Below are 72,089 nucleotides of genomic sequence, written 5' to 3' on the forward strand. Positions count from 1 at the left end.
GAGGAGGAGGAAGGGGAAAGGGGGAAAGGGAGGGGGGAAAGGAAAGAGGAAGAGAAAGGGGAAAGGGGAAAAAAAAAAAGAGGGAAGGGAAGGAAGAAAGAAGGAGGACGAGAGGAAGGGAAGGGGGAAAGGGAGGGGAGGGGGGACAAGAGAGAGGAGGGGAAGAAAGAAAAGAGGGGGAAAAACGGGGGAGAAAAAAAAAGGGAGGGAAAGGAGGGAGGGAAAGGAAGGAAGGGGAGGGGGGAAAGGAGGAAGGGAGGGGGGAGAAGGGGAAGGAGGGAAGGAAAGAAGGGGGAAAAGGAAGGAAAAAGGAAAAAGGAAAGGGGAAAGGAAAGAGGGGGGGAGAGGAGAGAGAAAGGGAGGGGAGAAAAAGGGAGGGAAGAGAAAGGGGAAAAAGGAAAGGGGAGAGGAGAAGGAGAAAAGGGGGAAAAAGGGAAGGGAGGGAAAGGAGGGGGAAAAGAAAAAGGAAAAAAGGGGGGGGGAGGAAAAAAAAGGGGGGGGGAAGAGGGGGGGAGAGGGGGGAAAAGGGGGAAAGGAAAGAAGGGAGGGGGGGAAAAGGGGAAAAGGAAAAAGAGAAAGACAAAGGGGGAAAAAAGAAAAAGGGGGGGAGGAAAAAAGGGGAAAAGGAGAAGGGAAGGGGAAGAGGGGGAGGAAGAGGGGTAAAGGGGGGGGAAGGAGAGAGGGAGAAGAAAGGAGAAAGGGGAAAGAAAAGGGGGGAGGGAGGGAAGGGGAGGGAGGGGGAAAGGGAGTGGGAAGAAAGGGAGGGGGGAGGGGGGGAAAGGGGGGAAAGGGGGGGGGGAAGGGAAGAAGAGGAAAGAAAGAAGGGGGAAGAGAGGAAAAGAGAAGAGGGAGAAAGGGGGAGAAAAGGGAAAAGAAAAAAGGGCAAAGGGGGGGGGGGGGAGGAGGAAAGGAGAGGAAAAGGAGGGGGAAAAGAGAGAAAAAGGGGAGGGGGGAAAGAAGGGGGGAAAAAGGAGGAGGAGAAGAAAAGGAGGAGAAGGGGAAAGGGGAGAAGAGGGGGAGGGGAGAAAGGGAAAGGGACCCAAAAGGGAAAAGGAAGGGAGGGAGGAGGGACAGGGGGGAAGGGAGGGGAAAAAAGAGGAGAGAGGGGGGAACAAGGGGGGGAAAAAGAAAGGGGAGAGGGAGAAGAGGAAGGGGAGGAAAGGGACAGGAAGGGGGGGGATGAAGAAGGGGAGGGAAAAAAGGAAAGAGGCAGGGGGAGAAAGGGAGGGAGAAGGGCAAAAGGGGGAAAGAAGGGAAAAACGAAGAGGGGAGGAAGGGGGAAGAAAACAGAGAAGGGAGCAAGGGGGGGGAAAGAAGGAAGAGGGGGAGGAGAGAAGGGGAAAGGAGAGAGGAAAGACGGAAAGAGAAGGGGAGAAAGAAAGAGAAGGACAAAAAGGGGGGGAAAGAAGGGACAAAAGGAAAGGTGGGAGGAAGGGAAGGAAAGGGGGGGAGGAAAGAGAAAAAGGGGAGTAGGTAGGAAAGGGGGGGGGGAAAGCAGGAAGGGGAGCGGGGGAGAAGGAAAGAAAAAAAGGGAAAAAAGCGGGGAGAAGGGAGAGGAGAGGGGAAAGGAGGGAGGAAAAAAGAAAAGAAGGGAAGGGAGAAAGGAGAGGGGAAAGAAGGGGAAAAAGAAGGGGGGAGGGGAACAAAAGAAGAGAGGGGAAAGAAGGGGGAAGAAGAAGAAGAGGGGGACGGGGGAAAAGGGGAGGGAAGGAGGGGGGGAAGGAAGAGGAGAAAAGACAAAAAAAAGGAGGCAAGGAGAGAAATAGGCATGCTTGTGACAAAAAGAGACAAAAATACAACATACTGCTTAGAAATGGGGAGCGGGGCGAGGAGGGAAGGAGAGCGAGCGAGCGAGGAGAGAGAGAGAGAGAGAGAGAGGAGAGAGAGAAGGGGAGAGAGGAGAGAGAAGAGAGAGAGAGGAAGAGAGAGAGAGAGAGAGAGAGAAAAGAGAGAGAAGGAGACAGAGAGACAGAAGAGGAGAGAGGGACAGAGAGAGAGAGACAGAGACAGACAGAGAGAGAGAGAGAGAGACAGAGAGACAGAGACAGAGAGAGACAGCGAGAGGGAAGAGAGACAGAGACACACACACACACACACAGAGAGAGAGAGAGAGAGAGAGAGAGAGAGAGAGAGAGAGAGAGAGAGAGAGAGAGAGAGAGAGCGAGAGAGAGAGAGAGAGAACGGGGGTTACAAGAAAGAGAGGACGATGGTGAGGGATTGGGACGGATGACTTAAATCGGACAATACTTGTATTCTTCCTGTCTTTCTGGTTTATTCTCTAGTGTGTCAGTGAGTCTGCAATCAGCACTATTAACATTTTGTATGAAGAGAAACTTCTATAAAAGCCACACGAACATAAAGACCACTAGCGTATGATACAATTCGTCGAGTCTTAACTCTAATAGCGACAGGACTTCCCCTATCAGTACGACTAGGTAATACTTCTTTTAAAAGTGTTAAGAAGATCGGCGCATGTTATTTGCGACCCCCACTAACGCGTCATCTCATATGACTATGATAAAGAACATGTTTGGTATATCAAGACATAGACAGGCTCTGTTGCATATTAAGTATGTAATCGCAAGTTCTCAATCAAACCTGATAGTGTAACAATTTGGTATTCCATAGATATAGGCAGAGGTACTGCCCCTACTTCAAAATTTTGAACCCCCCCCCCCCCCCCCAAGTTGAAAAGCGAATTAATACATAATTGACCCCCACCCACTCTAGGCGTTGGCATCTTCCGACAACTATACATTTTTAATCTGATTTTTATTAAAGCCACCAAGTACATTTCAATTCATTAACACTCTATTGAATAAAAAATATATGTAGACGAGACTTGGGTGCAAGGGAACAAGGGGTGGGGGACAAAGAAATAATCCCTACTTCATGACAGGTCTCTTCAAGAGCCTGAAAAAAGTTTGAATTAGAAAAGCAATAAATCATTGTTAACAATGTCTCCGTGTCACATCGAGCAATAGGATTAGACACTTATTCAGATGTACCTGGTGTCAAACCATGACAACGGCACATGGGTCTTTGCTAATGCAATCCGGGTGATACTTAGAATTTAAGACCGCCACCATTTTGTTTTTCACCGATGCGCTACGCCCTCTCGAGTGAGAATGAGGCTTACCGGGTCTGTTTAATGAACGATCAGGGCCGCAAAGAACCGATGTCGCGTCGCGATGAATTCATTGCCGAATTATTACTGCTATAAAACTTAACAAATTTCACACATCAAAAGGCCGCGAGCACAGGAATTAGCAACGAATGAAACTCGTTGACCGACGTGCTGCGTTATGGATTGTACTTCGCCGAGAATCAAGACCATTGAAAGTTCTTCAAGCAGAAAATGGGCGTTATGAACTGGAGGAAAGGGGTAGAGTGAAAAGTGAATTCCACAGTGACGGTGTTTATTTCGTACACACATCTCAATACACTCGGGTATATCGAACCGATTCGCCTGTGCAATAAAGTGCGCTTTTCAGTCGAGATGTCGTAAAAGTTGTTTATAAGTAACGCGTGAGTACGTGTGCACGGAAATCGTTTGGCCATGATATATATGTTCATACTTGTGGTCGGTCATATGTGAATGCGTCATGTATCTGTGTTATGCACGGTAATGAAATGCCAGAAATTGCACCTGGTATCCATATCTTTACATAACACCCCCCCCCCCCCCCCCCCCCCCCCCCCCCAAAACCCAATGTCTAAACATTGATATAGCATGACTAAAATTTAGTCAATTTCTTTGCTCAATGATACTGGACATAAGAAAAAAAAAAGAAAAAAAAAGTTAGTTAGTTTGTTTTGTTTAACGACACCATTAGAGCACACTGATTATTAACCATCGGCTTATGCATGTCAAACATTTTATAATTCTGACATATAGTCTTAGAGAGGAAACTCGCTGCCTGTTTACATTAGTAGCAAGGGACCTTTTATATGCACCATCCCACAGACTGGATAGCATATATCACACGTTTGATATACCAGTCGTGGGGCACTGGCAGGAACGAGAAATATTTCAATGCGCCCACGGACGGGGATCGATCCCATACCGACCGCGCACCAAACAAGCGCTTTAACACTGGGATACGTCCCGCCTCGCTCGCAAAGAAAAGATAAACACCCTTCAACACATAGGGAATGGAGGGCTTATTAACGGGTATACGCCTATATGGCATTTTGTTTCGTAGATATTAACACTTTAAATTCGCTTTTGTATCATTTCAAAATTGGAGTGCGAAAAGGTGATGAGTGGGAGCATGTTACCAGTCTCCTCGCCCACAAATACTCGGCTGGCCCTGATTCTAAATGGAAAAATGTAGCGGGTTTCCTCTCTAAGACTATATATCAGAATTATCAAATGTTTTACATCCAATAGTCAATGTGCTTTAGTTGTGCCGTTAAACAGAAAGAAAGAAATGTTTTATTTAACGACGCACTCAACACATTTTATTTATGGTTATATGGCGTCAGACATATGGTTAAGAACCACACAGATTTTGAGAGGAAACCCGCTGTCGCCACTTCATGGGCTACTCTTTCCGATTAGCAGCAAGGGATCTTTTATTTGCGCTTCCCACAGGCAGGATAGCACAAACCATGGCCTTTGTTGAACCAGTTATGGACCACTGGTCGGTGCAAGTGGTTTACACCTACCCATTGAGCCTTGCGGATGACTCACTCAGGGTTTGGAGTCGGTATCTGGATTAAAAATCCCATGCCTCGACTGGGATCCGAACCCAGTACCTACCAGCCTGTTGACCGATGGCTTAACCACGACGCCACCGAGGCCGGTGCCATTAAACAAAAACAAACTTTAAAACACAGCGTACATTACCGGGATTCGAACCTACTGCGCCGATTCTCATGACATTTGAAAACGACCAGTTATCGTTGATTAATCATTGCTCCACTGTGGCTAGAGAGGCGTTGTACAAATCAGTTCTACATCATTAAAGTATTTGTCTTTTCAGCGAGCCATAAAATTAATTAATTAATTAATTAAGGAAGGAAATGTTTTATTTACTGACGCACTCAACACATTTTATTTACGGTTATATGGCGTCGGACACATGGTTAAGGACCACACAGATATTGATAGAGGAAACCCGCTGTCGCCACTTCATGGGCTACTCTTTTCTATTAGCAATAAGGAATCTTTTGTAAACAGGATAACACATACCACTGCCTTTGATATACCAGTCGGGGTGCACTGGCTGAAAAGAGAAATAGCCCAATGGGACCTCTGACGGAGATCGATGTCACACCGACCGCGCATTGAGCAAGCGCCTTACCACTGGGCTACGCCTCACCCCGATTTATTAAGTCCATACCTTCGAAAAAAATAGAAAAAAAAAGAAAGAAGAAGAAAAGAAACACTGTGTCTGAACCCAGTTTCACCCTATCCGTACTTTCATTTCTACAAGCGACTACAAAGTGAATTAGAAATAATAAACATGTTATGTTTTATGTAAAAAACAAACCAAAAAAACCCCACTCACATAAAAAATAAATATGATAAGCCTGCATTTCGGTCTAGCAAACTGGGTGAAATCTGTTTCAGTTATCTCGAAGTTACACGTGCGTGTACAAAAGTGTGAAATGCGCGCTGTCTTATCACGCCGTTGGTGTTTAATTATGCACAGACTTGTCCCACAGCCATGCCCAGCGATAACACGCACAGATAAAGCAAACATGGGCTTTATGATCAAAGGCTTCGAGATAAGAGGGTTTGGTCTTTCCCTGCACTTTCTTACGCATTATGTTTTATGGATATATATGCGTGGAGGTGAGATTAGCTGAACGGTGGCCAAATACACAGGGGGAACAGTTTCCGGTAACACCCAGATTGGCAACAGACAGTTACATGACGCATTGGGCAAACACCAAAAGTTAAGAGTTTGTTTTTGTTTAATGACACCACTAGAACCCATTGATTTATTAACCATCAGCTATTAGATGTTAAACATTTGATAATTCTAACATATAGTCTTAGAGAGGAAACCCGCTATATTTTCCCACTAACTTCAAGGGATCTTTTATATCGGTGGCAGGATTTAGCTCAGTCGGTAGAGTTTTTCTTGTTCCAAACAGTGCACCGGAACTGGTCAAAGGCCGTGGTGTGTGCTTTCCTGTCTGTGGGAAAGTATATATAAAAGATCCTGTGCTGCTAATGGAAAAATGTAGCGGGTTTCCTCTAATGAATACGCGTCAGAATTATCAAATGATTGACGTCCAATAGCCGAGGATGAATTAATTAATGTGATCTAGTGGTGTCGTTAAACAAAACAAACTTTACAGTCGATAGAGCGCTTGCCTGAAGTGCTTGAGTTGTAGCATCGAAGTTCATCGGCGGACTCATTGTTTTCCAGTTCCAACTAGTTCCCTCACAGCTGGTATATCAACGATCGTGGAATGTGCTATTCTGTCTGTTGGAAAGTGCATGTAATTGATCCCTTGTTGCTAATGGAAAAACAAAATGTAGCTAGTTTCCGCAAAAGACTTATCAAATACATGTCTGACATCCAATAGCCAATGATTAATTAACCAATGTGCTCTAGTGGTGCCATTAAGCAAATCAAACTTTAACTTTAAAATGGCTAATTAAAACGAAACTCGCTGGCTCGCAAAGCATCGTGGAAGGAATTGACACTCCAGGACATTGTTTAATCATCGGTTGTTGAGTGTTTGACATATTATGGTAGTTAAAAGGTTTGTTTTGTTTTGTTTATCAACACCACTAGAGCACATTGATTTATGAATCATCAGCTATTGGATATCAAACATTTGATAATTTTGACATATAGTATTAGAGAGGAAACCCTGTACCTTTTCGTTCCTTTAGTAGCAGGGGATCTTGTATATGCACTAGCCCACATATAGGACACCACATACCACGGTCTTTGATATGCCATTCGTGGTGCACTGGCTGGGACGAGAAATAACCCAATGGACCCACCGACGGGGATCGATCCCACACTGACCGCGCATCAAGCGAACACTTTACCACTGGGTTACGTACCGCCCCGTGGTACTTACCATAGCTGATCAACAGAATGAAAGTCGAAACACATTTTGACACTATTATTTTTTACTAGTAGCAGGGAGTCTTATTGATAAGCAGTTTTTAACAGACTTAGTAGTGCATACCACGATCTTTGAAATACCAATCGCGGAGCGCTTGCTGGGTTTAGGGTGGGGTGGAGCCATCATGGTCACTATATTTTGTTTGCAGACACAAATCAGATCAAGACTACAGCTACAATATCAGTAATATTGTATTATTTAATCATGCAGCGCAAACTATCCACATATAAACTTCATACTGTCTCACGTAGATTACAGCTACAATATTAGTAATATTGTATTATTTAATCATGCAGCGCAAACTATCCACATATAAACATCGTACTGTCTCACGCAGATTACAGCGACAATATCAGTAATATTGTATTATTTAATTATGCAGCGCAAACTATCCGCATATAAACTTCGTACTGTCTTTCGCAGATTACAGCGACAATATCAGTAATATTGTATTATTTAATTAAGCAGCGCAAACTATCCACATATAAACTTCGTACTGTCTCACGTAGATTACAGCTACATATAAACATCGTACTGTCTCACGCAGATTACAGCGACAATATCAGTAATATTGTATTATTTAATTATGCAGCGCAAACTATCCGCATATAAACTTCGTACTGTCTTACGCAGATTACAGCGACAATATCGGTAATATTGTATTATTTAATTATGCAGCGCAAACTATCCACATATAAACTTCGCGCTGTCTCACGTAGGTTACAGCTACAATATCAGTAATATTGTATTATTTAATTATGCAGCGCAAACTATCCACATATAAACTTCGTACTGTCTCACGTAGGTTACAGTTACAATATCAGTAATATTGTATTATTTAATTATGCAGCGCGAACTATCCACAAATAAACTTCGTACTGTCTCACGTAGATTACAGCTACATATAAACATCGTACTGTCTCACGCAGATTACAGCGACAATATCAGTAATATTGTATTATTTAATTATGCAGCGCAAACTATCCGCATATAAACTTCGTGCTGTCTTACGCAGATTACAGCGACAATATCAGTAATATTGTATTATTTAATTATGCAGCGCAAACTATCCACATATAAACTTCGTGCTGTCTCACGTAGGTTACAGCTACAATATCAGTAATATTGTATTATTTAATTATGCAGCGCGAACTATCCACATATAAACTTCGTGCTGTCTCAAGTAGGTTACAGCTACAATATCAGTAATATTGTATTATTTAATCATGCAGCGCGAACTATCCACATATAAACTTCGCGCTGTCTCACGTAGGTTACAGCTACAATGTCAGTAATATTGTATTATTTAATCATGCAGCGCAAACTATCCACATATAAACCTCGCGCTGTCTCACGCAGATTACAGCTACAATGTCAGTAATATTGTATTATTTAATCATGCAGTGCAAACTATCCACATATAAACTTCGCACTGTGTCACGTAGATTGCAGATACAATGTCAGTAATATTGTATTATTTAATTATGCAGCGCAAACTATCCACATATAAACTTCGTACTGTCTCACGTAGGTTACAGCTACAATGTCATTAATATTGTATTATTTAATCATGCAGTGCAAACTATCCACATATAAACTTCGTACTGTCTCACGTAGATTACAGCTACAATATCAGTAATATTGTATAATTTAATCATGCAGCGCAAACTATCCACATATAAACTTCGTACTGTCTCACGTAGGTTACAGTTACAATATCAGTAATATTGTATTATTTAATCATGCAGCGCAAACTATCCACATATAAACTTCGCACTATCTCACGTAGATTACAGATACAATATCAGTAATATTGTATTATTTAATCATGCAGCACAAACTATCCACATATAAACTTCGTACTGTCTTACGCAGTTTACAGCTAAAATATCAGTAATATTGTATTATTTAATCATGCAGCGCAAACTATCCACATATAAACTTCGTGCTGTCTCACGCAGGTTACAGCTACAATATCAGTAATATTGTATTATTTAATCATGCAGCACAAACTATCCACATATAAACTTCGTACTGTCTCACGTAGGTTACAGCTACAATGTCATTAATATTGTATTATTTAATTATGCAGCGCAAACTATCCACATATAAACTTCGTACTGTCTCACGTAGGTTACAGCTACAATGTCATTAATATTGTATTATTTAATCATGCAGCACAAACTATCCACATATAAACTTCGTACTGTCTCACGTAGGTTACAGCTACAATGTCATTAATATTGTATTATTTAATCATGCAGCGCAAACTATCCACATATAAACTTCGCACTGTCTCACGCAGATTACAGATACAATGTCAGTAATATTGTATTATTTAATCATTTAGCGCAAACTATCCACATATAAACTTCGCACTGTCTCACGTAGATTACAGATACAATGTCAGTAATATTGTATTATTTAATCATGCAGTGCAAACTATCCACATATAAACTTCGTACTGTCTCACGTAGATTACAGCTACAATATCAGTAATATTGTATTATTTAATCATGCAGCGCAAACTATCCACATATAAACTTCGTACTGTCTCACGTAGATTACAGCTACAATATCAGTAATATTGTATTATTTAATCATGGGGCGGGACGTCGCCCAGTGATAAAGCGCTCGCTGGATGCGCAGTCGGTCTGGGATCGATCCCCATAGGTGGGCCCATTAGGCTATTTCTCGTCACAGCCAGTGCATCACGACTGTTATATCAAAGGCCGTGGTATATTCTATCCTGTCTGTGGGATGGTGCATATAAAAGATTCCTCACTACTAATGGAAAAAAATGTAGCGGATTTCCTGTGTATGACTGTGTCAAAATGACCATATGTTTGCCATCCTATAGCCGATGATTAATACATCAATGTGCTCTAGTGGTGTCGTTAAACAAAACAAACTTTTCATTTAATCATGTAGCATAAACCATCTACATATAAACTTCGTACAGAGTATCGCCATTTTTCGGTATCATAATCGCTAATCTAGGTCATATTAAATATACAGAACTTCACATACGTTGTTTTCGCTTCCTATTTATTACATGAGTTTATTTTGCGCAAGAATATATACCATGAGACCGCGTAGGGGTCGAGTGGTATGTTCTTTTGCAAAATAAAGGAGTGCAATAAATAGGAAGCGAAAACAACGTATGTGAAGTTCTGTATTTATTACATATCTTCTTTTATGTTTTATAAAAACGGTTTTTAATTTAACGTCATAACAACACTTTGTTAAATCTATGATCAAAACTACTTTCATGGATTCATTTAACGTTAAGAATCATACTTTGCGGCAGCCTTGTGTAATGTTTCAAATACAATATGAAGTCATTTGTAAATCATATATGACGTATAGTAAGTAAATAATAGGCACTAACTGCTGTAAAAAGAAAAAGGGAATTCCCCAGTTAAAAGTTCCGGTCCAGATTGCACATATGTGCGATACAGAATAAATTTATTACACGGTTTCAAAAGGCCTTTATCACTATAGTAAGATCGAATAGGTATGTAATAAAATGTATTATTCTCCATTTTGAAACTGAGAAGCTGAGCAATATTTCACTGTTTTGTGTTACACAGTGTTTTAAAAAAAATAATAAAGACAAGAAAGCCCCCCCCCCCCCTGAAAAAATAACAACACACCCTCACAAACCCCTCCCCACAAAAAACCCCGAACAACAACAAAAACAAACAATCAAACAAACAACCAACCAAACAAAAAAACCCAACAAAAAAACCGACCCCCAAAAACCCGACACAACAAAAAACCCAAACACAAAACAAAACACAAAGAAGACAAAACAAAATGAAACAAAACACCATGGCAACTAACTTTCATGATGTATGTAGACAGTTGACGATAAACGTTGATTGCAATAACACACGTGTTTAGTTGTGTTTGTATTTTGAGGCGAATTAAAATCACACCCAATGAATGAAATGTAGATTCGAACTGTGATTCAAGGTAGATAACTCGCATATAGTTTAGTCGTAGAAGCTCTCAAGAATAACGTCCCCTTAAGTATTCTTTAAATTCCACAATTACCGGCTTCGGTGGCGCAGTGGTTAAGCCATCGGCCTACAGGCTGGTAAGTACAGGGTTCGCAGCCCGGCACCGGCTCCAACCCAGAGCGAGTTCTTAAGGGCTCAATGGGTAGGTGTAAGGCCACTACATCATCTTCTCTTGCACTAACCACTAACCACTAACCAACTAACTAACACTGTCCTAGACATCCCAAATAGCTGAGGTTTGTGATCAGGACAGCGTGCTTCAACCTTAATTGGATATAAGCACGAAAATAAGTTGAAATGAAAATATAATTATACCGACCTCGGTGGCGTCGTGGTTAAGCCATCGGGCATAATGCTGGTAGGTACAGGGTTTGCAGTTTTAACGACTCAATGGGTAGGTGTATGGCTACTAAACCCTCTTCTCTCTCTCGCTAACCACTAACAATTAATAACTAACCCACTGTCCTGGACAGACGGCCCAGATACCTGATTGTGTGCCCAGGACAGCGTGCTTGAACCTCAATTGGATATAAGCACGAAAATAAGTTGAAATGAAATTATATATAATTATGTAGCATAATTTTAAAGTAATTAGCTATAAACCTTTGAGTTTTTATTTATTCATCCGTCCGTCTATCTGCCTGTCCGTTCACCGGTCTGTACGTCCATATGTCTGGCCGTTTGTCTGTCTAACAAATATAAGGGATCACATAAATATATAGTAACAGCAAAATTTGAATGTAATGAAAACCCTCATTCATAGTGTCAAAGGTATTACAGAAAGAAATGTTTTATTTAACGACACACTCAAGACATTTTATTTACGGTTATATGGCGTCAGACATATGGTTAAGGACCAAACAGATTTTTAGAGGAAACCCGCTGTCGCCACTACATGGGCTACTCTTTCCGATTAGCAGCACGGGATCTTTTATTTGCGCTTCCCACAGGCAGGATAGCACAAACCATGGCCTTTGTTGAACCAGTTATGCCCCAATTGCACTGGTCGGTGCAAGTGGTTTACATCTACCCATCGAGCCTTGCGTAGCACTCACTCAGGGTTTGGAGACGGTATCTGGATTAAACATCCCATGTCTCGACTGGGATCCGAAACCAGTACCTTTCGACTGGGATCCGAAACCAGTACCTTCCAGCCTGTAGATCGATGGCCTAACCACGACGCCACCGAGGCCGGTCAAAGGTATTACAGTACTATTTCTTCCCATCAACTGATGAAATGTTTTGGGACTTTAATTTTAAATTTGTAATTGTTTGATAACATATTAACCTTGAATAATTTAGTGAATGTTAGCACGAGACAAATGATTATCTGATTAATTACATAAGCAGTATTTTATTACAGGATATCAATTACGTCAGCATTTCAACATTAAGAACGCCAAATACTAGTACTTTAATATCACACACACGCACACACCAACTCCTCCCCCTCCAAAAAATAACAACAAAAACCCCAAACAAAAACAAATAAAACAAAACAACAACAACAACAACAACAACAAAAAAAGAAAGAAAAAAGAATAGACGTTAAAACAACCAACACAAGTATATAAGAACAGCCGCCATTTTATTTCGGTTATGGAACTTTTCTGTTGCTTACATAACACTAAATTATAAATCAGTCTTCCTTTGCAACAGGGCAGCTTGATGCATCTCAATAGCAGAGATAGCAGTGTTAATTTTTCTTTTCATTTCACGTGACATGTTGTGCAGACAATATAACCTAAACGTAAATTATTTACTGTATTATGGACTATTGGATGCAATACCAAACAGTTGGAAGATCATGCTGACAAACAGCAATGCTAACAAACTTACGCAAATACATAATTCAAATATAAATTTATTGAAAAAATTCGCTAAAGTAAAAAGGAATTTTATAAATTGGCCATTGAGAAAGCGCTATTAGATGCAAAATCAATTATTTCACAGCAAACATGGGGGAAAATGACAAATAGAAATTACAGATAAAGATTGGGAAAATATTTATAATATTCCTTTTAAAATAACAGATGATTCAAAATTACAATCCCTCCAGTTCAAAATAAATCATTGAATATATCATACAAACAGCAATTGATGCAGTGTAATTTACATGAAACTGAACAATGTACTTTTTGTGGAGACACAAAAGAGATATTAATTCGTTTATTTGCTGAATGTCAGTGTGTTCGAACTGTTTCGTTTAGATTTTTTGAGGCACTGAAAACAAAATGTAATATGACTATACCTTATAGAACCGATACTCTTTTGTTCGGCATTTTTATTAATTTTCCAAAATCTGACATTATTAGCTTGTGTTTATTGTTTATTATTAAAACCAGATAAAATTAAACTGAAGTTTTAATGCAAGATTACCAGTTTGGGGGTATAAAAATGTTAAACGTTGTAAATTTTACAACAGAACTGAAATTGACTTGGATAAGAAGATTATTTCTATCACGATCCAATCGGACAACTCTCTTTCAGTCTGTAACAGGCTTAACAACTAAACAATTAATAATATATGGGGATAATTTTATTCAAATTAAAAAAAAGAACATACATAATTTGTTTTGGAAAGATGTATTAAATAGCTGGCTAATACTTCAATAAAAACACTGCTTTAATAATGAATGAATGAGAATGAATGAATGTTTAACGACACCCCAGCACGACAAATACATCGGCTATTGGGTGTCAAACTATGGTAATGCAGATAAATAAAGTGATGATCAACATCAATATAAAAATTCAAGACAAACAAAAACAGTGTAAAGAACTGTGCAAAAACACAAATATCACAGAATTTTACGGATACTGAATTTTACTCAGAACTTCAATTTTGTGCTGTATTGGCCATTCTCAAAGAGAATGTTACACCTCTGCACCACGGTGAGGTTACAGCACACGCAGGGGCTTTAATAATGATGATTGGTTAAGTTCTAATATTTGGTATAATAATAACATATTAATAGACCAAAAAACTATATTTTATAAACACTATATTGAAAAAGGTATATTATTTATACAAGATTTATTAGATGACGAAGGACGATACATGAACTTTGATACCTTTAAAGCAAAATATAACCTAAGGTCAAATATTTTAGAATATACCTCGTTATTAACGGCTGTCAAATTCTTTATGCGTGATATAATAAATACAAATAACCAAACATTCAATTTAGGCAAAAATCCAATATTTCAATCAAAAATTAAATTCTTTCTAAAAGATCAATTGGGAAGTAAAACCTTTTGCAAACTACTAAATAAATCATCTATAGTTCCTACATCACAAATGAAATATTCAGCGAAAGGGTGTGATTTTACCTCTTCATTATTGGCTAAATATTATAGTTTATCATTTTGCTCTTTAAAAAACCCAACGCTGTTGTGGTTTCAGTACCAGATTTTACATAGAATTATACCAACAAATACCTTTTTACATAAAATAAAACTGATTGATTCTAGTATGTGTAACTTTTGTTCACATGAACCAGAAACACTGCAGCATCTACTTTATGACTGTCCTAAAGTCGTTGAACTCTGGAGTATTATAGAAAAATGGTTATTACAAAAAGGTGATTATACCCAGTTGAATAGGAACACAGTCTTATTTGGAATTATAAATAGTAAACATATATTTGTAAACTGGTTAATTGTTAACGCAAAATATTACATATATACATCAAAATTACAAAAGAGTACATTAAATGAAACTGGTATCAACAATTTTATTAAAGATAAGATACAAATAGAAAAATACATATATTACAAAAACTATTTACATACAGAATTCGATGACAGTTGGGAACCATGGTTAAAAGTTCTAGAAGGCCACAACTGAGACACTTAGTACTTTTGTTATGTGTATAATAATTTTAAGTATTTGAAAGTATATCTATAACTTCATTTTAAGTTTTCTCTTTTCAATCTTCTTTTTATTTCCACTTCTGTCACTGCTCCTTTTTTATATATTAGTATATTGTTTGCTATGTACTTTGTAAGGTAGTGAATTCAGGGCCCCAACCCTGACACTATTATGACATATTTCTGGGGCAATAAACTATTTATTAAAAAAACCACCCCAAAAAACAACAACAAAAAAACTTGTGTTTATTGTTAATAAAGCAATATATACATATATGTAGAATGAAAAAAAGTATTACTAAATCTGAAAACATGTTTAGAACATATTAAGTTTCATAAACAAATAGAATTATGTTCATTATATTTATACACTCCGGCAAAGGCTTCTAGATTAAGAAAAAAGATGGGAAAATATTGAGCAGGTTTTATTTTCATAAATGTATCAAGCAATATCTGTAAGTTTGTATAATATTCATGGATGTATATTTTGTTTTAATGTGACAATCATAATTTGGTGTAAATGTACTGTATGTATTTAAATATGTGAATGCAAGATCGAATAAAAATGAAAATGAAAAAAAAAAAAATATTCTGATCAAAATATATTATTGATCTTTTGGTACTAAATTTCTTGCTGTTATGACAATAAAGACATTGTTATGCATAGCACGTTTTCAAAGTGCTATATTTCCCCCGTCACATTATAGTGATAATAAAAACATGTTACATGCCAATTTGTATGTAATAAATCTTTTAAAACTTTCAATTGAAATATATTTTTAAAATCTATCATGATTTCCAACAAGTGCTAAGAAGACGTAACCTATATGACGCCGACGCATTTTTTTATTTATTCACTAAGGCCATGTATATTTCCATTGATAAAACAGTGTGCTGGGGGTGTAATTAAGCAGAGATTTTTATTTTATTTTATTTCTTTAGAAAGGGTACAAGTAATCACAGAAGTGGAATTTACATGACAAGAAATAAATGCTCTCGATCGTTCGGAGGAAATTCCATACAACCCACCAGCTATGGCTGCCTTCGGTAGAATTGGAAGCACGCGTGTTCATAATCCGGCGATTTGCTGCATCAAAATGATGCAAGCTGTAGCAAAATCACCAGTGAGGGCTCTGACTTCACTGACAAGTGTTCCGCGTCAGTTAACATGTCAGTGTGGCCGCCTTTTAAGGGCAGACACCAAAAGTCGATTACATCATTCTTGTGGTGTCAAACGATTCATCACCTCGGTCCCGGAAAATGTGACATTTTCATCAAAACAGTACCATCATAGATTTTTATTTTCATATGCAGACTCTATATTATCGGGAGTGACGAATAAACATAGAGCACTAGGCATTCATTATTCAAAGCAGAGAAGCGTGTTTGGGTTAAGTCGCTGGTTCTCCAGTAATGGTAATGAGGGAGAAGGGGGTGAGGAAAGTCCTCCCCCTGAGAGTGGCGACCTTCCCCCTTCACCACCACCGGAGATGGTCTTCCCAGGTGTAGCCCTTACAGCATTACAGATTCCAGAAGTCTTTCCTAAAGTGCCTGTCATTGCAATCAACCGAAACCCAGTCTTTCCCAGATTTGTAAAAATGATTGAAGTTAGTTTTATTCTATTTTTTTTTAGCATAATCTGTAACACTGTAAAGTTCTGTTTATATACTTTGCAAAATGCAGCATAATTAGTTATGAACTAAGAAAAAGTAAATAAATTAAATCTTAGAGGTGCTAATTTTTCACACATTACTCCATGCAGTCTATTTCCAGCAGGCCAATATGTGTTTTAACTATTCTAAAAGAATATAATGGTAACTGACTTCAAAGGCCTTATTTTATTTCTTCTTTTGAACAGTGGATGGTTAATTTGCTGCTAAATAAAATGTTAGTTTTTTTCTTCAGGTAACCAATCAACCATTGATGGATTTATTACGTCGGAAAGTTCGTCTTAACCAACCCTATGCTGGTATTTTTCTCAAGAGAGATGAAAAGTTAGTTTTGAATTAATTATCCTTAACTAAATATATTATACAAGACAAGATAATAAAACAAAATTTATAATTTTATAAATGTTGTTAATGAGATATACAGGGCTTCTGTATTATGGTAGCCCCACTCCCATGGCTAGTGATATTCAATGTTGGGCTAGTAAATACCTACTATTGCCATGCCCGACGGCTTGTGAATTTTTGTTTTGGTCAAAAGTTGCAGTTATGTCTATTTTGTAAATATGAATATCCTACCCCCATCCCAACCCCACCCCCCCCCCCCCCCCCCCAATGTTAGTGTTTTTAAACTCTATCTCCATCTTTAGGTGACATATCTGATTATTACTATTATTTAGTAAAATTGTATTAACTTCAAAGTAAAGTAAAGTAGGGCTACAGAATCTTTAATTGTGGCTAGTAAAGTTTTCAAATCACTGATCCCATGGCTAGTAGATTTTATAAATATTCTAGAAGGTCTGGAATTAAGTATCCTTAACTAAATATAAATACAAGACAAAATAATAAAACAAAAAAATAAATATTAAATTTTATAAATAATGTTAATGAGATATAGCTGTATTTTGATTTATTTATTTTGTAAAAATGTAAAGAAATGTTGTTGTTTTTCTCCCCAGCAATGAGAACGAGGTTGTGACTAATATGAGCGACATCTATGAGGTGGGAACGTTTGTTCAAATCTCCGAGATGCAGGACCTTGGAGACAAACTGAGAATGATTGTACAGGGTCATCGGAGGTTTGTATAGTTACATAATGCCATTCCTATCAACTCTCACACACTTGGCGTGAGTCTCACGCATTTGTAACAAACATCACGCTCTCAGGCAATGTTACTATAATCTCACACTTTTTCTAAAAATAAAAATACTTTATAATCATATTTGAGAGCTGAATGGAATTATATGCTGTTATGCAGGTCTCTGAATTCGTTACCTATTTATAATAATACAGCATATTGAACCTACCCACGGTTCAATACCAACAATGACTCGCGGGTGCTACCGATGTCCAACTTCTATGGTTTAATATTAACCATATTAATTAGTAAAACTTGGACTCGCTCGATTTTGTTTTTGATTTTTTTTAGAGATTTCCATTTTGGACGTAAACAAAAAACAACAAAAACCTTGGCCCTGGACCTGACCAAGAGCCTGCAGTCCCTGGACCTTGACTTCTAATTTGCTCACGCCTAAGAATTGCCACAGGTTGACAGCTCAGTAATGCACAAAATACATGTAGCATGTCATAACCAGTTTTAAAAGCAATTTTTGTTTTCAATCTTATTTTTGAGTTTCCAGACACACATGTATATTCAGAATTCCTAATTTTCAGTCATGGTAACACAAAGCGTAAGCTTTTATCTGTGTTTTCATGGTGCTGCTGATTTGGTCTAGCATCGATGCTCATCGGTGGACCCATTGGGCTATTTCTCATTCCAGCCAGTTCACCAGGGCTGGTATATATTAAAAGCTGTGGTATGTGCTGTCCTGTCTGTGGGATGTTGCATATAAAAAAATCCCTTGCTACTAATAAAAAATTGCAGTAGGTTTCCTTTCTAAGACTAAAAATTACCAAATGTTTGACATCCAATAGCCGATGATTAATAAATCAATGTGCTCTAGTGGTGTCGTAAAACAAAAATAAACTTGAACTTTTGGTGCTGTTGAAACATGTTACAATATTTGTACCTTGTAAACATCCCAATTTGTAAGACTTGCTTCCAACTTAAAATATCAGAAAGAAGGAAATGTTTTAGTTAACAACGCACTCATCACATTTTATTGACGGTTATATGGTGTCGGACATATGGTTAAGGACTACACTTCATGGGCTGCTCTTTTCGATTAGCAGCAAGGGATCTTTTATATTCACCATCCCACAAACAGGATATCACGTACCACAGCCTTTGATACACCAATCGTAGTGCACTGACTGGCATGAGAAATTGCGCACTGGGCCCACCGACAGGGATTGATCCCACACTGACCACGCATCAAGCAGGGATTTACCTTGTTTTTCTGAAATGGGGGTCCCTTGGACTCATCTCTTTCTTTTCTGGGGGTCCTAACCTGAAAACAAAGGGTCCCAAAACCACACAAACGACAGAGAGCTGCAGACAACAAATCACGTGTATACTATATGTTTCATTAAAGTAAATTTAACAAGCTGTGTTGTTGTTTTTCCTTTCGGGAAATCAATGTCGGTATTCATTGTTTATTCTTTCAAAATCAACATTTCACTTTGATCTGTATAATTATTTGAACCATTTCTTGCAAGCTAAATGACACTCACAATACCATGCGTTGTTTATGATTCGTGCTACTTGTTTGTTAATGCAAATCAGAACATTTAACCAATTTGCTTTATTCGCCCGGGAATTTCCGATTGTGTTCGGCCTGTTGGCGAGAAGTTCCGAATGATCGCAAATCCGCGATCTCTTTCTGGAAATTACCAACTTTACCCGATTAAGCGCAGCAAAGGATAAAGACGCAGTGTTCCCAGAGATTAAAACTTTTTGTTTTCGATATGGGGAATCCCCATTTGAATACGCAGTTTATAGGTAGAAAAGAAATAGTGTGTTACACAGAATGATCGATCTTTGATAGTGGACAGGGTTACTGAAAATGTCAGATATTTTATGCGTCCCACGGGACGCAGTATCTCTATTTTTGCGGGTCCAGTTAAGTTTTAGTGCATCCTATACGTAAGTTTTGCGCGTCCGGTAAATCCCTGATCAAGAAATCGCTTTACCACTGCGCTGCGCCCTGCCCCTAAAATCTGAGAAGTATAGATTGTTTCCCACTCCACAAAATAAATTTCTAGCTTAGGAAGGTGGTTACTGGAGTGTCTTAACAATGCCAAAAATAATGACTAAACATTCTCCAAAGTGGTCACATGAAACCCAGATGAGAAATGTCATGTGTGTGGCACAAATAGCCACAAGAGATAAGTCATGCTTGCAGAAATGAGGACTAGGGGTGTCGGTGGGATGAAAAAAAAACAACCCCATATTTAATAATGTCATGGGCCTATTAGTATCTGTAGAATTTTATTTATGTTTAAATATTCATCTCCTGAAAAAAGTTTCTGTTTGTCTTGGCAGTTGTAGTAGCAGTATTTTATATGAGGTATTTAGGAGTTTATGCATTCTATATATGGAAACAACCGGAAATACTGCCCATGCTCATAAAGCTTTTTAATAGCAAAATGAAGAAAGAAAGAAAGAAATGTTTTATTTAACGACGCACTCAACACATTGTATTTACTGTTATATGGTATCAGACCTATGGTTAAGGACCACACAGATATTGAGAGAGGAAACCCGCTGTCGCCACTTCATGGGCTACTCTTTTCAGTTAGCAGCAAGGGATCTTTTATTTGTACCATCCCACAGACAGGGTAGTACATACCACAGCCTTTGATATACCAGTCGTGGTGCACTGGCTGGACAAAATGAAGAAACACCTGAGGAAACATATGTCAGCGAGGGTCAGTGACTTTTAAAGTCTTTTTATTTTATTGCACTGGATTTTATTTGCTGACCAAGAAGCAGCAGAATAACCGAATTGTTTGTCTTTGTTTCAGAATTAAGATAAGCCACCAGCTGTTTGAAGACGTGGATGAGGTGATTCCAGAGCCAGGTATTGAGGACAACATTCTCACACAGCTAGCTCTGGAGGAGAAAAATATTTCATCTTAATGTTTATTTAATCCCATAATGATTTCGTATGTACAAAAAATGACTGAATAAAATGACCAGAAACCCATTGGGTATAGAAACACTGAATCAGATATTTTAAACAACAAAATATATTTAACGTGTTATTTTAATCATTTGTGAAACAGTTAGGCGAGTATTTTTTTATTATTCAGTTTACGAACCTGCCGACGTAAATTTTGCTCAAATAATTATTTTTTTAAAGTCGTATTTTTCACCTTTTTTTTTCTTTTCTTTTTTTTGCCGCCGACTTCCACAAATAGCTCTAAAGAAAAAAAAAGTTACCATTCTAGTCTATTGTGGCGCATTTCGTACGGTAACAGTGAGAAATAACACTTATTCCGTCAATAAATATACCGTTGTAGATACGAATTGTTAATTTGTCTTCGGTCGCTCTCTTTCGGTCCGATTTGCTATTTCGCTCACCCCTACTGATACACCCCAAACAGGTTTTTTTGTGTGCTTTTTTTCCTCCTACCTTTATGCACAAAAGTTCTTGTTCGTAAACCTAAAAATTAAAAAATACTGGCCTTAGTTAGAAACGTCTTAACGATGGCAGTAACCTGTGTATAGGATTCCAGATGAAACTCTACACATTTTACATGAATTACAACTAATATTGTTAGTTGAATGAAGGAAATACAGAAATTTGTTCCACAGTTGGATAGGGATGGGGTGGCAGGGCTCGAAACTTACCAAAAAATAATAATGGACGTTGGCAAATTAAGTAAGCGAACCATGAACCACGAGCAAGATTTTAATGTAGAATAAATATATATGCATTACAAACATTAATAGTGGCTCATATGTTATAGCTCTAAAGAAGATAATATTTGGGCGACTAACACCATTATTTTTTTAATATTTAAGTCACCCAAACGGGACATTGGTCGCATTTGGTGACCTGGCTACAGGCCGTTTTGAGCCCTGGGTGGAGGTTCAAAGTTGTCTCCTGACCATCCTGTCTCATATGCCGGCCTCGGTGGCGTCATTGTTAGGCCATCGGTCTACAGGCTGGTAGATACTGGGTTCGGATCCCAGTTGAGGCATGAGATTTTTAATCCAGATACCGACTCCAAACCCTGAGTGAGGCTCAATGGGTAGGTGTAAACCACTTGCACCAACCAGTGATCCAAAACTGGTTCAACAAAGGCCATGGTTTGTGCTATCCTGCCTGTGGGAAGCGCAAATAAAAGATCCCTTGCTGCTAATCAGAAAGAGTAGCCCATGTAGTGGCGACAGCGGGTTTCCTCTCAAAATCTGTGTGGTCCTTGACCATATGTCTGATGCCATATAACCGTAAATAAAATGTGTTGAGTGCATTGTTAAATGAAACATTTCTTTCTTTCCTGTCTCATACGCTTGTGTTCATATAAGAGAGCCAAGTGGAGATGCTTTCTAGAGAGGGGGTGAAATTGTAAACTTTAGATCAATTTGTTAGATTCGTCTGTTAAAGGGACATTCTTGAGTTTGCTGTATTGTAAGATGTTTCTGACTAATAAAATATTTCTACAATTATACTTACATATTAAATATATTTTCTTGTTTAGAATATCAGTGTCTGCGTATTCAATGTGTTTCTGGTCGTCTTAATATTTGTAAGAAGCCCAAACTGGACTTTGTCGTCAAATAATTTCGTACGTATGAAAAAAATGTTTTTAAGAAATAAAATGAAATTTAACCTAGTACAAATATTAAAATTATCAGAAACATGTTTAATATACAGCCACTAATATTTTATGTAGAAAAATGTATTTAATATGTAATTACAAGCGTTAAAAAGTCTCTGTTAGTCGATAACACCTTAAACATTGCAGTAAACTGAATGTCCCTTTAAGCACTGAATTTTTGAAACACTAATAGACATTGTGCAAGTGATGATTATCAATAGTTGGTAATATTCTGGAAAGAAATATCCAACAGAAATGTTACTGATTTGACTCCTAGTCCAGCTGAGATCTTACATTTAATTAGATATTTTAGTTAATAGGCCTAATCGTTGAAAACAATTTTCAGAAATTACCAAAAAGAAACGACCTCGTCGACGCAGAAACCACCGGCCAAATGCAGAGACCGGGGAATCCGATGTGTCAGACACAAGCGAGATGCAGCAGGAAGTGCCAAATACTGGGGCAGCTCTGCGTGATGAGATACTGCGTCCTCCCACCCCGATACCGACTGACCAATCGGTGCTGATGGTGGAGGTGAACAATCTGACTCACGAACCATTCACAAACAGTGATGAGATTAAGGTTTGTCACATTCTTATCTGTTCAGGCACATCACCGGGGTGTTTCTGAGGGTGTGAACGATCCGACTCATGAAGCGTTCACAAACAGTGACGAGATTACGGTTTGTCAAATTCTTATCTGTTCAGGCACATCACCAGGGGTGGTTCTGAGGGTATGAATGATCTGACTCATGAACCGTTCACAAACAGTGACGAGATAAAGGTTTGTCAAATTCTTATCTGTTCAGGCACATCACCAGGGGTGGTTCTGAGGGTGTGAACGATCTGACTCGTGAACTGTTCACAAACAGTGACGAGATTAAGGTTTGTCAAATTCTTATCTGTTCAGGCACATCACCAGGGGTGGTTCTGAGGGTGTGAACGATCTGACTCATGAACCGTTCACAAACAGTGACGTGATTAAGGTTTGTCACATTCTTATCTGTTCAAGCACATCATCAGGGGTGGTTCTGAGGGTGTGAACGATCTGACTCTTGAACCATTCACAGTGACAAGATTAAGGTTTGTCACATTCTTATCTGTTCAGGCACATCATCAGTGGTGGTTCTGAGGGTGTGAACGATCTGACTCATGAACCGTTCACAAACGGTGACGAGATTACGGTTTGTCACATTCTTATCTGTTCAGGCACATCACCAGGGGTGGTTCTGAGGGTGTGAACGATCTGACTCATGAACCGTTCACAGTGACGAGATTAAGGTTTGTCAAATTCTTATTTGTTCAGGCACATCACCAGGGGTGGTTCTGAGGGTGTGAACAATCTGACTCGTGAACCGTTCACAAACAGTGACGAGATTAAGGTTTGTCACATTCTTATCTGTTCAGGCACATCACTAGGGGTGGTTCTGAGGGTGTGAACGATCCGAGTCTTGAACCGTTCACAGTGACGAGATTAAGGTTTGTCACATTCTTATCTGTTCAGGTACATCACCAGGGGTGGTTCTCAGGATGAAAACAAATCCCCTTTTAAATTTTTTTTTCTTTTTCGGTTCTTCACATTAAACTATTTTAATATTAGCTGTAACATACTACAGTGAAAGCCCTCAAAACCGGATACCTCTTAAAACCAGACTTTTGACTTGGTTCTGAGGGTGTCTGGTTTAGAGGAATTTCACTGTAGTTGATTACACAATGTAACTAAAATTATAAAAACAAATTAGTTGATTATAAAAATGAGCCCTTCAAATATTCTTGGTGACACCCTTTTAGTTCTGTCATTCATCCTGCTAAACTGATTAAAGACTTGTCTGTGAAAAATATTTACCAAGAATGTTATTTTTTTTGGTCCTAATACTCATTATATTATTCCACTTCTTTTTCAGGCATTGACATCAGAGGTTGTGAAAACAATAAGAGATATTATTTCAATGAACCCACTTTACAGGTACATCAACAAACATGTAGCACGTCAGTCTTGTTTTACTTAGTTGAGATTTATCGATTAACACTCTACAGGTAAATTGAAACTGTGTGTGTGTGGATTGTGATATATATTTATTTGAGGTATATCGATAAACACACTACAGGTAAATTGAAAGTGTGTGTGTCAGGATTGTGATATATATTTATTTGAGGTATATCAATAAACACTCTACAGGTAAATTGAAACTGTGTGTGTCAGGATTGTGATATATATTTATTTGAGGTATATCCATTAACACTCTACAGGTAAATTGAAACTGTGTGTGAGGATTGTGATAGATATTTATTTGAGGTATATCGATAACACTCTACAGGTAAATTGAAACTGTGTGTGTCAGGATTGTGATATATATTTATTTGAGGAATATCCATTAACACTCTACAGGTAAATTGAAACTGTGTGTGTCAGGATTGTGATATATATTTATTTGAGGAATATCGATTAACACTCTACAGGTAAATTGAAACTGTGTGTGTCAGGATTGTGATATATATTTATTTGAGGTATATCGATAAACACTACAGGTAAATTGAAATTATTTTTATTAATATTGTTATAAATACAGTCGGACCTTGTTACAATGACAACATTCGTCCCTGGGTCACTTCGTCATTACATTGAATTTTCCACGGTTACAGTAGTAAATTTGTTTTGAGTTATCTACCTTGAAATAATGGAATAAGGCAAAATAGTGCTTAATAGTTATAATATTGTAATTATGACGGAAGACTGAATATCATTTAAATAGTTAATGCATTGCAATTATTATTTAAAAAAACCCCACCAAAAATACCACCAACAAACAAAGCTGAAAGTTAATCCTGATTAATATAAAAAAGTGAGATTTGTTATCTTATCAGAAACAGGTTACATACAGATTAATATTTGCATGATTTTGCTGTTGCTGACTTGAACAGGTTCAATGTTGTTGTTATATTCAGATTAATTATTATATGATTTTTCTGTTGCTGTTTTCAGGGAGAATTTAGCACAGATCATCCAGGCTGGACAGAGAGTGATAGACAATCCTGTTTATATCAGTGATTTGGGTACGTAATCACTTTAGCGATTTTTAGTAAATTTAAAAAATATATTTTGATCATTAATCCACTTAATTTTGGGGGGCATAAAAGTTCTCAGTACACACCTCAGCTCTCTGGGCTAAGGGGCAGATCCAAGATTTTATAAAGGGATGGTCTTAGAAATTTAAAAATGGCAATTAATGTTTGCCGAAGGCAAATAAGCTGATTTCCCAAAAGAAGCAACATATGTAGGGGGTTCAGGAGTCATGGTCCCAAGAAAATATTGTCATTAAATTGCTTAGAGACGTTATAAAGGGTACTCAGATGTGCTGGAGGTGGGTCATGTGTAATTATAACTGATATTTATATATTTAGGTACAGATCGTGAATATGTAATTATGACTGGTAGGGGGCAGGATCGATCCCCATTGGTGGTCCCATTAGGCTTTTTTTTTGCTCCATCCAGTGCACCACACCTTGTATATCAAAGGTCGTGGTATGTGCTATCCTGTCTGTGGGGTGGTGCTTATAAAAGATCCCTTGCTACTAATGGATAAAGGTAGCAGGTTTCCTCTCTAAGACTAAAATGTCAAAAATACCAAATGTTTGACATACGATAGCCGATGATTAACAAATCAGTGTACTCTAGCGGTGTTTAACTTTTAACTTTTGTAAAAGTGCATGTATTTGAGCTGATCGTGAATATATAAATACAACTGGTATTTTTATATTTAGGAGCAGATCGTGAATGTATAAATACGACTGGTATTTTTATATTTAGGAGCAGAAGACGCTTTTTGGTTTATTTTTTGTCCCTGGTTATGTCTTTACTTTTTCAATTATCTCAAAAATTATAAATTAAATGTGTTTATATGGCCATGTCTGTAGCTTTGGGTTTATTTTCTGTCAAAGTAAAATTCCATTGTAATTCTCTGATCATAATTGAAAAACAAACGGGCACTCAATAACTTTCGTGATGTGCAGTTACTGGGTGTAATTCAATTGGTTCTCAGCATCCTCACTGAACAGTGGACGACTTCCCATTGGCTGTACATGATTTCATCTGTATGTATGGTCACTCTACTGAGTCTCGAGAAACAAAACAAATGAGGTGTTATATTAAGTGTCTGATTGTTTCTAGTCAGACATGATTGGTAAATAAACCTGAACTGCTGAAGGCGGCGGTCATTAAAGATGCCCCGTGTTAGGATTATTTAAGTCACTCATGATCTTATTCAGCTGTAATTAACAGTCATACTCCACTGGAGGATTAGCGGTGACAGAAAACAAACAAATGAGTTAAACATGCCACATTGGTAATAACTTTCAATTAAACAAAGTATCTTCTCATCTTCTGCAAGTCCGTGTCAATGTTTGCAAAATATATTAACGAATACGTTTGCATGCAAAATGCCACCGAAAAATCGTATTGCTTTAACGTTAGAACAGAGAATCAACGTTATTAACAAATCTGAGAAAGGCAATTTAAGTGCACGAAAGATCGCTGATAATTTTGATGTAGGACGTTCTCAGATTAATTCTATTTTAAAAAGGAAAGCTGATTTTGACAATGTTTCAGCCGAAAGAAAAAGGCAGAAGAAAGCAACAGCCAATGATGACATAAACAAGCTAGTGTGGAAATAGTTTTAAAATGCGACAGTTGTGATATGTTTTAATATATGGGTTCTAATTTTGAACCTGTATATAAGGATAACCTGTCTATAACGGCCACTTTTGTCATGTCAATTGGGTGGCCGTTATATACAGGTTTGACTGTATTTAGGTGCAGATCGTGAATGTATAAATATGACTGGTATTTTTATATTTAGGAGCAGATCGTGAATGTATAAATATGACTGGTATTTTTATATTTAGGTGCAGATCGTGAATGTATAAATATGACTGGTATTTTTATATTTAGGTGCAGATCATGAATATATAAATACGACTGGTATTTTTATATTTAGGTGCAGATCGTGAATGTATAAATATGACTGGTATTTTTATATTTAGGTGCAGATCGTGAATGTATAAATATGACCGTATTTTTATATGTAGGTGCAGATCGTGAATGTATAAATATGACTGTTATTTTTATATTTAGGTGCAGCGCTGACAGCAGGAGAAGCTGAGGAGTTGCAGAAAGTCTTGGAAGAAACCAGTGTGAGTTTTAATATTACACATGGAGACACGAATAAATTATCATAAATTAACATTATTGCTTTAAACATGTACAGTAAGTGCTGTCAGAAATCTACAGTATGTGCTGTCAGAAATGTATAAAATAAGTTTATACATTTTTTCATTGGATGGACAAGACTAAGGAGAAAATACAATTCTGGATTTCTTGCAATGGATTTCATTAATTGAATGTCATGCCTACAGAAATGTTGCAGTATGTTTATTACCACAATACTGTCATCGTCTTTATCACCAGAGCCAGATGGACTAATAGAGGGTGTATACTACCAAATCAAATCCCATAGACGACAATAGTAACATATGTGGCTAAAACTCCTACCTGCAATGTATAAACCGACATAAACGCCACGGATATAAATACTACCACCCCTTACACTTAAAATGAATCAGAATAAAATGGGGGTCAAGCTGCTCGTTTCTGAGATAACGGGTAGCGTCTATGACTACCCTAGTTTCGCACAAAATTCGAGTACTTTTTTTTACAGGCACCCCATACATGTTTCAAGCACAAGGCTACTTGACACATTGGTACTAGATGAAATAAAATTGCAATTTTTTTTTACCCAGATGAAACTATTATTTTTTACAACCAACACACTCACATTTATAACCAATCACAGGACTTGTGGTGTTCACTTCTCTATCAAAAGTTCGGTGCACCTCGCACTTTGACCCAGCCGGAAGTTATTTGGTTTAGTACTACCTATACTGATAACATACATTTTTCAAAAAGTGTCCAACTATGTGTCTTTATGACAACCAGGATCTGGTGTATTCTGACATAAACTGATAACCTCACTGAAACTGTTGTTTCTACAGTGCAACCTAATATAATGTACACCTCAAAAAGCATATATATTGCATATAGTTTTGTACAAATGCAATATGTCATATTAAACAACAAAATGTTTTAAAATAAAACTCCTGAAGATATTTACTTTCAGTTGGGTGTGTGTACTCAGGTATATATGTAGAGACAACAAAGATAGTCAGAGTACCTCTACCCCTTTAAAGAATTCCATTAAAACACATGCACTTGATTGACCCCTAGATTATGAAGACCTTAACAGGCACATCAAAGAAATATCAGTATTAAAAAAATACACTGTCTGAGGAAGGAAACACAAACATGACTGTACCTGTATGAAGTAATGACTTAATGTCCTGAACATTAGTGTTGGGAGGAAATCCTGTATGCTGGATGTGGGTGTCTTCAAGTTACCAGGTTTGCGTATTTCAAATCCATCGGCCATGCTGATTTTCATAATGAACCATCAAAACTATTGGCAGCCACCAATATTCCTGACTATATTTTATTTATAGCCTACTGTAGTTGGAGGTTTTAATAGTTGTGATATCTGGAATAATCATGCAGCTTTAACACATTTATTTTTGATTAATTACTGAAAAAAACTAGTTTTAAATGACAAAATTACCCGAACATCTATTTTCTTGCATTATTTTCTAATCCGGATGAATACAATATGTACATTAGATGTATTCCTACAATCTGTAATCCAGCATTTTATTTAGCTAGTAACATTAGGTAATACAACTTTAACAATAAAATAAATTATCAACTTAATCCAAGGCAGATAATCAGATCTGAAAAAATTGGTTCTGAATCTAGTATAAACTCAAAATGCTTTTCATGAGAGCTAACTAAGTGATTATTAAAAAAAAAAAAATTATCTGGAGATCTAAGTATATGTTTAACAACCTTATTGTTATGTACAAATAAGAACAGAAGGCACAATAGTGACAACAAATTTAATTATGTTTTTGGTAAAGTTTTTCTTAAAATTTACTTTAAATTTTGCATAAAACTACAAATTTGTCTAAAATATAACTTAGCACCCTATAAATATGTCAAAATTACAATAAATATCAACTTCTTTACAAATTTGAGTTTTCAGAATTTCATACATAAAAAATTAACAATGTTAATGGAAACTAAAGACATTAACCCACTATTGGGACATGCTATTTTTAATATAAAAATAAATTGCTATTAAAATCTTAGTTCAGGTTGCTTATATATAATACCATATTTAAGAGCAGTTGTATATGGCAAGTCAAATACCATGTAAAAAGAAATTATTGAAATCTTTACAGTATGAATTATAGGCCAAAACCAACTTTTCTTCAGTGCTAACTTTGATTCAAACTCCATTCAGAGCCATGTACAGAGATTATTGTCAAGGTCAAGGTCATTGTGAACTTGCTTGATCGAGTGATGGCTAATTTATCAACCAGTATAGTTTAATTAAATAAAATGACAAAATCATAATATTTTTTATTATGCACTGAATATGTGCTATAGGGTGTATACTACCAAATCAAATCCCATAGACGACAATAGTAACATATGTGGCTAAAACTCCTACCTGCAACGTATCAACCGACATAAACGCCACGGATATAAATACTACCACCCCTTACACTTAAAATGAATCAGAATAAAATGGGGGTCAAGCTGCTCGTTTCTGAGATAACGGATAGCGTCTATGACTACCCTAGTTTCGCACAAAATTCGAGTACTTTTTTTTACAGGCACCCCATACATGTTTCAAGCACAAGGCTACTTGACACATTGGTACTAGATGAAATAAAATTGCAATTTTTTTTTACCCAGATGAAATTATTATTTTTTACAACCCACACACTCACATTTATAACCAATCACAGGACTTGTGGTGTTCACTTCTCTATCAAAAGTTCGGTGCACCTCGCACTTTGACCCAGCCGGAAGTTATTTGGTTTAGTACTACCTATAGTGTAAATTCTTTACTGTTTGAATATATTGTATGATGAAATCAAACGTTTCCGTCAAAATTGGTAAAACACAAAGAGCCCGATTATGAAATGAATTTATCTCTTAATCAGATGTAACTTTCCTAAACAGTATGTATATTTTATAATTTACGATATACATAGGTTTTAATCTTACACTCAAGTCTTATTTTGTCCATGTTTAAGAGCTCTTTGTTATAATGTGAGTGGTGTAGCATGACTTTCTCATATATATTTTAGTAATATCATTTTAACTGACTATACAGCTTTAATAATAAGAATATAACAAATACATGTGCTACATTTATTCTACAGGTGGCGAAGAGGCTTATGTTGACTCTGTCCCTACTGAAGAAGGAATATGAGTTGAGCAAGCTTCAACAGAGAATCGGCAAAGAGGTGAGCAGTTAGCTTCGTCACTCTAGACAAATACTATACATATCACACTGTTCCTAGTATTTGGCATTATGTCTGAGTATCCCCTTCTTATCTTTTCAGGCCTTTGTGAATTCAAAATTTGCTTAAACCATTTATGGGTTAATCAAAAACAAATCCAGGTGACCCATTTTGTTTTTATATAACCCGTCATGACGATGTAAATGATGTTATAAATTCGATGCGCAAACGAAAAATGAGTTACGCAAAATTATTCTTAGCGAGCGACGCGCGAATGAAACTATCTCTCTCGCAATTTTCAGAGACCTGTCTGTGACATGTTCTGTCTTACCTATGAGAAGGTGTATATTCACAAATCCTTGTCTTATTAATTAAAACTGATAACTTAATTAATGTTCTATGGTCGATGACTGACCATTTCGCATCATTGTTTTTTCTTCAGACATCATAAAAATAACATCAAGTGGTACTTTCCTGATGTTTTAATTGATAATTGGTTCAGTTTTTTCTTGCTAATCTTATTATTTTTTCTACACTTATGAAAGATGCATACAAACCAACATGTAATATCATTCTCTGTTCAGTATGGAACTGACAGTTATTTTGAAAGGTGTAAAGCTAACATATACGGACCGCATCCCATAGCTGACATAGCTGTGTTTTCAAGTTGCATGACAGCAAATTGCTGTAGCTTAAAATGTGCTGAGGTGTCATGAAACAAATACTCCTCTTAGGTGCATATGCAGAGGAGGGGGCTGGGGGGTCAGACTCCCCCTCCTTGGTCCAAGCACATTTTCCTTTTTTCTATGTATTTTCTGAGCAGTATGATCCCCCCCCCCCCCCCCCCCCCCAAAATGTCACTTACCACTGTCTGGACCCTCCTGCATTATTTCTTGCACATGTGTCTGCCCCTTTTTGATTAGAAACCTGTGAACATATACCAAGACCAGCAGGGCAAAACATAGCCCAGTGGTGAAGTGCTCGCTTGATGCGCGGTCGGTTTGGGATCGATCCCCGTCAGTGGGCCCATTGGGCTATTTCTCGCTCCACAACTGGCATACCAAAGGCCGTGGTATGTGCTATCCTGTCTGGGATGATGCATATAAAAGATCCCTTGCTGTTAATTGGACAGAGTAGCCCATAAAGTGGCGACAGCGGGTTTCCTCCCTCAATATCTGTGTGGTCCTTAACCATATGTCCGACGCCATATAACTGTAAATAAAATGTGTTGAGTGCATCGTTAAATAAAACATTTCCTTCCTTGTACTGAGACTAATGATTGACTCTTTTTTTTTTTTTTTTTTTTTTTTTTTTTATCCCACTGCCCCCTTTCCTTTCTCTCCTTTGAATTCCATCTCATTTGTTCCCGATCTGGTAACTCTTAATATCTTTAAACTTTTTTCGCTGTCCACCTCCACATCCCAGTCCTTGTCTCTCAAACCGCAACAGGTGCTTGTCTCTTGTGGCTATCTGTGCCACACACCTGCCATTCCCCATCAGCTTTTAGCTTTGGCTTAGTCTGACCACTTTGAGGAGTGTTCAGTCGTTACATCTGGTATTGTTAAGAGGCACTTGTAACCACCTACTATGCACCCCTACTATCGGCGGTTGTTAGTTAGTGCCGTGGGTCAGACCATCACCAATGATTGACCTTGCCCTTGTGCCTGCAGGTGGAGGAGAAGGTGAAGAAGCAGCACCGTGAATACATCCTGCGGGAACAGCTGAAGATCATCAAGAAGGAACTCGGCCTCGAGAAGGACGACAAGGACGCCATCGAGGACAAGTTCAAACAGAGGCTCAAGGTCGGTGTTGTCATGAAAACCGAGATTCTCATTCAGTCTGGATAGAATATTACAGGGCTGGAAATAGCGGCCTGTGAAAAGCAGTCAATTTTTTAGACCTAGCAAGTGAAAAAAAAATTCAGCTGTTAAAATTACAAAACAATTGCATGTTGCATGTTTTCAAGAGTAGTATGTACAATCATCTCATCTTCTAATTACTGGCGTCGTGGTTAGGCCATCGATCTACAGGCTGGTAGGTAATGGGTTCGGATCCCAGTCGAGGCATGGGATTTTTAATCCAGATACCGACTCCAAACCCTCAAGGCTCAATGGGTAGGTGTAAACCACTTGCACCGACCAGTGATCCATAACTTATTCAACAAAGGCCATGGTTTGTGCTATCCTGCCTGTGGGAATTGCAAATAAAAGATCCTTTGCTGTTAATCCGAAAGAGTAGCCCATGTAGTGGCGACAGCGGGTTTCCTCTCAAAATCTGTGTGGTCCTTAACTATATGTCTGACGCCATATAACTGTAAATAAAATGTGTTGAGTGCTTCGTTAAATAAAACATTTCTTTCTTATCTTGTATTTAGCTGAGGCTGAGCTCGTGATTCTGTTATATTTTAATTTTATAATGAATGCTCTAAAATACATCTCAGATGTCCTAGTTTTCCCCACACACTGTCCCAAACCTTCCACTTGCCCCGTGCTGTATTATTTCCAGCAGGTCATATTATATATGTTATATTTTAATTTTATAATGAATGTTCTAAAATACATCTCAGATGTCCTAGTTTTCCCCACACACTGTCCCAAACCTTCCACTTGCCCCGTGCTGTATTATTTCCAGCAGGTCATATTATATATGTTATATTTTAATTTTATAATGAATGTTCTAAAATACATCTCAGATGTCCTAGTTTTCCCCACACACTGTCCCAAACCTTCCACTTGCCCCGTGCTGTATTATTTCCAGCAGGTCATATTATATATGTTATATTTTAATTTTATAATGAATGTTCTAAAATACATCTCAGATGTCCTAGTTTTCCCCACACACTGTCCCAAACCTTCCACTTGCCCCATGCTGTATTATTTCCAGCAGGTCATATTATATATGTTATATTTTAATTTTATAATGAATGTTCTAAAATACATCTCAGATGTCCTAGTTTTCCCCACACACTGTCCCAAACCTTCCACTTGCCCCGTGCTGTATTATTTCCAGCAGGTCATATTATATATGTTATATTTTAATTTTATAATGAATGTTCTAAAATACATCTCAGATGTCCTAGTTTTCCCCACACACTGTCCCAAACCTTCCACTTGCCCCGTGCTGTATTATTTCCAGCAGGTCATATTATATATGTTATATTTTAATTTTATAATGAATGTTCTAAAATACATCTCAGATGTCCTAGTTTTCCCCACACACTGTCCCAAACCTTCCACTTGCCCCGTGCTGTATTATTTCCAGCAGGTCATATTATATATGTTATATTTTAATTTTATAATGAATGTTCTAAAATACATCTCAGATGTCCTAGTTTTCCCCCACACACTGTCCCAAACCTTCCACTTGCCCCGTGCTGTATTATTTCCAGCAGGTCATATTATATATGTTATATTTTAATTTTATAATGAATGTTCTAAAATACATCTCAGATGTCCTAGTTTTCCCCACACACTGTCCCAAACCTTCCACTTGCCCCGTGCTGTATTATTTCCAGCAGGTCATATTATATATGTTATATTTTAATTTTATAATGAATGTTCTAAAATACATCTCAGATGTCCTAGTTTTCCCCACACACTGTCCCAAACCTTCCACTTGCCCCGTGCTGTATTATTTCCAGCAGGTCATATTATATATGTTATATTTTAATTTTATAATGAATGTTCTAAAATACATCTCAGATGTCCTAGTTTTCCCCACACACTGTCCCAAACCTTCCACTTGCCCCGTGCTGTATTATTTCCAGCAGGTCATATTATATATGTTATATTTTAATTTTATAATGAATGTTCTAAAATACATCTCAGATGTCCTAGTTTTCCCCACACACTGTCCCAAACCTTCCACTTGCCCCGTGCTGTATTATTTCCAGCAGGTCATATTATATATGTTATATTTTAATTTTATAATGCTCTACATCTAAGAGATCCTGATTTTTCACACACTATTCCATTGTCCTCTGACACTCTTTTACTTTGGACTAAGTGTCAGAAAAGCCATATATAGACTCCAAATAGCCATAGTTTAAAATGTTCTGAAGTGTTGTAAAATAGACATTCCTTATCTTCCCTGTTTCAGGATCTTGTAATTCCAGCACATGTGCAGGAGGTGATCGATGAAGAACTGAATAAGCTCGGTCTCCTTGACAACCACTCATCAGAGTTCAAGTAAGATAACTCTAAATTGACAATATATTAAATATCATATACTGGGTCTGTAGTTAGAACAGTTATGTTTAAAGTGAATGTCTTAACAGTTTGCTCGATGGCTCAATTGTACAGTCAGAAAGTTTATAGCTAGTAAATTCTGGTTTCACATACTGGCGTGAGTGGCCTATTAAAATCAGTATATTACCAGGATACAGAAGGTTTTCATTCATTCTTGATGGCAGGATGTAGCCCAGTGGGAAAATTCTCGCTTGTAATTGTTCTTATTATTATCATCGTCATTATTATTATTATTACTGTTCTCGTTCCAACCAGTGCACCATAACTGGTCGAAGGCCATGATATTTGCTTTCCTGTCTGTTGGAAAAGTGCATATAAAAGATCCCTCTTGCTGCATTAGGAAAAATGTAGCGAGTTTCCTCTGATGACTACATGTCTGAATTACCAAATGTTTGACATCCAATATTATTATTAATTAATCAGTGTACTCTAGTTGTGTCATTAAACAAAACAAACAAACTTTTACTATTATATTATTATTATTATTACTACAATATTATTATTATTAATATGAATATTATAGTGTGACAAGGAACTACCTTGACTGGTTGACGAATTTGCCGTGGGGAAAGTTCAGCAAGGAGAACATGGACCTGGATGAAGCGAACCGAGTTCTCGAAGAAGATCATTATGGAATGGAGGACGTCAAGAAACGAATACTGGTGAGTTTTATCCCACATCTGTAACAACAAATCTGATTGGCAGGCTTTCTGCTCTCATACACATCTGTAACAATGAATGTGATTGGCAGGCTTTCTACCAGAAAATAATTTGAGGATTACGTAATAAAAAAAAACAGATCATAAGCACCACTACTAGGTGGTTATGGGTTTCAGATCGTTTGAAATGGGACACTTCATGGACTTTGACAAATATTAATCAGCAGTACACTTACTATAAAAAAATTTTTTTTATAAATATGTATCCATTAATTTCCAAAATTTTAGGGTATTTAATTTTACCCTCCGACATTCATAGACATAAAAAATTAAAAAATAAAGAAAATTACAAATATCGGTGAAATATTAATGATATTTATGTAGATTTTAATAGTTATTATTGATTTGTGTTTTCGTCCCAAGTTTTCAGTTACACTAGCTGTTCTGTATTTAATAGTTTTATAGGTTTTAAAAGACATGTGTTTAAAAATATGCTAAACTTTTAAAATATTTACTATAATAATTAACACATGTATGACTCAATGCATCTTAATTTTGGAGAGGAAAAACTTCAGTAATAATAAAATTGGCTTTGATGTTTCTAGATATATTTTTCAATTTTGTTATACAGGAGTTTATAGCTGTGAGCATACTAAAGCAGTCAGTGCAAGGAAAGATTCTCTGTTTTTACGGACCTCCTGGAGTTGGTAAAACCAGCATTGCCAAATCCATAGCAAGAGCTCTTGGAAGGGAGGTAAGTCTGCTTGTACTTCAGGAGGGGACATAAGTTTTTAACTTTAGCTGTTAGAAGGGAGATAAATATGAAACTTTAGCTGTTAGAAGGGAGATAAATATGTAGCTAACTGTTAGAAGGGAGATAAATATGTAACTTTAGCTGTTAGAAGGGAAATACATATGTAACTTTAAGTTTTAAAAGGGAGGTAAATATGTAACTTTAGCTGTTAGAAGGGAGATACATATGTAACATTAAGTTTTAGAAGGGAAGTAAATATGTAACTTTAGCTGTTAGAAGGGAGATACATATGTAACTTTAAGTTTTAGAAGGGAGATAAATATAACTTTAGCTGTTACAAGGGAGGTAAATATGTAACTTTAAGTGTTAGAAGGGAGGTAAATATGTAACTTTAACTTGTAGAAGGGAGATAAATATGTAATATAACTTTAGCTTGTAGAAGGGAGATAAATATATAATATAACGTTAGCTTGTAGAAGGGAGATAAATATATAATATAACTTTAGCTGTTAGAAGGGAGGTAAAAGAAGGGAGGTAAATATGTAGCTTTAGCTGTTAAAAGGGAGATAAATATCTAAGTGTTAGAAGGGAGGTAAATATGTAACTTTAACTTGTAGAAGGGAGATAAATATGTAACTTTAACTGTTAGAAGGGAGGTTAATATGTAACTTTAACTGATAGAAGGGAGGTTAATATGTAACTTTAACTGATAGAAGGGAGGTTAATGTGTAACTATTAGAAGAGGTAAATATATAACTTCAACTACTAGAAGGGTTTCATTTATTGCTATAGTGAGAGAGAATATTTTTTTTAAACTATTAGAAGAAAAGTAGATGTATTTTAAGCTATTGGAATGGAGATAATTCTGCAAATAAAGCATTTTAAAGGACAGTAAATCTAAAAAGTTATTTGAAGGGAAGCTGTCATGCAGCTAAGCTATTATAAATGAGGTAATTTATTACAATAACTATTGGTAGATTGACAGATGTATAACTATTATTTTTATTTGCGTTTCAGTATTTCCGATTCAGTGTGGGTGGAATGACAGACGTGGCAGAGATCAAGGGTCACAGGTGAAAAGTTACACAGTTCTCTTCAAGTTAAAATGTCAGACAGGTTTGAAGGAAATATTCCCTTCCGGACAATAAAAGTTCAAAGTTGAAAAATTACATAATTGTCTTCAAGTTAAAATGTCAGACTGGTTTTCATTGAAATATTGCCTTCGTAACGTTTATGGTTTTTAATTGAAATATTGCTTTCATAACTTTTATGGTTTTCATTGAAATATTGCCTTCATAACAATAAAAGTTACAGTTATGTCTTCAAGTTAAAATGTCAGACTTCTTTCGAAAGAAATATTCTCTTCGTTACAATAAAAGTTAAAAAGTTACACAGTTGTGTCTTCAAGTTAAAATATCCGACTGGTTTTGAATACAATATTCTTTTCTTAGTAATAAGTCTGGTTACTGACTCTTTTATACTTAAGAACAATTGCCTTTTTCTTATAGCAAAAATTAACAGAAAGGAGTGCGTAACCGCCCCTGTCAAAGCCTTTATCCAGAAGCTATTGAATATTTAAATATGAGATATAGATAAACTTACTGTCTAAAACACCAGATCAGAAATCTTCATTATACTTGTTTGAATTTAAAAATATAAATGCTAACAGTAAGCTGGCTGACCTTCCCCACAGACAGGACAGCACATATCACAGGCTTTGAAATAACAATCACAACAGTGTAATTTTAATTATAATAAATGAATCTGTTGTCACATTAACCATATTTATAACATTGGAAGAAAGGAAGGAAATATTTTATTTAATAACACACTCGACACATTTTATTTATGGTTATATGGCGTCGGACATATGGTTAAGGACCACACAGATATTGAAGGAGGAAACCCGCTGTCGCCACTTCATGGGCTACTCTTTTCGATTGGCAGCAAGGGATCTTTTATATGCACCATCCCATAGACAGGATAGCACATACCTCGGCCTTTGATGTACCAGTCGTGGTGCACTGGCTGGAGCAAGAAATAGCCCAATGGGCCCACTGACTGGGATCGATCCCAAAATGACCGCGCATCAAGCGAGTGATTTACCACTGGTCTACGTCTCGCCCCTTATAACATTGGATACATAGTAAAGTAGTATAATTTGTAGTGATTTTAAGTTAATGTTTTGTAGATTAAGAACAGATTTGCCGATTACAGTGTTGTGAAAAACATTTGTGGTATTTACAGGAGGACGTATGTTGGTGCAATGCCAGGAAAGGTTATCCAGTGCCTTAAGAAAACAAAGACAGAAAACCCACTTGTTCTGATTGATGAGGTATAATGGAGAGGGCATGTCGAAAATCAACTTTATATTGAGTTTGAAAATGTGTTTCTGTGCAAAGAGTTTTGCGATAATTTAAATCAATGCTTAAAAAATGGGTTCCCATGATCACACGGCATTGAAACAAAAAATTGTATCCCATGAAATTTTAAATCCTAAGGCCTGTTATAGTTTCTGTGAACTTGATTGTGTTCGAAAATGTTAACTAATTGTATATCCAGTTTAGATAATGGAATTGATATAAATATGTTGGGGTTGGTGTTTTGTTTTAAAGTGCAAATAAAGAAAAATATATTAAATAGTTATTAAACATAAAAAAAAGAAAGAAAGAAATGTTTTATTTAATGACACACTCAACACATTTTATTTACGGTTATATGGTGTCAGATATATGTTTAAGGACCACACAGATTTTGAGAGGAAACCCGCTGTCGCCACTACATGGGCTACTCTTTCCGATTAGCAGCAAGGGATCTTTTATTTGTGCTTCCCACAGGCAGGATAGCACAAACCATGGCCTTTGTTGAACCAGTTATGGATCACTGGTCGGTGCATGTGGTTTACACCTACCCATTGAGCCTTGCGGAGCACTCACTCAGGGTTTGGAGTCGGTATCTGGTTTAAAACCCCATGCCTCGACTGGGATCCAAACCCAGTACCTACCAGCCTGTAGACCGATGGCCTAACCATGACGCCACCGAGGCCGGTTTATTAAAGATAAAATTAACGATTTGTAGGATTTATCCCAGTGAACATGACAATAGGTGTATGGTGCTTATAATTCAAATATATATGTCAACATATACTGATGGAAAGAAATAAAGGATCACACAGATAGCAACAAGAAATAATGACTGCATCAAAAATCAAGTAATATTGTCAGAAATTGACTGGGAACATATAGGCAGCACATTCAACGCTACAGACATTCAATCCTACATTACAACTTGGTATGAATTACAGACATTACTACGCTAGTTGTGAATTGAATTTGGTCTACAATTCGATGTGTTCCCTTATTTCTTTCAATCAGTATATTTATTAATTAATTCCATTAGCATGTGTGTTGTTAATGCCAGGTGTCATTAAACATTAGGTCTTTTTAAAATGATTTAATATTCTGTGTTTTCTGTTTCACAGGTGGACAAGATTGGGAAGGGTTACCAAGGAGATCCTGCCTCGGCCCTCCTGGAAATGTTGGACCCAGAACAAAACGCCAACTTTCTTGACCACTACCTAGACGTCACCGTCGATCTGTCCAAGGTTGTGTGGTTGCATTATCTACTACAAGTCAATTTTTTTAGCCGTGCTATGACATTCCAGGGCTAGTTCTGGCACTCACCAGATTTGCTAATTTGCAAATATTATAAACAATTGGCGAATTTTATTTTAATTTGATAAAAAAAAATTGTAAATATTTTGTTAGAATATAACTGAGTTTGTGCAGTTTTTGAAGTTTAATAGATAATTTGGTGAAAGTTTATACTCACCCAGAGATAGCCCTGCATTCGTCACCAGAGCCTTTCTGCTTTTTTGGTAGGAATAGTCTGTGTGGCGGCAGTTTAAAAGAAAAAGTTTGTTTTTGTTTAACTACACCACTAGAGCACATTGATTTATTAATCATCGGCTATTGGTTGTCAAACATTTGGTAATTCTGACATATAGTCTTTCAGAGGAAACCCACTACATTTTTCCATTAGTAACAAGGAATATTTTATACGCACCATCCCACAGACAGGATAGCACATACCACGTCCTTTGATATACCAGTCATGGTGCAACGAGAATGAGAAATAACCCAATGGGCCCACCGATGGGGATCCATCCTAGACTGACCGCGCATCAAGCAAGCGCTTTACCACTGGTCCAGCTGTAGTTTAAAACGTCAGGCCCCAGCTGTAGTTTAAAACATCAGGCCCCAGCTGTAGTTTAAAACGTCAGGCCCCAGCTGTAGTTTAAAACGTCAGGCCCCAGCTGTAGTTTAAAACGTCAGGCCCCAGCTGTAGTTTAAAACATCAGGCCCCAGCTGTAGTTTAAAACGTGCTGAGGTTTTGTCAAACAAATATTCCTTTCTTACAAATGGGGTGGGATGTAGCCCAGTGGTAAAGCGTTCACTTGATGTGCGGTCGGTCTAGGATCGATCCCCATAGGTGGACCCATTGGGCTATTTCTTGTTCCAGCCAGTGCTCCACAACTGGTGTAACAAAGGACGTGGTATGTACTATCCTGTCTATGGGATAGTGCATATAAAAGATCCCTTGCTGCTAATCGAAAAGAGTAGCCTATGAAGTGGCGACAGCGGGTTTCCTCTCTCAATATCTATCTGGTCCTTAACCATATGTCCGACACCATATAACCGAAAATATAATGTATTGATGTGTTGTTAAATAAATAAAAATTCCTTCCTTCCTTCCTTCTCACAAATTGCTTGTTTGACAGATATGGAATACATAAATGTTCATAATGAGACTGCCATCTTTATTGAAATGTCGATGACCTAAGCATGAAGATTATTATGGCACAAGGCTCATTATTTCCATGAGAGTAACAATCTTCTATATGTTTTACCCCCTGACTTCAATGTTGGTATTGGAGTAATAGTTCTTCACTGTTTTGTTAAACTAATGTTGGTTGTTGTAGGTGTTGTTTATTTGTACGGCCAATATCACAGACACGATTCCCGAACCTCTACGTGATCGGATGGAGATGATCGACGTCTCGGGGTATGTTCCCGAAGAGAAGATGGCCATCGCTAACGTAAGTACTGGAGGGTGGGAAATACTTCATGGTAATCTCATAGGGTATTTACCGTGCCAATAAAAATTTATTATTGCAGTTAAAAAATAAAAATAAATTGTTAATATTATAACTGAAATGTAACAGTTTTTCTGTTCCATTTGTTTTGTCACATCACATTTCTTTGAAAGCTTTGTTTCACTGTCACACAAAAATAAATTGGAACTTAATTTAAAAATTTTGTTGTTGTAATGTACAGTTCATGGTTAGCCCATTGAATATTTGAATTTGCACTTAGGCTCAATGTTAGAGTTCAGGGCCCCATTCCAAGAAGCAATCTTAGTGCTATGTACTTAAGGTGATCTTAGGGCTAAGATTGCTTCTTGGAACGGGGCCCTGATCTAAACTGTATACAGTTTGTTTGGCGTTTCTTATGGTGTTTAATATTTTAACTTCAATCCAAACTATAATTTTTTTTAAAGTGTGTACCCAGGTGCACTTGTTAGAGACTTGTACAGTGAAACCTGCTCTAGCGGCCACCTGTATTAATCAGCAACCTTTGTTCAGATGTAGTTTAAACTGACCTATATTAAACAGCTACCTGTCTTAAAATGCCACTTTTATATTCCCTTTGGAGACTATGTAACACAGGTTTGATTGTACAGTCAAACCTGTCTTAAGCAGTCAGACAAGGGAATAAATAAAAATGGCCGTGTAAGACAGGTGGCCACTGATTACAGGTTGCAACATTTAGTCTTTAAAACATGTTGTTGTTTCTTGTTTTAGTGTCTGTACTGCTAATTAATGGATGTGTGCTTCACAGTTTACTATAAATAAACTTTTGACATTCCTCATTCAGGAAAAACTTCAACTGGAATGTATTAAATTAACCGTTCTCAACTAGTTTGTTTTCTCTTTCCATTTAATTATTTAATTTCTACTTCATGTGGTGTATTGTCATAGTAAGTGAATCTACAAATGTCAAGCGTAGCCTTCCCAGAGGCAATTAGATGCTTTCCATAGTCATACTTCTTAATTGATACACAGTAGAGATATTGGGACCTGAAGGTGTGAAGATCCGTTATTTGCTGCACCTTATCGCTGTTGTTAAATATCACTTTTATATAATAGTAAACATTTACTGTGGCTGCTTAATACAGGTATTTTAGCGATTTGGGTGGCCGCTGGCCGCTTAAGGCAGGTGACTGCTGAATACAGGTGGCCGCTAGGACAGGTTTGACTGTATTTATCTTTTTCTAATTCCAATCTTTATTTCAAATATTCTTTTACTGTGTTGTGCCTTAATTGTGTCCTTTTGTCAACCTGTTTTTATTGTGTTGCTAATGTTTGATAGTAAGTGTTTTGTTTGTCTTTTTAGCAATACCTCGTTCCCCAAGCCATCACCCATTCTGGTGTTAACAAGGATAAGGTGTCTATATCGGATGATGCAATGAAGATATTAATCAAAAGCTACTGTCGAGAGAGTGGCGTCAGAAACCTACAGAAACACATAGAGAAGGTGGGCGGAGTTAAACTTTTAACTGTAATAACACTTAAAAATTATACATGGTGGTTGTTGTTGCAAGATTTGAAGTTCTAAAAGTTACAGAAGAAATTATATTCATGAAAAACACATGACATTTTAGATCAAAGTTAATTCACTACTAGTATAGTTATGTATAAAGTACAAAGGTATAAATGTCACTAATACTCCTACCTGCAGCGTATCAGTTGAGATAAACGCCTCAGATATAAATACTACCACCCTTCACCCTTACAGTGAATAAGAAAAAACTGGGGGTCAAGCTGCTCATTTCTGAGATAACGAGTAGCGTCTATGACTACGCTAGTTCCGTACAAAATTTGAGTACTTTTTTTTTACAGGTACCCCATACATGTTTCAAGCACAAGGCTATTTGACACAATGGTTGCATACATTTTTTGCACAGATGAAACTTTTTTTTTTACAACTAACACACTCACATTTATCACCAATCACAGGACTTGTGGTGTTCACTTCTCTATCAAAAGTTGGGTGCACTTCGAACTTTGACCCAGCGGTAAGTTATTTGGTTTAGTACTACCTTCAGTAACATGGTTAACTTCCTATCACTATGGATGTGGGTTTTGGTAGCAGTCAGTATGTTTATGTTTTTCTTTATTTCTTTTCCTCAGTATATTATACAATTTACAGCATTTTAGATTTTGCTTTTTCACCAACATAACTTTCAATTGAGCTAGATAGTGCCCCCCCCCCCCCCCCCCACCCCAATATATCAAAAGCCACAATGTGTACTGTCCTGTCTATGGGAAAAACCATACATATTGAAGATCCCTTTTCACAGAAGTAGCCGGTTTAGCATTAAAGGGACATTCCTGAGTTTGCTGCATTGTAAGATGCTTCTGACTAATAAAATATTTCTACGATTTATTTTTGTGTTTAGAATATCAGTGTCTGTATATTCAATGTGTTTCTGGTCGTCTTAATATTTGTAAGAAGCCTAAACTGGATTTTGTCTTCAAATAATTTCGTACGTACGAAAAAAAATATTTTAGAAAATAAAATGAAATTTAACCTAGTACAAATATCAGAACGACCGGAAACACGTTTAATATACAGCGACTACTATTTTATGCAGAAAAATATATATGATATATAATTACATTCGTTAAAAAGTATCTGTTAGTCGATAACATCTTAAAAATTGCAGCAAACTCAGGAATGTCCCTTTAACAAATGACCTCTCTTGCTCATTATAGCCCAGTGGTAAAGCGTTCGCTTAATGTGCAGTCGGTTTGGGATCGATCCCCATCAGTAGGCCCATTGGGCTATTTCTCGCTCCAGCCAGTGCCCCACGACTGGTACATCAAAGGCCGTGGTATATGCTCTCCTGTCTGTGGGATAGTGCATATAAAAGATCCCCTGCTGCTAATTGAAAAGAGTAGCCTATGAAGTGGCGACAGCAGGTTTCTTCCCTCAGTATCTGTGTTGTCCTTAACCATGTGTCCAACACCATATAACTGTAAATAAAAATAAAATGTGTTGAGTGCATTGTTAAATAAACCATTTCCTTCCTCCTGCTCTTGACCAAGGGTTATAACATTCATATGTTGAATACTTAATAGCTGTATTTTAAAATTTACTCGGATTAGTAAGCAAACATTGTGTCATTTTGGTGTAGTAATACGGTGTTGATATATTCTAAAATGTTCGGTTCCAGATTTATCGGAAAGTTGCCATGAAGGTTGTGAAGGATAACGTGGACACAATTGTAGTTGAACTTGACAATTTACAAGACTTTGTTGGCAAGCCCATCTTCACCAGTGACCGCATGTATGAGGCTGTGCCACCTGGGGTTGTCATGGGTTTGGCGTGGACCTCCATGGGTAGGTGGTGCTTGCTTTGACTTGACGAAGAGTTTATACAATGAATACTGATAATAGAAAGCATAACATGGGACGATTTAAAACAAAGTTATTTATTTAAGATGAATATTAAAAATAGAAAGCATAACATGGGATGATTTAAAACAAAGTTATTTATTTATTTAAATAAATTTATTTATTTATTTAAATAAATTTATTTATTTATTTAAATAAATTTATTTATTTATATATATATAAGACGCTTATTTCAGACTTTTGTGTCAGGTCTCACTGTACAGATGTCATCTGCCATAGAAACCCATGTTAAATTGCCCAGCTTCAAACGAAGATTGCCAATAGAACAGGTTCTCGTTGGCATTAACAACATACACCATTGCGAATATACATTATATAAGCATTTATTTTCACTCCAAAATTGAGAACATTTCCGTCTCAGTTTTTTGCTATATGACCGCATCTGGCTGTAGTACCGGTCCGAACAGGTGGCTCTCGATTCACTCCGGCTGTCTCTTGCACTATACACCCATGTTCCAAAAGGTCAATGCACAATATTACAAAATAACATGGGCAAAACACAGCCAGAAGGGAATACCATTAAACATACATATTGTTTTAATTCTTCACTATTTCCTAGAAGTGAATATGTAAACCATAACTTGAGTCACAATTAGGAACTATAGTGGACCGTGATGAATGAACTCTCACCCGGAAGTGAACTGTGTAGTGAGACCTTATTCCTTGTATCACTTTTGATAGAGTTGTGTCCCTTCTGTCACTAATACACTATAAGCATATTTAAAAAACTAGAACTTTATTTTTTTCATACTTTTAGCTAACCAGAATATGAAGGTATAAAAATATTATTTAATTTATTAATTATTTTAATTTGTTTTAAAACTAATTATTATTTTTAATTTTTTTTTTTTTTTTTTTTAATTCAGGTGGAGCAACACTGTACATTGAGACGGTCCTCAAGAAACCGGTATCTTCTGAGGCTGCGGAGAACGGCTCATTGGAGATCACAGGTAACCTGGGCCAGGTGATGAAGGAAAGCGTGAACCTCGCATACACATATGCCAAGTTCTTCATGCTGGAGAAATACCCAGACAGCAACTTCATGCAGAAAGCCCACATTCATCTACATGTCCCAGAGGTAAATATTACACATCTGTATGTCCCAGAGGTAAATATTATACATCTGTATATCCCAACGGTAAATATTATAGATCTAAAAATCCCAGAGGTAAATATTATACATCTGTATGTCCCAGAGGTAAATATTATACATCTACATGTCCCAAAGGTAAATATTATACATCTACGTGTCCCAAAGGTAAATATTATACATTTGAACATCCCAGAGGTAAATATTATACATCTAGATGTTCCAGAAGTAAATATTATACATATAAACATCCCAGGAGTACATATTATTCATATAAACATCCCAGAGGTAAATATTATACATATGAACATCCCAGAAGTAAATATTATACATCTACACATCCCAGATATAAATATCATACATCTAGATGTCCCAGAAATAAATATTAAACATGTATACATCCCAGAGGTAAATATCATACATCTGGATGTCCCAGAGATAAACATTATACATCTACATATCCCAGAGGTAAATATTATATATATTATGCATATACCAAAGGTAAATGTTATACAAACTACATGTACCAGATAAAAATATTACATTGTGGTAATGTGCATAGAATAGATACCTTGCTACTAATGGAAAAATGTAGCACGTTTCCTCTGAATACATGTTAGAATGACAAAATATTTGGCATCCAATAGTCGATAATTAATAAATCATTGTATTCTAGTGGTGTTGCTAAACAATAAACAAAACAAAGTTTAAGTTTTAACTCTTTTTTTTTTTTTTTATAATAATATCTTGACTCTTGGTCATTATAAGGGCGAGACGCAGCCCAGTGGTAAAGTGCTTGCTTGATGCCCGGTCGGTCTAGGATCAATCCCTTTCTGTGGGCACATTGGGCTATTTTTCATTCCAGCCAGTGCACCATGACTGGTATATTAAAGGTCGTGGTATGTGCTATCCTATCTGTGGGATGGTGCATACAAGAGATCCCTTGCTACTAATGGGAACAAATGTAGCAGGTTTCTTCTCTAAGACCGTATGTCAGAATTACCAAATGTTTGACATCCAATAATCGATGATTAATTAATCATTATGTTCTAGAAGTGTTGCAGAACTATTTGCAGCAATGTCTTGATGACTCTTGGTCATTGTGTTTTTATAGGGTGCCACTCCGAAGGACGGACCCAGTGCTGGATGCACGATCATCACCGCCATGTTATCTCTCGCCTTGCAGCGTCCCACCCGACAAAACCTCGCCATGACCGGGGAGGTGTCACTCACAGGCAAGATCCTCCCAGTGGGTGGCATCAAGGAGAAAGTCATTGCTGTGAGTATTAACGCATTTCTGATAAATTTGTTTTTTAAAAAGAAAATGTAATTGTAGAAATCTGTATTGTTTAAAAGTCTTTGACAATATGGAGCACCTTGTCCATGGCATCACAAACAATCCCATCAGTTGCATTGGTGGATTCCCCCCACCCCCATCCAGATCCCCACCCCCATCCCCCACTCATTTAAACAAACAAACAACGTTAATTTAATTCATAAAACAATGGTTAAAACAACACATCTTGATTGTGAATATATGTATAAAACTGATAGATAACAATTTGATTGAAAAAAAACCCCTCTGAATTGATGCACTAAAAGTATACTTTTGCCAGCCTCGATCAACATGTTTTTGTATCACCTGTCAACACTTCGCGTGTCTGTCAACGCTGTAATGATCAACCTTGTATATCAACTTACACAAGTTTACACAGAAGCTTCAATGCATACCTTATTGTAATTTATGAATCCATAAATGAAATAAATGTTTAATTTTATCTGTTCACTTAAACATCCAAGCATACTTTGGATTTCCCTCCGAGTGACATAATGCAAAATTGCTGCACACAGATTTTGAAGCCTGCACTTACAGCATGGCCTATTTTAGCTATAGTCTGTTTCAAAATTATCATTGACTGTCTTATATGTCTAACGAACACTATTTGTGCTCATTTACTCTGTTAATAACAGACAACTTTTGTTGAATAATGATCAAAAATTTTGACATGAGCTTTTTATATATTGTCATTTTGTGTTGTCCAAACTAAGGATCATGGAACAGCATTTATATTTAACCGATTTGCATAATCTAAATTTTTCTGAAACAAACTACTGTAGAATACTTTATTTTCGCGGGATCAAATGTTTGCGATTTAATGAAAATGGGTCAATTCGCGAACATTTATTTTCGCGAATCCCCCAACCCCCATCAATAAAAAAACGAAGTACAGATGTCAATAATTTTGTTTTAAAAACGGAACTTAGTTTTGCCGGTTGTTACACTAATCTGTAGAACTAATCCTACATGTACACACGAGTGCTATACACACAAAACAATAGTTTTCCTGCTTTAACCAATCCAGACTTTATTGTTTACAAGTTAATAAGCTTACAGAAGGTGCTTCCCGCGTGCAGTTTTTCTTAATCCTTATAATTGTTATAGCCCAGTCTGGATTTTTTCACACGTATAGACTCTGTCCGATGAACTGATTGCTAGCACATGCAAAGGAAAACAGCATAAATCTTTTTAGTGTTAGTATTGTTTTATTATCATGTATGTACTTATCATCGTGTTCTTGATTTAAAGTTTTAAACAGCTTTTGTGTTTTGTGGTTTGTTCCATGACAGGAGAGAGCACCGCTTTGTTACTACTAGCCTCGTACATTGGAAACTAATGTGGTATAGTTGAACGAGACTACATTTAAAAAAAAAAAAAATTGGCGGCCTTTATTTTCGTGTGGAATATATTTTTACGAATTTCATTCACACGCGAAAAACGCGCAAATAAATTCCACGCGAAAATAAAGTATTCTACAGTATAACAGGAAGTGTTTGTTGTTTAGAACTTACAAAAACTCGGTTTCATTATTTATTTGCTATTTCTGTAAATATTAGCGACAGAAGTGTTGTTTTAATGTTTGCTGCGCAGACTTATGTGCCGCAATGCAGGCCAGTAAATACAGAGGGGTCTCACTAAAAATGCATTCATTACTCGAGTTTAAAAAACATTAAAATTAAAATAAGTTTCAGTAGTAACACGTTTATTGTTCCATTGTACTGTGGCGGTGAAACAAATATTTTTAAAGAAAGATTTTAACTTTAAAAATATAACACAAATGCTTAGGTGCGCAGACTTAGGTGCCACCAGTGTATGATGTTTTTAGTTTGGATCTTTTGGAGTTTTTCTTCAGTAGTAGGTGGGGGTGGGACATAACCCAGTGGTAAAGCATTCGCTTGATGTGCAATCGGTCTGGGATCGATCCCCGTTGGTGGGCCCATTGGGCTATTTCTCACTCCAGTCAATGCTGGTATATCAAAGGCTGTGGTATATACTACCTTGTCTGTAGGATGGTGCATATAAAAGATCCTATGCTGCTAATCGAAAAGAGTAGTCCATGAAGTGGCGACAGTGGGTTTCCTCTCTCAATATCTGTGTAGTCCGACACCATATAATCATAAATAAAATGTGTTGAGTGCATCGTTAAATAAAACACTTCCTTCCTTCAATAGTAGTGAGATGTAGTTTAATGATCAGCTGTTCTCCTGAGGAGTTCACAGTCATTGGATTGTCTGCCCTTAGTTCATTTTCATTTCATTTCAACTTATGTTCGTACTTATATCCAGTTACGGTTCAAGGACGCTGTCCTGAACACACACCTCAGCTATCTGGGCTGTCTGTTAGTGGTTAGTGAGAGAGAAGAGGGTGTAGTGGTCTTACACCGACCTAATGAGTCATTAAAACTCGCCTTTAGATATTGAGCTGAAATTGTGTATAGCTTTATCATGTACTGTTACAGATCAGGTTTGAATTTCATGAATTTTTATACGCCCGTCATTGATGGGTTGTATTATGGTATGACGTTGTCAGTCTGTACGTTCATACATCCGTCTGTCCATACGTTCGTCTGTTAACTTTTTCTTATCCGGACCATATCTTACATACAGGATCATCAAACCTCACATGTAGGAACAACATAGGATGGTGATGTGTTGTGTACTATTACTAGGTCACTGTGACCTACTTTTCATGGTCTACGGCATATAACAGTAAATCCTTGTCTGGACCATATCTTGCATACAGATGCATATAGGACTATCAAACCTCACATGTAGGAAGAACCTGGGATGGTGGTGTGTCACAAACTATTACTAGGTCACTGCGACCTAATTTTCATGATCTACTGCACATAACAGTAAATCCTTACTCGAATCATAACTTGCATACAGATGCATACAGGACAATCAAACCTCGCATGTAGGAACAACTTGGGATGGTGGTGTGTCACATACAATTACTAGGTCTCTGTGATACAAATAAATCAAATAATTTGTCTATATTCTGAACATCATATGGTTTTTTACATCAAACTCCTGACGGATGTACCATGTACATCACCGTCACAGATCAATTTTGACTTTTATGGCAATTTACACTTTTTTGACGGAGTTATGATCAATGAACTGAGGAGATATGGGTAGGGGACATGTATTGCTTTAGCAGTACTCTCAGAATGTTTCTAAACAAAAATGGGGGCGGGACATAGCCCAGTGGTAAAGTGTTTGCTTGATGCGCGGTCAGTCTAGGATCGATCCCCATTGGTGGACCCATTGGGCTATTTCTCATTCCTGCCAGTGCTCCACAACTGGTGTAACAAAGGCCGTGGTATGTACTATCCTGTCTGTGGAATGGTGCATATAAAAGATCCCTTGCTGCTAATCGATAAGAGTAGCCCATGAAGTGGCGACAGCAGGTTTCCTCTCACAGTATCTGTGTGGTCCTTAACCATATATATGATGCCATATAACCATAAATAAAATGTGTTGAATGCGTCGTTAAGTAAAACACGTCCTTTCTTCTATACAGAATGATTCCTTCCTTTATTTCCAGGCTAAGCGTAGCGGTGTCGACTGTGTCATTCTTCCAGCAGAGAACAAGAAGGACTTTTCTGATTTACCGTCATTCATCACAGAGGGACTTGAGGCTCATTTTGTCAGCCATTTCCAGGAAGTGTTCTACCTGGCATTCCCTGGCTTGTGAAGGGCTCTTTAAACAGAAGACAATATTTAACCTGCACCTAGCCTAACATAGCTATTGGCCGTTTGACAATTATGTAACATAAAATGTGGCTTTTTTAATACTCCCCCATATAATGATTTGTATTGCTAAGAACACTTCTGTCCTCTGAAAGTATGTGATGCTTGCCCACGCACAAGCTGGTGCTTTTCTTATTAAATTGAAATAAGCTGACCAATAATTCTATATTATTTTGTTTGTATTTTTGTTTTGTTTGGTAATAAATACTAAATAACACAATCTGTTAAAGAACGAAATATCAATAAATGGTTTCATTTTACTTTATACATAGACAAGAGACATTGTTTTGAAAGCATTCTGTAACTCCTAACAAACACTCCCACCCCTGTTCCCTCCCCCAAAACATTTCATAATGCATCCCATTATTCACCCGCTCCTGCTAGAGCATCACATAATTGTTGAACAGCCCCCTAGGGAATGGCCGTATAAAAGATCATTACAGTGCAGTAATTTTCAGTGTTCTTTCAGCTAGACAAATGGACACTTTTTAACCAAAAGAGGCACTTTTTATAGTTTTGGGGAAGGAGGGCACCTTTCCTCTCTCTTTCCTCAACCTGTTGTGTACATCCATAAATATCTATGTTATATGCATTTGGTGCAGGTATCTTGCACTTGGTTGCATGGTTAGAAGAAACTTTAGTTTGTAGTCTGTGTATGAACAAAAGAGTTGACAGAAGTTGTTGCCGTACTGGCTAAGAGAATATTCCACCAGATCATTAATCTCATTGTGTATACGGTTTATGTACAGACCAACAGGAGTTCTGTCATAGAAGATAGCAAATATTTTACCATGGTATGCCTTTGAGTGAATGTGCAAACTGTTCATTTCCGAATGTGAAATGTAATTTTTTTTGGAAATATTCATGTCTTTAATATTAAACGTTTTTTTTTTTTTTTTAAAGATACCAAATGATTGTACAATGTACAATATCCTAAGAGTATGAAAGAGTATTAGGACTAATACATGCTAAAAAAAGTAGTTTTATAACTCGAAATACTGAGTTGTGAACTAAAAATAAGTTGATATCTCAAGTTTCTAAGTCGAGATTTTAAAGTAAGTTCAGATCTCGAGATACTAAGTCGAGATTTCAAAGTAAGTTGAGATCTCGAGATACTAAGTCAAGATTTTAAGGTAAGTTCAGATCTCAAGATACTAAGTTAAGATTTCAAAGTAAGTTCAGATCTCGAGTTACTAAGTCAAGATTTCAAAATAAGTTGAGATCTCGAGATACTAAGTTGAGATCTTATTATCTCAAGATTTTGTCTTATTATTTCGAGATCTTGACTGGTTATCTTGAGACCTTGACTTAGTGTGTCGAGATAATGAGTTAAGATCTCAAGACACCAATTCAAAGTCTCAAGTTAACAATTAGATATAAAACTACTTTTTCTTAGTATGGATTAGCTGTAATACTTTTTCATAATAAGAGTCATGTATGCCGACTATAATTTTAGTTCATTGTAAATGTGAGGCAGGCAGTTACAATGAAATCATCAGGAGTAGTTTGGCAGGTATTTTCTTTCTTCACTTTGGGGAAAAGCACCTGAAGTATTAGTCATAAAATATACCCATTCATTATTAAACTGAACCCATTTAAAACAATGCCTTGTGATGCTCCTGTTACATATGAAGAGTTAAGTAATTGTTAAATATTTCTAGATCTCACTTTATAACAAGTTTACGAGTGGAGTTTCCAGATATATAACTGAAAATTATCATGCTCATGTTCATATCTTCATCATAGATATGAAATGGTCAAACAGTTTTCTATGTTGTTTATTGTTAGTGATAATGAAAATGGAATCATGTAAAAAAAAAATATCCTAACTTTTAACTTTGTGATAGAACATATCTTGTATTACTGGTAGTATTTGTTCAGTTTTATTATTTCACTTTTTTTTTTTTTTTTTAATCAAGTGGAGACTGCAGAGAGGAAAAGGAATCTTAGAATTTTAGATTGTATCGCAAATTGACTTGGGTAACATTCTGGCTAGGTACGTAGGAATTCTTTAGACATTTTTCATCTGTCCCAAGTTCTTTCATGATAAAAGTATGCTGATGTTTGTATATGATGATTATATTGATGTTTATGTATGTTATGTTGATGTTTATGTATGTTATGTTGATGTTTATGTATGTTATGTTGATGTTTATGTATGATTATATTCCTTAAAGAGACATTCCTGAGTTTGCTGCATTGTAAGATGTTTCAGACTAATAAAATATTTCTAAGATTAAACTTACATATTAAATATATTTTCTTGTTTAGAATATCAGTGTCTGTATATCCAATGTGTTTCTGGTAGTCTTAATATTTGTAAGAAGCCCAGACTGGATTTTGTCTTCAAATAATTTCGTACGTATGACAAAATTATATTTTAGGAAATAAAATGAAATTTAACCTAGTAAAAATATTATAACACATTTAATATGCAGCCACTAATATTTTATGCAGAAAAATATATTTGATATGTAATTAGAATCGTTAAAAAGTCTCAGTTAGTTGATAACATCTTAAAAATTGCAGCAAACTCAGGAATGTCCCTTTAAAAGTCAACTCATTAAAGCCACTGACATACATTGTAATTGCATTTTCCCCATTTTCTTTCACATTCTTTGTCATTACAGTAGTAATAATAAAGAAAGTATCTACTGTCTGATTGACTTCTGAAGTGTGGACGTTTTTCTTGTTTTAAACATTTGCATTTAATGTTACAGGTTTTAGATACTGGAATGTAATGTTTATTGATTAAATTGCATAGTTGTAGTTACTGTAATATTTTATGTGTTATTATGTTAGGCCATGATGAAATAAATCCCAGATTTCAATTGACATTCAGTAGCCGATAATTCTATAGTCCTTCCCACACAGAACCATAGGTGTATGAGCTCCCATTATTATAAGGGGGCAGGCTGGCTTTTAACCGAATTAAACGAAAATGCCCGAATCTGCATAACAACATTTAATAATATTAATATTATTACCAAACAGCTATATAGGGTTGCAAACGAATCACTATGCATTTTTACATGGATTACAACTAATTCTGACGGTAGAATGATGGAAATACATGGTAGAAACATTAGCAGATTTTGCTCGAATATCTGTATAATTTGTGCCCGAATTTCAGGATTTGCTCCAGCCCCTACTTGTACGCTTATGCATGGAATGCCTTTTTCAAAACTATGGAATTGTTTTCTACATTGCACACAAAAATAGTATTTAATTGTTATTTTCAAATCACTTTTACTTTTCTTCTTATGTCATACCAAACTTAAAGGTTTTGCAAAAAAACTTTTTCATAGGAAAGTGGGACCAGCTATAGTGCTAGTGATGTCGTTAAAACAAAACCAACAAAACCCAGATTTTAATCCCTGCTCACCCACAAGATAAAGATTTGCCCATTTTGTATTGAGAAAAAAAAAAGGTGTAGTAACTAAAATTTTACCACCCTACTCCTTATTTCAGAAGAATTTATTTTTATTTTTATTGTGGCCTAATGGGGAAAACTTAATTTTCTTTTAATACCCAGTACTTATTTTCATGCTTAAATCCAATTAATGTTCAAGCACATTGTCCTGAGCACACACCTTAGCTATCTGGGCTGTCTGTCCAGGACAGTGTGTTAGTGGTTAGTTGTTAGTGGTTAGTGAGAGAGATGTTTCTGTGGTGGTCTTACACCTACAAAGTGAGTCATTAAAGTCTCTCATGGTGGGAAGCGATACCGGGCTGCGAACACAGTACCTACCCACTTTAATTCCGATGGCTTAACCATGACACCACTGCAGGATTCGAACTTAATGACGGCACCGACAGCAATTGCCGTTGTTGAGATATAAATTGCCATAGGTAGAGATTATCACCGACAGCACAAAAGTGCTGTCGGTAAAACTCCTGAATAATGACAAAATGTATACACCAGGCTCCGTATTCATAAACATACTAAGTCAATGTATGATACCTAAATACATCATTAAAATACACCGATAAGTATCACACATTCACTTAAGTATGTTTATGAATATGGAGCCTGGTGTATATTATCTGTCAGTATTCAACATTTGTGCATTTGAAATATGTCTACATACAGCAAAATAACATTTCAGGCGTGTTTATTTGCTGCAAATGTCAATTAAAAAATAATTGCCATAGGCAGACACAAAATTGCCGTCGGGTGGGCCATTTCACCCATGACAATTCTTTACAAACTTGTTGTGAGAGACAAATTCTTAAGTTCGAGCCCTGCACTGAGTGTCGGTAATGGAAAACTCTCAACTGGTGTTTTTTATAATGGTCAGTACCAGTAAGATCTATGTATTCATGTCCATTTCATCAACCTTTTATAGTACAGTGAAACCTCTCTAAAGTGGACACCCTCGGGACTAAGTAAAAATGTCTGCTTTTAAAAGGTATCTGGTTTACAGAGGTTATTTTCTGCATTGATTTTTAAAAAACACAGTGAAAAATGTTCGGTTTTGGAAGAATTCCGGTTTACAGAGGGTCCGGTTTTGAGAGGTTTCACTGTATTTGTATGATTTTATGTATGCATTTATTTTATGCATGTCTTAATTTACCTACATTTGTCACTTGTGTCTTACGTATTATACATGTATCAGATTAATCCATGAAAATCAAATAATTTATTGTGTTCGTTCAGTGTAGCACTCTGTTGTCTGTAAGAATCAGATGTTAAAAGTCAGATGTCATGAAATATTACTTCTGACAACATTTTCGTGAGATAAAACATACTGATATCAACAGTGGTGTCTGTTGTGAGTGTTTTCTATATTTCATGTTAGTGATTTGTTGAATTAGAATGACGAAACTATTTGTATATTCACTGGTATCCATTACACAGTGCAAGGATATTAATACAGATGTCAGAAACACAAATGCGTATTTCTACAGTACAAGGATATTAATACAGATGTCAGAAACACAAAGGAGTATTTCTACAGCACAGTGCAAGGATATTAAAATAGGTGTCAGAAACACAAAAGTATTTTTACAGTACAAGGATATTAATACAGATGTCAGAAACACAAAGGAGCATTTCTACAACACAGTACAAGGATACTATTATAGTTGTCACAAGGATATTAATATCGATATCAGAAACACAAAGCAGTATTTCTGCAGCAGTGTGCAAGGATATTAACATAAGGGTCAGAAACTGCTGTATTCTACAACAGTACAAGGATATTATTATTATTATTATTCTGCGTTCCCAAGGCCATGCTCAGACTTCCAGTCCTGTTCTCACCAGGAAGTCCGCTGTCCGTCGAAGGGACGATGTCGGTCCCCAAAGTTTCTCTTTCAGACCCACCGGATACGGCCAGGTTTCTTGTCTCAGGGTGCTATATGATGGACAGGACTGAAGAATGTGTTCAGGCGTTTGGGCATCTGTACCACGGGGACATTCATCAGTATGGGCAAGTCTGAGTCTATAGAGGTGGGAGAGAAGGACACAGTGGCCAGTCCTCATTCTAAAGATGGTTACTTGCTGTGTTCTGCCCAGTGACTCAAGGTTATCCTCTTTTTCCACTTCCATCCGTATCTTCCAGTTGGTATTAAAGCGGTTTTTTATGATAGTGTTCACCTCCGAGTATGATGTGGGTTGAGATACCTGCTGAAGTTTGCTTCCTGTTTTTGAGAGCATGTCTGCTTCTTCATTGCCTGGCACGCAACAGTGGGATGGTATCCATTGAAGGATTATGTCTGTTCTTTTTGACATATCTTGAAGTTCCCTCCTGATATTCAACAGGATATGTTCACCACAATGTGTCTGGAGGCTCTGTAGTAGAGATCTGCAGTCTGTAAGGAAAACGGTGTTGGGAGACCGTTTGTCTTGTAAGTTTAGTACTTTAGCTGCTTCAGGTAGTGCACATGCCTCAGCTCTGAAGTTGATGGAGAGATATCCAGTTGCGATGGACTTCGATGTAAAGCTTCCATCAACATATCTGATAAAGACACCCCCTCCTCCATTTTTTGACAGCATTTTCAGCAGAGCCATCTGTATAGACTTGGGTCCAGGAATCTCTGGTAATCCCTGTCCAACACCTCGAGGGTAAGGGCTTTGAGTTCTGCCTCTGTGTGTTACAAGGATATTAATATAGGTGCCAAAAACACAATATGATACTGTTATTAGACATTGCAAGGATATTAATATAAGTGTCCGAGAAACAAAGCAGTTTTTTCTACAATGCAATGCAAGGATAGTAATTAAGGTGACCGAAACATAATGCAATATTCTACAACAGTGCAAGGGTATGAACATATAGGTATCAGAAACACAATTAAATGTGGTATTCTACAACACCGTTACAGGATATTAATAGGTGGTAGAAACACAATACAGTATTTTACAACAGTGCAAGATTGTAGGTGTCAAAAATAAGTGATAGCTGTAAGTGTCCGAAATAAGTGATAGCTATAGGTGTCAGAAATAAGTGATAGCTATACCAGTCGGTACAAAGAATATAAATGAAGTAGTGATATCTGTATAACAATAATAAACCCAAACTGCAGTTTTACATCTGTCTTGAGAATATTTTTTCCCGTCAAACTAAGGTTGAGGCGTGATTAAACCTGTGATGGATTGAATGCTGAAATAACATTAGGTCTCAATTGCAATACATCTTTTGAAACTACCATATTTCTCTGACATTAGTTCTCAATTGCAATACGCATGTTGAACATACCATATTTCTCTGACATTAGTTCTCAATTGTAATACACATGTTGAACAAACCATCTTTTGCTGAAATTAGTTCTCAATCATAATACGCATGTTGGACATAACATATTTCTCTGACATTAGTTCTCAATTGTACTACGCATGTTGAACATACCATATTTCCCTGACATTAGTTCTCAGTTGTAATACGCATGATGAAACTATTATATTTCTCTGACATTAGTTCTCAGTTGTAGTACACATGTTGAAACATGCCATATTTCTCTGACATTAGTTCTCAATTGTACTACGCATGTTGAACATACCATATTTCCCTGACATTAGTTCTCAGTTGTAATACGTATGATGAAACTATTATATTTCTCTGACATTAGTTCTCAATTGTAGTACACATGTTGAAACATGCCATATTTCTCTGACATTAGTTCTCAATCGTAATACGCATGTTGAAACTCGTATTTCTCTGACATTAGTTCTCAATTGTACTACGCATGTTGAAACATGCCATATTTCTCTGACATTAGTTCTCAGTTGTAATACACATGTTGAACATACCATATTTCTCTGACATTAGTTCTCACTTGTAATACACATGTTGAACATACCATATTTCTCTGACATTAGTTCTCAATTGTAATACACATGTTGAACATGCCATATTTCTCTGACATTAGTTCTCAATTGTAATACGCATGTTGAACATACCATATTTCTCGGACATTAGTTCTCAATTGTAATACACATGTTGAAACATGCTATACTTCTCTGACTGGAAACAGTACACAAGAGACGTTTTCAAAGATTGTGACTGGCTATTTGTTGACTCGTGTTTATAAAAATGTTAATGTTATTTTTGAATTGTTTATAAACTCTTCACACAGGCATTTATTATATTAGTGGCATCTAATGAGGTATGATTTGTGAATTCATAATGAGCACTTTTCGGCCTTGCTTGGTGCATATTAAGTATTTGCACTTTAAAAAAAATCTTCTTTTGACGTATTTACCGCTTTTCGTGAGCATTTGGTGTTTCCTGGTTAACATTGGTAGCTACTTAGTCATTGACCGGCCTCGGTGGCGTCGTGGTTAGGCCATCGATCTACAGGCTGGTAGGTACTGGGTTCGGATCCCAGTCGAGGCATGGGATTTTTAATCCAGATACCGACTCCAAACCCTGAGTGAGTGCTCCGCAAGGCTCAATGGGTAGGTGTAAACCACTTGCACTGACCAGTGAACCATAACTGGTTCAACAAAGGCCATGGTTTATGCTATCCTACCTGTGGGAAGCGCAAATAAAAGATCCCTTGCTACTAATCGGAAAGAGTAGCCCATGTAGTGGCGACAGCGGGTTTCCTCTCAAAATCTGTGTGGTCCTTGACCATATGTCTGACGCCATATAAACGTAAATAAAATGTGTTGAGAGCATCATTAAATAAAACATTTCTTTCTTTTTTTACTTAGTCATTGGTTTAAAGGGACATTCCTGAGTTTGCTGCAATTTTTAAGACGTTATTGATTAACAGAGACTTTTTAACGATTGTAATTACATATCAAATCTATCTTTCTGTATAAAATATTTGTGGCTGTATATTAAACGTGTTTCTGATCATTCTAATATTTTTACTAGGTTTCGGCTTCTTACAAATATTAAGACGACCAGAAACATATTGAATATACAGACACTGATATTCTAAACAAGAAAATATATTTAATATGTAATTTTAATCGTAGAAATATGTTATTAGTCGGAAACATCTTACAATGCATCAAACTCAGGAATGTCCCTTTAACGTGCTTACATCCTATTAAAGTTAAAAGTTAGGGCCGTATCTCTGCACAATGCAAAGTTGAATGAGCATTTGACAATTAGTGATTGATTCAACGATTCTCTATCTGATGACTCATCTGTAGGATGACACCCACTCCCGAGGGGATCCATTACTGGAGATTTCATCCCTCTTGCACCGCCAAGAAGAAGACTGCCATTCCCAGACTAGTTTACCAAATCAAAACTAACACCGAACAGAGCATTAGAATAAACACAACTGTGATGACATGCACATTTATGAATCACTGTCATAAGAGTGGTGATTTGATACCAAGTGTTCGAGAAAGATGAGCATACCCTGCCCCGCCGGTGGCACCCGTCATGAGTACTGTCACGACAGATGTCGTCAACGACAATGCAATGCATCCCAACTCGATCGTGAAATGAATTTCGTGGAATTAAATGGTTCGCTTTCCATATTAAACTTATTCAATGTCGCTGATACTAGCATCCATGGATGTTTATCTCATAGAACGGGTTCTCTTTGGCATTAACAACATATATCACTGCAAACATACATTATATAAGCATTTATTTTCACTCCAAAATTGAGAACATTTCCATCTCAGTTTTGTTTTTGTTATACGACCGCATCTGGCTGTAGTACCGGTCCGAACAGGTGGTTCATTAACCGAATCATTCCGGCTGTCTCTTGCGCTATACACCCATGTCCCAAAAAGACAATGCACAATATTACAAAATAACATGGACAAAATACAGCCAGAAGGCTTACCATTAAACATACATATTGTTTTAATTCTTCCCAATTCCTAGAAGTGAATATGTGAACCACAACATGTATCATAATTAGGAACTTTAGAATGAATGAACTCTCACCCGGAAGTGAACTGTGTAGTGAGACTTTAATGGCATATTTCCATTTGAATACTTACCAGAAAAAAAAGAAAGACATGTTTTATTTAACGACACACTCAACACATGTTATTTACTGTTATATGGCGTCAAACATGTGGTTAAGGACCACACAGATAATGACACAGGAACCCGCTGTCGCCACTTCATGGGCTACTCTTTTCGATTAGCAGCAAGGGATCTTTTTATATGCACCATCCCACAGACAGGGTAGTACATACCGCAGCCTTTGGTATACCAGTCGTGGTGCACTGGCTGGAACGAGAAATATCCCAATGGGCCCACCGATGGGGATCGATCCCAGACCGACCGGGCATCGAGCGAACGCTGTACCACTGGGCTACATCCCACTCCGAGTACTTAACAGGTCACCAGCAATTACACGTACTAGTTTTCTCATGGCATATGTCTGTAAGATTCCCATGTGAGTACTTAACAGGTCACCAGCAATTACACGTACTAGTTTTCTCATGGCATATTTCTGTAAGATTCCCATGTGAGTACTTAACAGGTCACCAGCAATTACACGTACTAGCTTTCTCATGGCATATTTCTGTAAGATTCCCATGTGAGTACTTAACAGGTCACCAGCAATTACACGTACTAGTTTTCTCATGACATATTTCTGTAAGATTCCCATGTGAGTACTTAACAGGTCACCAGCAATTACACGTACTAGCTTTCTCATGACATATTTCTGTAAGATTCCCATGTGAGTACTTAACAGGGCACAGCAATTACACGTACTAGTTTTCTCATGACATATTTCTGTAAGATTCCCATGTGAGTACTTAACAGGGCACAGCAATTACACGTACTAGTTTTCTCATGGCATATTGCTGTAAGATTCCCATGTGAGTACTTAACAGGGCACAGCAATTACACGTACTAGTTTTCTCATGGCATATTTCTGTAAGATTCCCATGTGAGTACTTAACAGGGCACAGCAATTACACGTACTAGTTTTCTCATGACATATTGCTGTAAGATTCCCATGTGAGTACTTAACAGGGCACAGCAATTACACGTACTAGTTTTCTCATGGCATATTGCTGTAAGATTCCCATGTGAGTACTTAACAGGGCACAGCAATTACACGTACTAGTTTTCTCATGGCATATTGCTGTAAGATTCCCATGTGAGTACTTAACAGGGCACAGCAATTACACGTACTAGCTTTCTCATGGCATATTTCTGTAAGATTCCCATGTGAGTACTTAACAGGGCACAGCAATTACACGTACTAGCTTTCTCATGGCATATTTCTGTAAGATTCCCATGTGAGTACTTAACAGGGCACAGCAATTACACGTTCTAGCTTTCTCATGACATATTTCTGTAAGATTCCCATGTGAGTACTTAACAGGGCACAGCAATTACACGTACTAGTTTTCTCATGGCATATTTCTGTAAGATTCCCATGTGAGTACTTAACAGGGCACAGCAATTACACGTTCTAGTTTTCTCATGGCATATTTCTGTAAGATTCCCATGTGAGTACTTAACAGGGCACAGCAATTACACGTACTAGCTTTCTCATGGCATATTTCTGTAAGATTCCCATGTGAGTACTTAACAGGGCACAGCAATTACACATACTAGTTTTCTCATTGCATATTTCTGTAAGATTCCCATGTGAGTACTTAACAGGGCACAGCAATTACACGTACTAGTTTTCTCATGGCATATTTCTGTAAGATTCCCATGTGAGTACTTAACAGGGCACAGCAATTACACATACTAGTTTTCTCATTGCATATTTCTGTAAGATTCCCATGTGAGTACTTAACAGGGCACAGCAATTACACGTACTAGTTTTCTCATGGCATATTTCTGTAAGATTCCCATGTGAGTACTTAACAGGGCACAGCAATTACACGTTCTAGCTTTCTCATGGCATATTTCTGTAAGATTCCCATGTGAGTACGTAACAAGGCACAGCAATTACACATACTAGTTTTCTCATGGCATATTTCTGTAAGATTCCCATGTGAGTACTTACCAGGTCACCGGCAATAAAACGTACTAGCTTTCTCGTGGCATATTTCTGTAAGATTCCCATGTGAGTACTTACCAGGTCACCAGCAATTACACGTACTAGCTTTGTCATGGCATATTTCTGTAAGATTCCCATGTGAGTACTTACCAGGTCACCGGCAATAAAACGTACTAGCTTTCTCATGGCATATTTCTGTAAGATTCCCATGTTAGTACTTACCAGGTCACCGGCAATAAAACGTACTAGCTTTCTCGTGGCATATTTCTGTAAGATTCCCATGCGAGTACTTACCAGGTCACCGGCAATACAATGTACTAGCTTTCTCATGGCATATTTCTGTAAGATTCCCATGTGAGTACTTACCAGGTCACCGGCAATAAAACGTACTAGCTTTCTCGTGGCATATTTCTGTAAGATTCCCATGTTAGTACTTACCAGGGCAATAAAACGTAGTAGCTTTCTCGTGGCATATTTAGTACACCGGCAATACAATGTACTAGCTTTCTCATGGCATATTTCTGTAAGATTCCCATGTGAGTACTTACCAGGTCACCGGCAATAAAACGTACTAGCTTTCTCGTGGCATATTTCTGTAAGATTCCCATGTTAGTACTTACCAGGTCACCGGCAATAAAACGTAGTAGCTTTCTCGTGGCATATTTCTGTAAGATTCCCATGCGAGTACTTACCAGGTCACCGGCAATAAAACGTAGTAGCTTTCTCGTGGCATATTTCTGTAAGATTCCCATGCGAGTACTTACCAGGTCACCGGCAATACAATGTACTAGCTTTCTCATGGCATATTTCTGTAAGATTCCCATGTGAGTACTTAACAGGTCACCAGCAATTACACGTTCTAGTTTTCTCATGACATATTTCTGTAAGATTCCCATGTGAGTACTTAACAGGGCACAGCAATTACACGTACTAGCTTTCTCATGGCATATTTCTGTAAGATTCCCATGTGAGTACTTAACAGGGCACAGCAATTACACGTACTAGTTTTCTCATGGCATATTTCTGTAAGATTCCCATGTGAGTACTTAACAGGGCACAGCAATTACACGTACTAGCTTTTTCATGGCATATTTCTGTAAGATTCCCATGTGAGTACTTAACAGGGCACAGCAATTACACGTACTAGCTTTCTCATGGCATATTTCTGTAAGATTCCCATGTGAGTACTTACCAGGTCACCGGCAATAAAACGTACTAGCTTTCTCATGGCATATTTCTGTAAGATTCCCATGTGAGTACTTACCAGGTCACCAGCAATTACACGTACTAGCTTTCTCATGGCATATTTCTGTAAGATTTCCATGTGAGTACTTACCAGATTACACGTACTAGCTTTCTCATGGCATATTTCTGTCACCAGCAATAAAACGTACTAGCTTTCTCATGGCATATTTCTGTAAGATTCCCATGTGAGTACTTACCAGGTCACCGGCAATAAAACGTACTAGCTTTCTCATGGCATATTTCTGTAAGATTCCCATGTGAGTACTTACCAGGTCACCAGCAATAAAACGTACTAGCTTTCTCATGGCATATTTCTGTAAGATTCCCATGTGAGTACTTACCAGGTCACCGGCAATAAAACGTACTAGCTTTCTCATGGCATATTTCTGTAAGATTCCCATGTGAGTACTTACCAGGTCACCAGCAATAAAACGTACTAGCTTTCTCGTGGCATATTTCTGTAAGATTCCCATGTGAGTATTTACCAGGTCACCGGCAATAAAACGTACTAGCTTTCTCATGAGCATATTGCTGTAAAATTCCCATTTGAGTATTTACCAGGTCACCAGCAATAAAACGTACTAGCTTTTTCATGAGCATATTGCTGTAAGATTCCCATTTGAGTATTTACCAGGTCACCCGCAATAAAACGTACTAGCTTTCTCATGGGCATATTGCTGTAAGATTCCCATTTGAGTATTTACCAGGAGCCTAATTCACTAAACTCTCGCAACTTTGCGATCTCGCAGTGCAATGCTAAAAGACTTGCAAAGAGGATGCTTTGTTGTCTAGAAGAGCCTAAGAGACCTATGTGAATTAGGCTCCGGTCACCAGCAATAAAATGTACTAGCTTTCTCATGAGCATATTGCTGTAAGATTCCCGTGTGAGTACTTGCCAGGTCACAGCAATAACGCGTACGAGTACACTGCGTACATTGTTTTTCGTACATGTAAACTAATGACATACAGCAGAACGTTCGTACGCCGACTGTTTACACTGTCTCTTTCTGGCCACGCCGATCTAGTGGGTGTTTCTGAAAGCCGAGAGGATGACACCATCCTAATTCCACTCGCATCGATCACCGAGCTACGATACACACTCCATTAAACCCAGTTTGATATCTTCCACTAAAACTCCTATAAATCTTTCAGGGGATTTGTCAGTCCTTTATGATACCAATTCCTGGCCATGTTTGCTTGAGTACCTCTAAAACGGAGATAAAACGGCGATTCTGGGGACGCTTTAATATGTATGGGTAAAAGCACCAAAAAACGTACCATGCAATTGCCGTTTTTCTTGCAATATATATATATATAAAATTCGCGACTATATTTTTTGTGTAATATGCAGCGACATAAAAGATGAACACTCTTCTAGATTTGTTTTGTCTTTGATACAGCTTGCTACGCCTTAGAAATATATAGTATATCGTTTGCCTTTGATCATCTTTAAAACAAGAGGTCCATGGGACTAAATGGTCATCAGAGTAAATTGTTGACCCCGTCTACCAGACTCATGGAAGGCACGATACCTATTTTGGAGGGAGGGGCAGTTGAGAGTGACCAAATTCATGATTTTGGTTCTCCGTGAGTCAAGGAAGCTTCCCACCAAATTTAGTTTAGAAATTGTTCAGTAGTTGTGAAGAAATTACAGTTTAAATGCACTTCTCTATACAACTCTAGTAATATTCACCCCACCTCAGGCAGAGACAGAGGACCCAACATTAATCAAATCCATACCGTTGATAAACTATCTAATGACTTTTACATATTTGACTATTCAATTATAGCATTTCGGGAAGTAGAGAAGATTTTTGTTTAAATGGCTTAATTTTTGCCTTTTGGGCCTCGCCCCTCATTCTCTGGGGGTGGGGGGGGGGGGGATATCAGAATTCACAATTTGTATCATGTGTCAAAGCATGAGGAAGAATAGAAGATTTAAAAAAAGAAAATGTCTTGGTTTTTTCCCTTTTTGCCCCCCCCCCCCCCCCCGAGGGGGGGGGGGGGGGGGCCTTTAAATACGTATTGCTTCCATAATCAACCAATATGTAGCGAAAAAGAAATGAAGATATATTTATTTATTCGTATATTTCACTAGGGTGAGAATACAATACTGTACGTTAAATTTTGATATAAAAACCCGAAGGCTGTGATATGGGCAGTTAGATGATTTGCGTCACTATGTTTTATAACTCATTTGTAAGCGGATTGCTCGCGTTGAGCAAGTTCCCCAATCCTCGCATTATGTTTTCCCATAAATATTTTCCTTCGTGGCTAAAGGAAATTGAATTCATGATGTCCGTTTCTATGCAGAAACTCGAATAAAGGATAAAGTTTGGCTTTCTCGCGCAATCCCGGTGCTAAAAAGCATAAAGAGCTCAGTATAATTGTAATAAATTAGCCAAACTTGTGTCGGATCGTTTCTGTTAAAGAACTGTTTTATCTCAAAACATTCTTTCAGAGTCGTTCTTCGTTGTTTATGGACGTGTGACTAGGGGTTGTATTCGCTCTAGACATAAACAAGCTATGTGAATGTGTTGGTGACGTCACTTCCTGTGGATCGTATCGGCCACAGGAAGCAGAAGCCACAGCTCATAGAATACGATTTGGCTTCTGATGCTTCGTAGTTCTCTTACAACAATGTGTGGTATTGCTATTTAAAACTTAGTTTCGTATTTGAAATAGTAGCATTTTTCATTTCTAGTGAAGTGAAGTGAAATTTATTTATGATTATATAATCACTTGCAAATTTGTCCGGAACGATACACACCAAAATGGTATGTTCGTGCTCAGTTGACGTGTTATGAATTGCAACACATCTTGACAGTTCAGTAAGATATATTTGTAAAGGATACTTACAAAAACAGTTATAATAATAATAAAACATTACGTATGCCTAACGATTATAGTAAGACGCAGAAAAGATTTTGTTCAGTATCGCGATTCGCTACGCACGTTTCAGAGATAGCTAATCAGTTTTCAATTGACTAGAAATATCGCTAATCAAGGATTTTGAAAACATAATATAATCCGAAGACACTCTTGGACTTCATCAGACGTTAGTGGCGGGACGTAACCCAGTGGTAAAGCGTTCGCCTGATGCGCGGTTTGTCCGAGATCGATCCCCGTCGGTGGGCCCATTGTGCTATTTCTCGTTTCAGCCAGTGCACCACGACTTTTATATCGAAGGCCGTGATATGTGTCATCATGTCTATGGGATGGTGCATATAAAAGATCCCTTGTTACTAACTGAAACAAAATGTAGCGGGCTTCCTCTCTAAGACTATGTCAAAATTACCAAATATTTGACATCCAATAGCCGATGATTCATAAATCAATCTAATGGTGTCGTTAAACAAAACACACTTTTAACTATTCACAACCAAGAACACACCTATTATAAACAAACAAAAAAGAAAAAGAAGAAGAATATTCTAAGCAAGAGTTTTTACAGTGGGAAAAGTAAGCTGTGGGTAACAAGCTTGCAGTCTGTATGAAGGTAAACGTCACCTGTCTATCAGCGGAGCCATGCGTGGGTGTGATGACAGTGAATCACGAGTGCATGTCATCACAGCTGTACTTATGCTAATGAGCTATGTCCGGTGCTAGTTCTGATCTAGTAAACTAGTCTGGGAGTGGCAGTCCTCTTAGGTGGTGCAAGAGGGTTGAAATCTCTAGTAAAGGATCTCGTGAGTGGCTGTCCTAGAGACAAGGCACTAGACAGAGATTCATGGAATCAACCACTATTTTGCCAATTGTCCATTCGACTCTGCATTGTGCAGAGATACGGCCCTGACCATGTATTACGGTTTTGTCGTTCAGATTGGTTATGACTGTGCAATCGGGATTGTAGTAAGATCATGTGCAAGAGATACATGTCTACAGGCTAACATGGTGTTCTCGGAATGGCCCACCGTTGTTAAAGGAACATTACTGAGTTTGCTGCAATTTTAAAGATGTTATCGACTAACAGAGACTTTTTAACGATTGTAATTACATATCAAATATATTTTTCTGCATAAAATATTAGTGGCTGTATAATAAACGTGTTTCTGATCGTTCTAATATTTGTACTAGGTTAAATTTCATCTTATTTCCTAAAATATTGTTTTTTTCGTACGTACGAAATTATTTGAAGACAAAATCCAGTTTGGGCTTCTTACAAATATTAAGACGACCAGAAACACATTAAATATACATACAATGATATTCTAAACAAGAAAATATATTTAATATGTAAGTTTAATCGTAGAACTATTTTATTAGTCAAAAACATATAACAATGCAACAAACTCGGGAATGTCCCTTTAAGTCGTTGGCAAGAGATGTCACCAGTCGGTTTGTCATCGATATGATAATGAGTTATTCGTGACTGTACCAATGACAGATGAGATAATTAATTATAAAGCTTGAACTGTCTGTAGAAGTAATAACTTATTTTATTTAAAGCTCAGTGTTTGTTTTTCCCATTACCATAGTTTGACACCCAATAGCCGATGTATTTTTCGTGCTGGGGTGTCGTTAAACATTCATTCATTCATTCATTAAAGCTCAGTGACATTGAATTATCAATAAAGTTCAAGTTTGTTTTGTTTAACGACACCGCTAGAGCACATTGATTTATTCATCATCAGCTATTGGATGTTAATAATCTAAGTGGGCTGAAATTAGTGAATGGTTATGATAGACATAAGAAGATCACATTCTGGGGTTATTTCGGAGGTGTGTTGTGTGTTGTGGTGGAATCAACATTCTTTAGATATTCATATTTTTGTATCTAAATTTGTTGAAATATTTGGTTGGTTGACTTGTTTCTTGCACAGTATGTTTGATTAATTGTCAACCTCTCGTCCCAAACACCGGCCTCGGTGGCGTAGTGGTTAGGCCATCGGTCTACAGGCTGGTAGGTACTGGGTTCGGATCCCAGTCAAGGCATGGGATTTTTAATCCAGATACCGACTCCAAACCCTGAATGAGTGCTCCGCAAGGCTCAATGGGTAGGTGTAAACCACTTGCACCGACCAGTGATCGATAACTGGTTCAACAAAGGCCATGTTTTGTGCTATCCTGCCTGTGGGAAGCGCAAATAAAAGATCCCTTGCTGCCTATCGTAAAAGAGTAGCCTGTGTGGCGACAGCGGGTTTCTTCTAAAAATCTGTGTGGCCCTTAACCACATGTCTGACGCCATATAACCGTAAATAAAATGTGTTGAGTGCGTCGTTAAATAAAACAGTTCTTTCTTTCTCGTCCCCAACACACCAAAGCCGAGACTGGGTCTGGCGAGTGTGGTACCACTCGAAAACGAATCGCTCTGGATAGAATGTGACAAAACACACCGCGGCTGAACTAGCACGAACTACAGATCTAACAATAGTTTATATAACATATGATATATTATTGCTATATGTTTACATATTTCTTTACATCTCCACAGTGGTGCAACTGACCACAGGATTTAAGGGAGCCAATACTTCCAACCAAAATACTGCAGAAAACAATTACTCGAACACTAAACACTAAACAAGAGATCTATTATGTGTGTTGTTATCAGGACTGATGGCATCATGGTACGACATTTAAAAAACCAACAACACACAAATAAACAAACCAAACCAATAACAACAACCAGACAACCAACAAACAAGTAAGCTGTAATCAGTCACACTTTACGCCTGTCATAGCGGTGTTATGATTGAAAGTGAATTTTAGCAATTATTTTAGTTCATTTGTGTGATTTGTCGAACAGTACATTGAAACACATCAGTGTTTTGTTATATCGGTTTCATGCAGTACTGTAGGTGAAAACTGCTTGGATAGTGAATGGGTGGGTTGAGGGTCTTGTGGATTATTATTATTTAAAAAAAATATATTTTTAGGGTGGTGAGGTTTGAGAGGTTTTCGTGGGTTTTTCTTTTCGGTTTTGATTTTTTGTGGCATTTTTCCTTGCTTTTTGGGGGCAGGTTAGGTTATTGACGTTATATTATGTTAATTTTTGATAACTTCTTTCACTTTGTACAACCAGTAGATTTAGTGGAAGCATTCTTGTGCACTCTTTCCCCAGGCCGAAGACCCGGGTCACCGATAACGGGGGGTCAACGGGGCCGTGGCGCACTTAGTTTTCCTCAGGGGGGCAATAGGGAGTCGCGGAGGAGCTCTCGAGACAGGAAAATCATTTCTAATGATCAGCGCCTACGATTTAAGAAAATTACTTGGTAGAGGGAGTATCACTATGTCGTTGGCGGTGATAGCATCATACACCATCCGCCATTTACCACGCACGTGCACGGGTCACGCGGAAGTGATTACGCAAGATGCATACGTCAAACAATGCGGCTTTTGGTTTATTTCCGCTGTCGAAACGACGTCCATTATGGAACGCACAACAGATATGATCGTGTAAATTTAATTAGTTATGAATTACGACCTGGATCGTAGCCGGCTAATCCGTGTTGCTATCTTTTTTAACTTCCCGCTGTGACCATAACGGCTCTCAAAAGATGCATTAACCGAACTTTATGGCTGGAATCTAATTATGGTTTATTTCGTTACAGAAAAACGAGCGACTTAATCTGATTTCATGCCTCATTTGAATAAATGAACGTTTATTACTTTGTTAAAAATATAAAGTAAACAGTTTTCGTTTAAAACGTATCACATTTAAACTGCTGGACAGAGAAAAAGTCAATTTATATTTAATACGTGGGAGTTAGTACGAACAGTTGTGCTGCCGAGCCTTCCTCAACAACTATATTACAGTTTGTGTTATAGCATCTTTATTTGTTTGCCAATTTAATATACTTAAGTTTAACTCTGATAAAAAAATGCTCTCCGTACTTTCTGGGGTAGTGATAACGTAGAACGTATTGATATTGCAACCTCCAATCAAAAGAAGAAAAAAAGTTAAAGTTTGATTTGTTTGGCGACACCACTAGAGCACATTGATTTATTAGTCATCGGATATTGGATGTCAAACATTTGGTAATATTGACATAGTCTTATTTAGAAAACCCGCTACACTTTTCCATTAGTAGCAAGGGATCTTTTATATGCACCATCCCACAGACAGAATAGCACATACCACGGTATTTGATATACCAGTCGTGGTGCACTGGGTGGAATGAGAAATAGCTCAATGGGCCCTGTCAAAATCAATAAAAGAATTCAGGAGATATGCCATTTTGAATAACTCAGTGCCACCATTTTGAAAATGGCGGCCATCTTGGATTTCTAAGTGATACCCAAAAAGATTTTTATATAGTATTTCATGAGGCAACTTTGTGCCAACTGACAGATTACAATCCGGAAATTAACGATTGACCCTATATTATGACCTAGAAGACCCCCCCCCCCCCCCCCCCCCACACACACACACACATACTACTTTAAAGGGGAATTTCCAAAAACAATGCATTGTTTATTAACTGAATAAACCCAAAAGCCTTATGTCGAAATTCACTCCTCTTAGCTATCTACGAAATGGTGACTGCATTGCTCCTAACTGTGTATCACTCATTTCTTAACCCCAGGACAAATAGTCCACCAACATCATAATTATAACACACACAATCTGCGCTAAACAGCGATATTAAAGCGTTTTTTCATCCCTGAAATGTAAATCATAACAGAAATATTCCATGTGTATTTAGAGTACTTTCTGATAGACAGTTCCTATTTTCTCGCTGTCAACTGATTTGAAATCGCGGCAGGATATTTGTTGTGAGTTTATCCAATTTCCTGATATATTGGCCAGCTCTTTGCCGCCATATGCAAAAGAGCATACGACCCGAGCCACTCTGATCTCCGTGCAGTCACGAGATAATTAAGTCTATTCTCGTGCTTTCTCGTTCGCCCGGTGGCGGAAGTGTCGGACACCCGGGCATGTTGGAATCGGAAAAGAACCGCCGGCTATCGCGGTGTGAAGACAATTGGCTGTATGGAGCTAATTACGGGAGTCTTCGTATAGATTTTCACTTACAAACACCGAATCGTGAAAAACTAAAACAAGGGCGGATCCACGATTTTGTAAAGGGTGTGTGTGTGTGTGTGTGTGTGCGTGCGTGTGTGTGTGTGTGTGTGTGTGTGTGCGCGCGCGCGCGCGGGGGTTGGGTGGGGGTGAGGTCACAATGTTTTAAAAGGGCAAGTTTGAGTTTGACAGATAGAAAGGTGAATGAGCCGAGCTGGCCAAGAACGCGAGGTCTGTAGGTGGTTTGATAGGAGGAAGACAGCATGATTCCCGGAAATATTTCAAAT

The 72,089-nt window shown here is 37.3% G+C and overlaps 2 protein-coding genes across 2 annotated transcripts; one reads left to right on the forward strand and one right to left on the reverse strand.

The window, feature by feature from the left end:
• Positions 1-16,054: 16,054 nt before the first annotated feature.
• On the forward strand, positions 16,055-53,480 carry LOC121384968 (lon protease homolog, mitochondrial-like). Its single transcript, XM_041515478.1, has 22 exons — positions 16,055-16,606; positions 16,905-16,993; positions 17,626-17,745; positions 20,595-20,650; positions 22,744-22,979; positions 24,301-24,362; positions 25,380-25,450; positions 27,528-27,586; positions 30,734-30,817; positions 32,485-32,616; positions 34,913-35,001; positions 35,585-35,723; positions 36,352-36,474; positions 37,492-37,547; positions 38,722-38,809; positions 39,956-40,078; positions 41,456-41,572; positions 42,930-43,070; positions 44,773-44,938; positions 45,880-46,091; positions 47,218-47,382; positions 50,992-53,480. The coding sequence occupies exons 1-22, from the start codon at positions 16,097-16,099 to the stop codon at positions 51,139-51,141; spliced, it is 2,988 nt and encodes a 995-aa protein (XP_041371412.1). The 5' UTR covers positions 16,055-16,096; the 3' UTR covers positions 51,142-53,480.
• Positions 53,481-56,439: 2,959 nt separating this feature from the next.
• On the reverse strand, positions 56,440-57,213 carry LOC121388376. The gene has a single exon (XM_041519681.1). The coding sequence runs from the start codon at positions 57,211-57,213 to the stop codon at positions 56,440-56,442; it is 774 nt and encodes a 257-aa protein (XP_041375615.1).
• Positions 57,214-72,089: the final 14,876 nt, after the last annotated feature.

The sequence above is a fragment of the Gigantopelta aegis genome, chromosome 2 (genome assembly GCF_016097555.1).
Source record: "Gigantopelta aegis isolate Gae_Host chromosome 2, Gae_host_genome, whole genome shotgun sequence".
NCBI lineage: Eukaryota > Metazoa > Mollusca > Gastropoda > Neomphalida > Peltospiridae > Gigantopelta > Gigantopelta aegis.

What these genes read in the sequence shown, in the direction of transcription:
- LOC121384968 (XM_041515478.1), top strand. Translation starts at nt 16,097, where the DNA reads ATGATGCAAGCTGTAGCAAAATCACCAGTGAGGGCTCTGACTTCACTG. An exon ending in TCAATGAACCCACTTTACAG is followed by an intron (nt 24,363 to 25,379) that starts GTACATCAACAA and finishes TGCTGTTTTCAG; the next exon opens with GGAGAATTTAGCACAGATCA. An exon ending in TTTGGCGTGGACCTCCATGG is followed by an intron (nt 44,939 to 45,879) that starts GTAGGTGGTGCT and finishes TTTTTAATTCAG; the next exon opens with GTGGAGCAACACTGTACATT.
- LOC121388376 (XM_041519681.1), bottom strand. Translation starts at nt 57,213, where the DNA reads ATGGCTCTGCTGAAAATGCTGTCAAAAAATGGAGGAGGGGGTGTCTTT.